Source organism: Oculina patagonica, chromosome 2, assembly GCF_052425735.1.
Source record: "Oculina patagonica isolate OP01 chromosome 2, crgOcupat, whole genome shotgun sequence".
Classification (NCBI taxonomy): domain Eukaryota; kingdom Metazoa; phylum Cnidaria; class Anthozoa; order Scleractinia; family Oculinidae; genus Oculina; species Oculina patagonica.
In genome coordinates, this window is record NC_135759.1 from 6683145 (window position 1) to 6755233 (window position 72089).

Here is a 72089-nt window from a genome sequence, read left to right on the forward strand (position 1 = left end):
AAGGTCAACTAATACACTAATTAAGATCTAAAACGCACGTGCAGAGTTATTTTTCTTCCAATTGAACCTTTTGTTTACTCCCGAAGTTTGCTTTAAGCTTCCTACTGTTTGACCAACATGTAAAAGACAGAGTATATTAACAGTTTAATTATCGACCAATTTGCGTTCGATTATTTCTCTTGACCATCTAGAAGTTAGCTTTTCAGCCAGCATCACATCTAGTCCCAATAGAGATAGTCTAATCGGCGCGTGTCGCGGGTCAACAAAATTGTCGCGGGTCCACAAAATTGTCACGGGTCCGAAAAAAAATATATTTTTGTTTATAGTTTTTCTTAAGTTCAATACCTCATTAAAGATAATAGAATAACGATAACAAGTGCTTGAAAGTAGGTAGACGAAAAATTGAACTTTACTTTTGCTTTCTATCTTTTGAACAGCATATACTATATCAACGTTCAAGATAATAAAATAATACTAGTTGTACCTATCGGTAAGTGCCAACGAGCGAAATACTCATGTTTGTTCATAAGAACAGATATTGAATGGTTTTTGATAGAACTATATTTGAAATGACCAAAATATTGTAAATTTGTATTTTAGGTAATATGCGAAAAAAGTGCTATTTCTCTGGTGTTCATAAATGACATTGGCTTGATAGCCTGCGTAGCAGGCGCCGTATTCTCGCGATCGCGCACTCTTTTAAGACTTTTTTTACACTAAAAAACGTACACAGATGTCTGCTACGCAGGCTACGGGTTTGACAGATTGATAACTCCTGACAAATCTTTAAATTCTTTTTAACGTTAAAATGTCACAAAATGTAGGCAATAAATGAGGTTTAATCACTGTTTTTTAAATACAACACGCGATGGTATAAATGTTTCCGTCCACAAAAGGGAACTTCTTATAAATCAAATCCCAAAATCAAAACTGCTAAGATGCTTTTTTAAGCACTAAAAGAAAGCATTTACCCGACTTCAGCATTCTCAGAAGTCAAGAAAACTCTATGTGAAGTCAACAGTCCGCTTTTGATTTTCATGTCTCACTTCGATCGTAAATCAAAGGACTCCAAAGTCGAAAGATTATTTCATTATTTTGAAGACCTTGATGTTCCTTTTTTCGGCGGTCGAATATTCTGTAGGGTATTCTCTTTCGATTTATAATTCTCTAAAGGTGTATTTATCGGTAAAGGGATGAATGACCACATTGAAAATAATTTTCAGTAATCAGAGACAGTCATGCACGGGTCAGATTTCAGTCTCAAATGCGAAGTGTGACTTTCTTGTGTGTATGACATGCAGTAATTTTAGTGAGCGTCGCTTTGTATTGATGTTATTCCTACGCGGAGCGAAAATGCGTGCCAAATAAAATATAAACGGTATTTGATTTGGAATAAATCATCGGTCAAACAATTACTATAAACACAAGCACTAAAAGAAAGCATTTACCCGACTTCAGCATTCTCAGAAGTCAAGAAAACTCTATTTGAAGTCAACAGTCCGCTTTTGATTTTCATGTCTTACTTCGATCGTAAATCAAAGGACTCCAAAGTCGAAAGATTATTTCATCACTTTGAAGACCTTGATGTTCCTTTTTTCGGCGGTCTAATATTCTGTAGGGTATTCTCTTTCGATTTATAATTCCCTAAAGGTGTATTTATCGGTAAAGGGATGAATGACCACATTGAAAATTTTAACAGCGAGCCGCGTGGACGCCATTTTGGTCATTTGCTCTCTAGCAAGGAGTGAGAGACTGGGAACCAGTTGGGAAGAACAATACAACCCAAATATGGGGTTTACTTACACCCAAATATGGTAAAAAAAAGTCCCTTACGCAGAAATTAAGATTTTCTCTGCCTATACACTCATACGCACACGGCTCTATGATTCTGCCGCCTAGACAGCCTCGCCTCTTGGCTCGGCTGTCTCGTTGGCAAATACAATAACAATAACTTGTTGACATTGTGTAGATTATGTACTTCTGGTTTGTATCGTAATTTGGTTTCCCATCGCCACTTTTATAACTCTTTTTTGACGAAAGACTTTCACAAATTTCTGTCAAACTTTAACAAAGTTACGCAGCGAAAAGCGGAAGTGGTGCGGGATTTCTTCGTTTGACTGCAGTGAATCGCGACAGATCTTATTGATACGTTTCCGTATCAATAAGATCTGTTATCAATTATTAGAACGCTGTTCGCTCGTGTTTACAGCTCTATACTTCATGGTACAAGCTCTTTATTTTGTGGTACCGTTCAGACTTTTTTAACTTTGTTCACCAGGATTAAGAATCTCTCAGTGGAATTATTTCGAAAGGGCGAAGCCGGAGACAATCTTTCTTCAACCACGCGGAGTTGGCACTGTCTGGAATCCTTTCCACAACGTTGCTGTATACAACACCTGTCTGCTAGTTCTACTTGGTCTAAGTTTTGACGATAACTGGAGGTGATAGCTTTCAAAAGTAAGCGGTCTTCGCGTTTTAACTTAAAAACTTTTTTTAGAAAATTAAGATTTCTTTGTAGAAAGTGCGCCGTAAAAATTTTCATTCAAGAGTTGCAAGCCTTTAGAAACGAACCGAACTAACGAGCGCAGCAAAACGAGTGAGTTTTCTAAATATAAAAATCCGTACAAATTTTGTACGGATGAGTTTTCTACGAGTGAGTTTTCTAAATATAAAAATCCGTTAATAAAAATCCGTACAAAGCTCTTTCTACTTGTATTTTGTTTATTACAAATATAACGAAAATTCAACCATTGTAACCTCGTTTACGCGATTTTTCTAGTTTATTAAGCTTACCTTTGACACGGCTGTACGCAGCGCGTCGAAAAAACAAAGCTGCAAAGGTGCACATCGCTTCGCTTAAAATTACACAGACACATTAGATTATCTCGTCCCAATAGTTGACGTCATTAGGGCCGCCATCTTGGATCCGCCATCTTGGATCCGCCATCTTGGATTTCAACATTTTCTTAGAAGGTAGGTAGGTAGGTAGGTAGGTAGTAACTTTATTTTAACACGGTAAATTCATCAGAAATGTACAATAATAAAATACTAAAGGTAATAAATACAATACAAATAACTAAACAATACTAATCTATACTTAAATAAAAAAAAAAATAACTCTGCTTTACATGAATGCCGTATACTATAAAAAGTAAAAAACTAGTTTAAGACTAAGAAAAATGATTTCGGCAACCAATTCAAAAACCATCCAGTCGCAAAATAACGAAAATTAATGCAAAATCAAGGCAGAATGCTTATGGAATGTAAAAATTGACAAATCTTGCACTTCTGTTTCAAAAAACTGGAAAAAATAAAGAAAAATGTTAAAAATGATGCTTTTTGGCAAGACCTGCTTGTATTTGTGATGTTGCCATGGCAACGTCAAATATCATAGACACACGGTTGACATATTAAAAGTTCCGCAAAGGATGAATGAACAGCTACTAAACGTTTCAGCATTGTAGAGTAAATCTATTTTTTTCAAAATTTGGAAAAAACCTTATGGGGGGTGGCATCCCCCCCCTGTACTTCCGAGGGTTAATTTCTTCCTCCCAGTCAAGTGGTTCTTCGCAAGAAGGATACGTTGGCTCGAACTAAAATAGCTGTACGCTGCTAATGTTAAAATTGAAAGAAGAAATCCGTGGAAGAACGACAAATTTAAGCCCCCTTTTAGCTTGTAGCGCTTGTTTTCTAGTGCTTATGAAATTTGTGAGCCATAAAATATGTTACAGTTTGCCGCTGAAATGCAACATGGACCGCAGGCGAAGGCCCAAAAAGCGGAAAAACGCAACTTCAAATCCAATTTTCTTTCGAAAACCAAGAAGAGAACAGAAAGATTTATCCAAAGTTGTCTTTAAATATCTTAGGCTTTCTATAAAGGGTTTCAAAAAAGTTCCCTTGCAAGCCCTTGGCAAACGTTTTTTTATAAGATATAAGATATACCAACCCACCGGTTTTGGATTGACCTCAACTGAAAATAACGGTAAAAGGACTGAGTAGGGTCTTAGTCTGTCTGTAATCACACGACCGCGTAGCTGGAGTCCTATTTGTTTAATCACGAGTATGAATACAGACTAGTCCATTTTTCAGTTGCCTGCCAAGTGACCTGGCCTATGAATGGTAGTGAGGCTGGAGGTGACCTTACATCGATAAAAACATATCTACTTTATCATGGAAATGCAAAATAGTTAGCATTACAACAACATGATTTACACTACAAAAGCAGTGACGTCACTCCCAGCCTCACTTCCATTCAAAGGCCAGGTCACTGAGCAGACGACTGTAAAATGGCATATTGGACGAAACGAAGTCCTGTTATTAATTAATTACAAGTATAATACAATTCTTTGAAAAAAATTTAGACAAGCCAATCCTGAACTGGAAAAGAAAAGGGCGCATACGCGCAGCCCGCGGGCTTTGTTATCGGACATTTTATTATTGGACACTATGTTATCGAACACCATGAACACTTTAGCTGCGCGCGCTCCAATTTGGTAAAAATAGGTTGAGAATTTTATTATAGTTATGATTAAACCTGAAAGTACATAGAACATACAGAGTTGTCAAATTTATAAGAGGTGTGAACAAATTTTTGGTGATGTTCTGAATCTTATTCGATGATAACTTCCTGCGAAAAACAAAAACAAACAAAGATAAAAGACATCAAGCTTGCATGACTATAGATACATACATATACTTGTATATACTATCAATATTTACATTATTGCAATGGCATAAAACAAAACTAAAGCGAAAACTTTTATTAATCATAATCATGTAATAGGAAAACTAAAAACCAATTACATATGTGTTACATCTCTTTCATTCTACAGGAGATTATTTCGTAAAGATAAGCATCTTGAAATGAACTTCATCAGTTGAATATTTATTTAAAAATGATCGGAATTTATTGATATTTTGGTGGCTTGTATTGATGGTAATAGTAAAACATTCTCACTGAATACAATTACCCTGACACGGGAAGCTAAGTTATGGGGGGATACCCGCGAATGCCAGGGCAATTGGCGTGTAGAATGTAGGATACAGCAGTGATTGACCGCCACCAGGGGAGGTGGTAGGGGCGAAACTTTTACAGTCACTTCACCGAACTCCGTTGAACTGGCCACGAGGTGACTGAAACTGTGATATTTGAAGCGGAGGTCGCAATGCATCATGCTACTAGCGCGCAGGTACAACACACCGGAATTTAACGAACTTAAGCCATTCCCGCGTGACGGGCTAATTATGTATGCAGTGAGAATAGTGTGATATTTGCTATTTGATTCTCTATTTTTTGTAAAATTCATCTATAAAACTACATTATTATCAATACACGCGGCCAAATTAAAAACCGCCCTATTGAAAACACGCGCTTTGCGGGCAGCAAATGACTCCTAGCGGGCTGTTAATGCATTAACGGCCCTGCAACTGATTGGTTCTCAGTTGATCGTCCGATTAACGTTAACCAATCAGCGTCGCTGAGGCGGGAAAACCATTCAGGTACGTACGCGTACAGCAAATGTCTCGAACAGTTTTTCGACAAGCGAATTGTGTTCGGTAGGAGAAATCAAAGTCTATTTGTTGTAAATGGGACAAAATACAGCCAAAAAGTCGGATTTAGAAGCAAATGCACAAGGCGAAGAGACAAAGAGAGCAACTCCTTGTTGTCTTGCGAGAAACGAAACATGGTTCGCTTGAATTGTGTATCTCCGGTCGAGCTAATTTAGCTGAAGTAGTTGCGCATGCAGGAATTTTATGCCGAAGTTCAATCGGAAAATGTAAGTTTGTAAAGTATTATTATCCGTGAATCAACCCATTGCTCATTATTTTCAGAGACACTGCAGGTAGCTCTTTTATACTACAACTACACAATAAGACATAAGCCTCAGTAGCATCGTGTATAATTTTCATTGCGACGAAGTACTTGTGTTATTTGAATTGAAAATCATGATGCTAACTTCATTAAACTGAATGTGTTACCTATCTGGATGTTATTTAGCCTTATTTATTGATAATAATGATAATAAAATGACTTTTTCGGGAATATTGTTTATTTGCACCCTTAAAGTGTCATTTGGGGCCCTTGCGCTGCTTCGCGCTCGGGCCACAAATGACACTACGCGGGCGCAAATAAACAATATTCTCTCAAAAAATCATTTTATTCCCTTAGTATTAAGTACAATGGAAAAGTAGATGAATTTCATCTTCCGTTTGGTTTGATCCACAGGTTGTGCAGAGACTATTATCCCTTGGGATTTGATCATATCTAATCTGCCAGTTTTAATCAATTACTTATGATTACCTAATTTAAGGGCGCGGTTTTTACCCACAATTCTGGAATAAGAATGGTTGGTACAGAATGCTAGGAATAATTCAGATTGCCTGCATTAAAAAAAACGCTCGCGAGTAAATTTTGTGTTACAAATATAGTGGCCGGCGAAGAAGCTGCTGTTAAAGCCATTATCGCTGCAATGTTCCTGCTTAATAAAGAGGAGGAAGAAAGTTTGGAGTCTGTAATGTATTTGTCGAATGTTGTGTTAGTGCTTTTCACAAAGGAGAGAAGACATATCCTCGAATTGCCGGCTATACCGGTCGGCATATTGGATTCATTCACATTTATGCCCCTGCGATCGGGAATGGATGAAATGGTAGGTGTACTGTCCATGGCGGAATGAGAATGCTGAAAAAAGCGCGCATTTCAATTCTGGCCATTCTTATTACAGAATTGTGAATAAAAAACTATCTGTATATTCTAAATAACAGGAAAGCATATATTCGTCCTTAAAAGTGTTAAAGAATTCTAATTTCTTACAGTTTTGAATAGTTACTGTATGTTTTCAGTGTAAAGTATACTTTTGTTGCAAAAGACTTGCAAAGTTTTAAATCTTAGCATCAGTTAAGAAAATAGGGTCAAGATCAGGCACAAAAATGTTAGAGTAAAATCTATTTTGCCGATGTTATTAAATTCACAGTCTATGGCAAATTGCATTAATACAACTATTTAAGCATATGTTAGGATATAAAACGTATGAATTTACAGTCTGGAAGGGCGTACGCTACCCGCACTGACATTATTAGTTTAATTTGTTACTCATTTTAAATGTTTAAAAAGTCGCAGCAATGTCGTTTACTTTTAGTTAAATGTTCCCAGGGGAATAATCTGGTTTGACATATCCCTCATGGTTCCACGATCCAACAACGGACAACTCGCAATTTATAAAAGTATTTCTGTTAATTGAATATAATTTTGATAATTTTGTACCCCACTTTTGTTAAAGGAGCTACGACGCGGGAATTTCGCAATTTTTTGGTCTAAACTGATCTAAAAAAAAACAACTTGAAAAGTTTAGCCTTAATTTTTCAAGTTTTATTCCATTTTCATCCGAGCCATCCGCAGCCAAAGATGCTTGTTACAAGTTTTTAGTGCCCTAATATAGTAATTTTTAACATAAATGGACTATTACTTCTTCGTTTCCTGCGACACAAATATAGATCTTGCTATTCAAAATCTGTTGAGAACCGTGACAAAGCCCCTTTAAGGTGAGGCAAAAACGAATTGTTAAACGCAGTTATCTTTTCTATTCGACAGTAGATGTAAGATATTAATTTGCTAAAAATATACTTATATACTTACAGAGAGGCTAATTTTGTCATAGAGCAAAATAACCCATTTGGTAAGTATTCTATTTCGTTCTCAGAAAGATCTCTGCAAATAAAAAGATGGTCAGTATACTGACGGTAAAGAGCTTTATGTAGCCTTGCGCACAGGAAAACGCTTTTTGCGAGCTGGGTGATGAATCGAAGGGAATTACAATAATTATAGTCTAGTGCTGGAACACAGCACAGATGTTTTAATTTTGTTTTGTCACTATTTTTTATTAGCTACGGAAAGATTGGGGTCCCGAAAAAGGACCAAAATGCTCTAAAGGGGGAGCTTGGCTAGAAAGATTATATTGTAAACACACTGATTATGGCAGATTTTAGATTGTTGTCGCAAGCAATCCAAGGAGATTCCCACTGGTTTCATAACGGTAAGAACTTAATCATGATGTGCCTTAAATCCCAATTTAAACCAGACTTTAGAGACGTTTTCCCTCAGATTTGTCTATTCTTTAATATGGGAATAAAGACAGGGTACCTTCCAGTCCCGCTGGTCTTCTTAGAATTTAACAAAAAGTTTCCATATTTCGTCACTTTTCTACCCCCAATGGTAGGTGTACTGTCCATGGCGGAATGAGAATGCGGAAAAAAGCGCGTATTTCAATTCTGGCCATTCTTATTACAGAATTGTAAATAAAAAAACGATTTGTATATTCTAAATAACAGGAAGGCGTATATTCGTCCTTAAAAGTGTTATAAAATTCTAATTTCTTACAGTTTTGAATAGTTACTGTATGTTACCAGTGTAAAGTATACTTTTGTTGCAAAAGACTTGCAAAGTTTTAAATCTTAGCATCAGTTAAGAAAATAGGGTCAAGATCAGGTAAATTATAAAACTCAGATATCCTCATAATGTTAGCGTAAAAAATATTTTGCCGTTGTTATAAACTTCCCAGTCTATGGCAAATTGCATTAAGATACCCGATTTAAGCGTATGTTATGATATAAAACGTATGAATTTACAGTCTGGAAAGGCGTAATCTACCCGCACTGACATTATAAGTTTAATTTGTTACTCATTTTAAACGTTTAAAATGCCGCAGCAATGTCGTTTACTTTTAGTTAAATGTTCTCGGGGGAATAATCTGGTTTAAAATATCTTACATAGTTCCACGATCCAACACCGGACAACTCGCAATTTATAAAAGTATTTCTGTTAATTGAATATAATCTTGTGCCCCACCTTTGTTAAAGGAGCTACGCCAGGAGTTAAAAGTCTTAATTTTCTTATTAGCCTTATTAGCCTTTTCTTATTAGCCTTGTTCTTATTAGCCTTAATTTATCAAGTTTTATTCCATTTTCATCCGAGCCAATGCTTGTTACCAGTTTTAAGTGCCCTAAATAATGATAAAAATGGACCGTAATTTCTTGCTTTCCTACTTCACAAATATAAATTTTGGCTGTTCAAAAATCTGTGGAAAATCGTGACAAAGCCCCTTTAAGGTGAGGCAAAAACGAATTGTTAAACGCAGTTATCTTTTCAATTCGACAGTAGATAAAAGATATTAATTTCTAAAAATATACTTATATACTTACAGATAGTATAATTTTGTCATACAGCAAAATAACCCATTTGGTAAGTATTCTATTTCGTTCTCAGAAAGATCTCTGCAAATAAAAAGATGGTCAGTATACTGACGGTAAAGAGCTTTATGTTGCCTTGCGCACAGGTAGGTGAGGCTGGAGGTGAGCTTACATCGATAAAAACATATCTACTTTATCATGGAAATGCAAAATAGTTAGCATTACAACAACATGATTTACACTACAAAAGCAGTGACGTCACTCCCAGCCTCACTTCCATTCAAAGGCCAGGTCACTGAGCAGACGACTGTAAAATGGCATATTGGACGAAACGAAGTCCTGTTATTAATTAATTACAAGTATAATACAATTCTTTGAAAAAATTTTAGACAAGCCAATCCTGAACTGGAAAAGAAAAGAGCGCATACGCGCAGCCCGCGGGCTTTGTTATCGGACAACTTATTATTGGACACTATGTTATCGAACACCATGAACACTTTAGCTGCGCGCGCTCCAATTTGGTAAAAATAGGTTGAGAATTTTATTATAGTTATGATTAAAACTGAAAGTACATAGAACATACAGAGTATTCAAAGCTATAAGAGGAGTGAACAAATTTTTGGTGATGTTCTGAATCTTATTCGATGATAATGTCCTGCAAAAAACAAAAACAAACAAAGAAAAAAGACATCAAGCTTGCATGACTACAGATACATACATATACTTGTATATACTATCAATATTTACATTATTGCAATGGCATAAAACAAAACTAAAGCGAAAACTTTTATTAATCATAATCATGTAATAGGAAAACTAAAAACCAAGTACGTGTGTGTTACACCTCTTTCATTCTACAGGAGATTATTTCGTAAAGATAAGCATCTTGAAATGAACTTCATCAGTTGAATATTTTTTTTAAAAAATGATCGGAATTTATTGATATTTTGGTGGCTTGTATTGGTGGTAATAGTAAAACATTCTCACTGAATACAATTGCCCTGACACGGGAAGCTAAGTTATGGGGGGATACCCGCGAATGCCAGGGCAATTGGCGTGTAGAATGTAGGATACAGCAGTGATTGACCGCCACCAGGGGAGGTGGGAGGGGCGAAACTTTTACAGTCACTTCACCGAACTCCGTTGAACTGGCCACGAGGTGACTGAAACTGTGATATTTGAAGCGGAGGTCGCAATGCATCATGCTACTAGCGCGCAGGTACAACACACCGGAATTTAACGAACTTAAGCCATTCCCGCGTGACGGGCTAATTATGTATGCAGTGAGAATAGTGTGATATTTGCTATTTGATTCTCTATTTTTTGTAAAATTCATCTATAAAACTACATTATTATCAATACACGCGGCCAAATTAAAAACCGCCCTATTGAAAACACGCGCTTTGCGGGCAGCAAATGACTCCTAGCGGGCTGTTAATGCATTAACGGCCCTGCAGCTGATTGGTTCTCAGTTGATCGCCCGATTAACGTTAACCAATCAGCGTCGCTGAGGCGGGAAAACCATTCAGGTGCGTACGCGTACAGCAAATGTCTCGAACAGTTTTTCGACAAGCGAATTGTGTTCGGTAGGAGAAATCAAAGTCTATTTGTTGTAAATGGGACAAAATACAGCCAAAAAGTCGGATTTAGAAGCAAATGCACAAGGCAAAGAGACAAAGAGAGCAACTCCTTGTTGTCTTGCGCACAGGAAAACGCTTTTAGCGAGCTGGGTGATGAATCGAAGGGAATTACAATAATTATAGTCTAGTGTTGGAACACAGCACAGATGTTTTAATTTTTTTTTTTCACTTTTTTTTTTTTTTTACGGAAAGATTGGGGCCCAAAAATCTAAATTCTTTAGTATGCGAATAAAGGCAGGGTACCTTTCAGTCCCGCTGGTCTTCTTAGAATTTAACAAAAAAGTTCCCATATTTCGTCACTTTCGTTATTGGGCATTTTAAAATTGTGTAAAAATGCATTGAACTGCAATTTTGTATGAAACATAGCGTGTTACGCACAAGCACGCATTGGATATGAGATGGTAGATAGCTAGAACTATCTCATATCCAACAAGCGCGAGTGGAATTATTGTTTTATTGAAAAGGCCTAAAGAATTGCAATATTTTAGCTCCCCAGCAGTTTTCGTTGACACGTATCGGCTACCATATTTGTGGTCAGTGGTATATGAACTCATATACCATTGCCTGTTAACCAATCAAAACGCAGGAATTGCAATATCCCATTGCTAGATTTTAATAAGACAATATATTCACCGCGCTAGGCGGTGAATATAGCATCTCATTTAGCATCTCTCATCTCGTTGAATATAGCATCTACTAAGCCATGCCACATTTGCCATCCAGGCAAGTGAACATGGCGGCATTTGTTGAACGAAAATGTCTCTCATTTAAAAGAAATCACTCAAATCCTCGATATTTGAAACATTGGAAATTTTGCAAATTTACTACCAAGGCTTTTGGACCGAAAATATTTTCAAGAGATTGTATTCAAGGCATTAGAATTGATCGTAAACATGGTGATTTTGGAGATCGCACACTCAGTCAGATCGACTGTCAAAACATTAGTTAGTTCTCTTGTCACTGGAGCTAGTAATTTCGAGAGGGCTCACACAATTGCTCAGAAGTCATTGACGATAAAACAAAAGTACGGGATATCTATCTTTTTGGTAGTGTTTGATTTGTTCCGTTTTATTGCTAAAACTTGAGTGTAAATTATGATTTTAATCGATGAATTAAACTGGTTTACACGTATGCAAGCGAACACTTGTGTTTGTTGTTTTCGTGTTTTCTATTGGTTATATTTTGCAGTTTTGCACCTCTGAAAATTATACTAAAACAATTATTCGCCTCAGGCTCAGTGATAATAGTTAAAGGGAACTGTGTCACGGCTAAGTTAATTTTATGTTACTAAATTTTGCCAAACACTCGCTATGAAACTAAATGTTTGCAAAGAAATTAATTCTATGATTCTAAATGACAAAACCATAGCTTCATTACAGCCAAATATGTCTCCTGGGCGTTATAATTTAAAGTTACAAGCAGACAAGATTAACTTTGAAAACTGTTCCGCCGGATCATATTTCAAAAACCCATATTGCAATCCGTTTCAATCTTCGTCACTTTTGGCCATCCGTACCTTCTTTTACATTTGGTATGTTATTTAAATATTCCTCTACTGTTTTAAGGGGTTATTTTTATATATTTAATCGAATTTGATGGTCATTTCCTATTTCCTAGTCCGTGACACGGTCCCTTTAATTATACGTTAAATATACGTTTCGTTACTTTACTCACAGGTATATAAGTCTTCGCGTATATTGGAACAGCTTAGGAGGAAGGTGTTGAATTTTGTTCGAATGGAGATTCCTGGAAAGAGGATGGCAAAACATCACAACATAGAGTCATAGTTACAATAATGCAGTATAAAAGGCAAGTCGTTAAGAAGAGAAACTCGCTCGTAATCACGCTAAGGGTGGCTTTCCATGAAACTTAGGTTTCGAACAAGATAAGTATTCTACTCGTAAATAGAGATAGCGTCAAGTTACAGTTTCCTTGCTCAAATAGGCCGTTTAAAACATTTTTTGGAGGGCCAACAAAAAGTATTCTGGTATTTTTGAAAATGGCCTATAAAAGGGCTTATTAATTATATTTTTTCCCTCAGTAGTAGGGCTGGAATGAAATTAATACCACTGATCTGAGAGGTGAATGTTGAAAAAAAAAAAGAAAAAATTAGGTCCCTAAAAATTTGTTTTGTCCAAACATAAATAATGCCACCAGCCTTGAATGCTTTTTAAAAGAAATTTAAAAATTTTAAACCAAAGCTCTTAGCCTTAACAAGTTGAACCTCGAAAATATCTTTCTAGATGTGTCTTTTGTTTAGCGGCATTGCATGCTACTAGGCAGCGTTCAGAGCCGTAACCTGACCTTTGGCATAGACGAGGCAAGATCTTGATGGGAGGTTCAAAGGGCATGCGCTCCAGAACTTGAAGCCGGGAAACCTTTTCTTAATCATTTTTCATAATCATTTCCCAAACGCATTTTGTTTCTAACTTTGGGTTAAAATCAAGACGAGACAAGTTCCTTGTCTTGCCTCTTGCTGGCTAAGGCCCTGCAGCGTTGGGGCGTTTCTTACGTCTTGGCAATGTTTGATTGCTGGCTGTCTTTCGGCAGGGTTGCGGCAGACAATGTTAATGGTTTGTACAGCCGAACTTTGTGCGGCTGTTGCAAGCTTCGAAATGACAAGGATAATTGTGACGGAAATCGCCGATTGAAACACTGCACACGGAACTACTGAGATTTGTGTTAAGTCAAAGTAATAACATTTCATTATACAAAACTCAGACTAAACGAAAAGGCCAAACATAAAGCCAAGACCAGCCCCAAGTAAGACGCCAACATTCCACTGTCACTGTGAGTCGCGTTTATCTCTTCCCCAGGGCAGTTCACCAGTAATAATATTGAACTCATTATTTAAAACTTGATTGTCTTTGAGCTCGTGTGACATCGGTCGGCCACTCAACCTTCCCATCGTGCGCTGAAATCTTATTCTCTACGAAATTTAGTAAGTGTATTTTCAATGACATGGTATGAAATAGTTACACAACACTTTCCCGTGGTATTTTATGGAATATACCACTTGTCACTTGCATTTTCTTCATAAACACAGTCTCCTTAAGAGTGTATAGCGAGAAAATATGTGACTCGTGGGATATTCCATAGTTTACCACGAGAAAGTGTTGCATAACTAGTATGTTAGTGTGTAAATGAATGGATTGTCTCAAGAACGGTGTGCGTAACGACTCTATAAGAAATTGGTTGTTCTACGTTTTGGTTTGTTTGCAAGGAAGTCTCGCGACTACAATTCCCATTCCCGATAATGCAGAATCAAAACTAGTAGATAAAAACAATAAAATGTCCAAAGACAACTGGCACAGCCACAATACCGCAGCCCTGGGTACTTGAAATAAATTGCTGCAATTATGAAGCTCGCCGAGGCGGCCAAGGTCTCTCTCTGAAGATGCCGCGAAGCGATGTTTGGTCAAACAGGCAGTTTGGTAGGTCTTTCTTCCCCCGCCGCCTTTTGTTTCTCGAGATCTTTTTACCCAACGTGCACGTGGTACGCAATGCTGACGCTTCTCCGACACCACAAATTTCCACTTAGCTGTAAGTTTTCAAATACGCTCTGACCGCTGTCGAGGTGGCCAGTCGCTATAAAGAAGCCCAACCTCTGACCTAAAAAGAGTCTGCCGAGGTTGCGGAGGCTTTTCAGAAGATTTGCAAGCGCGGTCCTCCAAAATACCCTCAAATGCTGCAGGTTGACTGTGGGCGCGATTTTATGGGCTTTGTTACAAAAGAGATGGAGAACTTCATAGTAAGAATTCTTCGTCGCCGCAATGAGATTCACAGAGGCAAAGACTGTTGAACGCTTCAACCGCACTCTAGCCGAGTGCTTGTTTGGTCATCAATATCCCCTTGAAATTCTGCTGTCCTCTGCCCAGCGGTCGAAAAAGTCGGTGGCTCGGCTGTCTGCCGTTGTTGCCGCTCTGAACAGCGAGGTGCCCTGGCTGAGCGGCAAGGAACCCGCTGATGCAATAAAGAAGAAGGCCGTTTCAGTAACATCCCTAACAACATACAATACACGTTAATTACGTGTAAGTTGATTTCACAGTTCAGTAAAACTTACAAAGATTGTAAACTTGCAAGAGTGGAAAATACATCCTGATCAAGGTAGCGAATAAAGTTAGAATTTAATATTCTGTAAAAATGTAAGGAAAGAAAAACAAGAAATGGTAATTTAAAGTGTTCTTTAAGCGATAACTAGTATATCTAACAATTTTTCTATGAACGCAAGTTGGGTATGAGGTAATAAATGACCAAACGCGAGTTGGTTATAGAAAGGATATTACACGGTGGCAAAAAGATAACATTAAATTCATATCTTTGGGCCATCGTGTAATGTTCTTTTTATTATATGCACACCAGATGTAGTTGATCTTGCCGATTTTTATTTTATTGTTTTCGATTTATTTAGCCAGTTTTACTAATCAGCGTTCGCCTTCATAGAAATACAAAACAACTGTGCCCAGGATATAGAAACACTAACTGAATTCAAATCAAACAAAGTACTTGTCAACGAAATAACACGTTAGAACTGAAAACATCACTGACTTTGACTAGAATTCGATACGGCAAAGACTTGACGGCCGATAGTTTTCAACTGCTTTTGTTTTCTTTCTTACGACATCTTGCACTTGTGATATTCCTTGCGAAGAATTCCCTCTAAAAACCATGAAATCATCAAGGTTTTCTTTATCGTTTTCTCGTTCTTAACTTTGTTTGGAAAACTCATTCTTTTTCGGGCGTTGCTTAGTGTTAACAAATAGGCCTTATCACTGTGTTTTCTACGCCATCTTAACGAGTAGGCAAAGCGGGTAGAAATGTTTTATGGGAATCCGACGGCAAATATCTTTTACAAAAATTGAATTTTGGACAACTCATGAATTGCAAAGTTAGATACTATAGCTAGACAAAAGTTTCTATTCGCCGAGTTTTAAGGATGTAGCTGGGCGAGAAAGCGTCCAGTTACGTTTTTAATTTTCTATACATTTGTCTATAATTTTCCCCGCTAACCGCGTCAATCATGCGGAACAAAGTAGAAAAGGCGCGAATCGTTACGTCAATGGGCGATATGCCACTCGCAAAAGTGTCATACAGAAAATACGCCACTCGGTTCCCGGATGGAGTGGCGTATGGAATCTACGAGAGGTTTAGTTCCAAGTAAAACACTTTCCTCCATATAATAAAATAGCTTATAATCAGGGCGGGAGAAGACAAAATGAAGAATCACCTCATATTCAACAAATGTGAACTTGTAATGAAATCAAGCTTCACGACCAGCCTGTTCTTGTTTATTAGGTCTAGATTGTTTCAACAGTTCAGTTAAACTTACAAATTCTTTAATTTTGGAAGATCAGAAAAAAAATTCCGTTCAAGGTTGCCAATTATGTTTGAACCCAAATATCTGTAAACATTTGAGGAGAGAAAAACAAGAAATAAAAAGTTAATAGTGTTCTATTAGCAAATACTAATATATTTAACAATGATTCCATAAGCGCGCGTTGGTTATGAGGTGATATTACTTACCAAAGAGCGCGTATTGCGAGTTGGTTAAAATCAGGGCTGGGAATCGAAGGCATAATCATATCAGAAGCAGTAAGTGCGAACTTGTGGAAATTTCAGTTTGACCTGAACGAAGCGATTATTTGACAGGTCCCAAAATTGGTGGGCGCCGGGGAAAAAGGCGCTTTATGTTCATTCATTTATTTTTGTTGTTAAGATGCTAAGGAATTAGCCATGCAAGAGGCATCAGAAATCTAAGGCACTGACACTGATAAAGGTAGAACGTTAACTGCGACTTGACTAAATGTAATCTCGTACCCAGATCTTCTCAACACTCGGAGAGAACATCTGGTAAAGACGGATTTTGCTCGCGTTAAAAATGTGTCAGAAATTTGACACACAACGCGACTACGCATGCTCAGCAATTAAGTAGATGAAAAGCTCACTTGGCCACTGTACTTCTTTCCAATACAAGGGAAGACAAGTAACACAATCTTGAGATAGAGTTGGGGAAGAAAAAAAACCGACGCTCATATTTGGCTGCTTAATTAAAACACTCAACCCAACCTTGAACGGCGGGGAAAAGCGCGCGCTGTGTTTGACGCGCAAGCTAGCTGTACGCGTCAAGTACGCGTCAGATTTGGAAAGTTTTTCACATATCTTTTTACCCACAAATATCGTCATTTTAAAACATTTTGTATTGACAAGCTTGAACTTCAAACTGTATCTGTAGTTTATTCGCATGCATCAGTAACGTTCAAAATACGAACGCGTTTTTACAAAAGCATTTAAATCCAAATGTTTTCTTAATAGCTAACGTATGGTGCTCACCACCCTGCGAGCAGAGCCTCTTTTAACTTCCCTGCGGTTGAGATTTGGCAAGTAGAAAGAGGCTCTGCATAAATCGTGTCATTTCTTTGAAGTCGCCGCAGCCCCAAAGTTTGGGCTGGTCAGCCCGGATTAAACCGGTTTTTGCTGCGCCGGCATTAATTTTTGTTGAAAAACTGATGGTCAAGACGGAGCCCACAGTACGCTCTCAAAAACACTAGAGCTGACGATTGCTCTCGCCATCTGCTACCGTTTATGCGCGCGTGCAGCTTGTGGATCATTTAAGATCTCGTTTTTTCGCAAACAAAGAAGAAATTGCATGGTTTAAATCGCACATATCTACCATAAAGTCACTAACACGACCTCAAGCGGTGCTTGACGTGTTTTTATTGAAGGAACTCAGATGCTTTTTGAAGAAAAGAACTTGTAAAACAAACACTTTGTTCACACTGTCGTGTGCGATCCGACACGCGATTTCGCGCGCGCATGCTAAGTTAAAGTAGTCCTCGCGCAAGCTAAACGCACAAGCATCACGTAAACCTCAGCTCGCGCAAGCTCAACAAAGATTTGACACGATTCTTGTAGAACCCTTTCTTCTCAAGTATATCAGTGGAAAAGAAAGGGCTCTGCTCGCAGGGTGGGTGCGCCCGTGCAAAACAAAACTTGCATCTTCCGCGCACTAATGTGGAGAATTTGACACAATTCTTTGACTTTTTTAAGAAAGAGAATAGAGATTTACCTATTTGAATAACAAACACTAAGAGCAAATGATCAATGACAAATTCAGGAGAAAAACAACAACAAAACCTTATTTAAAGTGTCTGGGGGTATTTAGCATTGTTGCTAATTGGGAACACAAGATAAACGAATCATAAACGTAAAAATAAATAAGTAGATATGTAGAAATTGTACAATATTCTTAAAATGTATCTATATTTTCTAGAAATCAGGTCAAGATAAACATAGGTGTCAGTTTTCGCAGTTATCCTGGTGTAAAGATTTTATGCCTGTTCTTCTGATGGTTGAAATGAAGGTATTTAGGCTTAAAAATTCGAGTTAATAAGTTGACACTGGCTAAAAATATTGTTTTTGGACGTTTCGGCCACTACTGTTGCCTTCTTCAGCAAGATAAAAATGCAAATGTTCAACGGCGTCCTGTTACAATATGCAACGAATGTGTGATAAAAACTAAATGAACATTCCGAGTGCAACAAAAGTCTCTAGAGCATTCTTAATGATAATGCTCTAGAGACTTTTGTTGCACTTATTAATTCGAATTTTAACATGCCTGGCTACAACCCGAACGTATTTAGGCTTGCACTGTTCTTATCTTCTCTCAAACTAAAACTAGTAGAACATAAAACTATATCAACAGGAACTTTTATGGAGGTCCAAACCAAGGTCATAAGACAAGCTCAAACATAACCACAGATGGAAGTCATTGTTTAGAGCTAGGAGCTCTTAATAAACTAACAGAGACAAACTACTTGTACAGGCAAGACTCGCACGATTGCTACAAAATTATAAACAGTCGATCACGAAGTGAAATAACTCAATAAAATGTTTCGGATCAAACTTTGTGATACAGTTGAACCCCAGTAACTCAAACTCTGGAGCAAAACAAAGAAAACAGTTCGAGTTAGCGGGGTGTTCGAGTTAACCAAGTAAAAATGACTGAAAGGTTGGTCCAAAGGATCTAGAAGTTGGGCTATGTTTACACGGGACCGGTCCGGAAAGGATCCGGTCCGATTTTCAGACCGGATAGGCCTTCTGTTTACACGGGACCGTTCTGGAACCGGTCCGGAACGGATCCAAAACTGGACCTGCAAAATAACAGGTCCAGTTATGGATCCGTTCCGGACCGGTTCCAGAACGGTCCCGTGTAAACACCTGGATCGGCTTCAAACGGTTCCATGTAAACAGGTCCGGTTCGGTTCGGAACGGTTCAGGACTGGTCCCGTGTAAACGTAGCCTTAGTCCGAGTTCAAGGTTGTTCGAGTTATTCGAGTTCGAGATACCGGGTTTCTACTGTAATTAGTTATCCGAGTTATTGTTAAAATGGAATACCTCTTGGTGTACCATTTAAAACTCAATTGAAAGGCGAAATTTAACGAGCGAAACAACAACAGACAAAAAAAAAACACTGAATGCAGTGAATTTGGTTGGGTTTTTTGTCTACAGGTACGCTTGTTTACAAAAATTTTAAATTTCATGAGCGGGCACTATCGATTGGGGCATTTTTTTCTCGGGCGTGCACTTTGGGCTGATAGTGCCCTCCGCGGACGAACACTACCGCGTCACGTGATTCATTTAAACCAATCAGAATCGGACAAAATTTTGTGGTGATCTATAATAGGCGGTAGTGCCCGCTGGGTGAATTAGCTAGCTACAAAATCAGGTTCCTGTTACCGTTTGAGGGGAGTTTGGAAATATTTTTCTCTTCTTACTGTTTCAGCTGGAAAAATAAATTGGGTACCGAAGGAAAGGTGAAGTAGCAAATGGACACAAGAAGGTTCGAGGTTTTGGTGAAATGCTTTGTTTATAAGTCTTGTTCTTTTGTAGATCAGTAGTTGAAATACAGCATTATTTCACACGTACAAATTAAGTTTTACACAAAGAAAGATTAGCGCCTCGTAGCGGTAGAAATGTCAGCAAATGAATTCATGTTGTTTTCATTTTATTTGGCATGCCGCTACGTAAAAAGTTGTGGTAAACAACAAAGAAACAATATTCCTTGGGCCAATTTAGTAAATAAACCTTTTCAGGCGGTTGGTATATTGGAGGATAATGCCCGGGGCTGAGAGATTGTCGAAAGAAAGATTGCCGAGCTGTGAAATTTCGAGGACACTCTTACGGCCAAGGTTATTATCCTCCAATATACCAGCAAGCCAGAAAAGATTTAAGTGATTTATAAAAGTGGTAAATGTTACGTCTGTGTCCGAGCTAACTGAGCCATACAACCGGAGCTTATCCCGGTTACTGTAGCATTAAGCAACTAGAAGTATTGCTACTCCCCCCTGGATGGGATGCCAATCCATTTCAGGGTTACACTCCAGCAGTAAATTCGCCGGTACCCATTTATACACCTGGGTGGAGAGAGGAACTATGGGCCTAAATATTCTTGCCCAAGAACACAACGCAGCGCCCGCCACAGTGCCCGTCGCAGCCTCCCAGGCCTCGAACGCGGGCGCGGGCCGTTGAACTCGGAGTCGAGCGCGCTAACCATCAGGCCACCGCACCTCCCTTTGTTTATTTATTTATTTATCTATGTATTTATTATTTTTTTTATAACCCTCCGATTAATTTCTAACGCGTTTAATCGCCACTGTTAATTTTTCGGGGTATATTCGCTGATACTCGTCGTCCGATTTTGTATCAAGTGATGCGTCTTGTCCAATGAGCACGCGCAACAAATAAGTGGATAGGTTATAAGTGCCCATAGTTGTTCTTAGACGTATCGATTTCGCCCTGCTGAGGACCGTAACACTCTATAGCTTAAATAGAAACGTGTAGTTTGGTGGAGTATTTAATTGAGTTACTTTGCAATTACTTACAAAGCCGTTCAACTACAATGCCGGCCTATGAGGGAACAACATCTATGAGTCGGAATAATAATGAGACTCGAAATGCACCAATAGCAGCGAACCAACGTGCCTAAATAGCGACGCGTAAACAATCGACCTCATGGCCTGATGAAGACTAGCAGTATTACAGTCGAAACTTCACATTCAACATCTCAAAGCGATTCTCTCGTGAGACAAGCGAATAAACGTTCATTCCTAACGGGGTTTTTTTCTTAAAATTTTTTTTTTTTCTTCCCCCTAGATTTTTCGTCGGGACAAACACTCCGTCTGGTAAAAATGAAATTTTGTTTGCTGAAATATCTCTGTGAAAAAAGTTAAACGATGATGGCGTTTTTAGAGTTGTTGCTACGAACTCTTCCTTTTTTTTTGCAGAAACATGTCACGTGACCTTGTTTGCCACAAAATTGGTCGTTAAACAGAATGGATGTCATAAATCGAAATAAAAGATTGTGATGAAATAAATCAGATCGTGATCAGGTTACGTGACCGGGGGGGGGGGGGGGGGGGCGGGCCCCCAGACTTCAGATAGCAATCACCATAAAAGGAATATTGTACGTCCAAACCTTGGTACGTCCGTGGGAGGTGACGTCCTCACGCAACTCAGGATGTTAAAACAGCCGCCATCTGATCCGCCATGATCAAAATTTCATGCCAGAACACCCAGCAAAGTACTCAAAAGAAATCAAACGAAAAATGTAAAAATGCCAAATTTTTATTAACAGAAACACGAAAATAAAAATCGGACAGCCGCAATCCGCGGTGATTCAGTTCCGACACATCATCCAACCCTACCCATGTTGCTAGATAAATTTTAGGAAAACTCAGAAAGTTTTATTTTCCAAAGCGACACACCGCCAAAAAAACTTTCATTTATACATTATTGTTTTCCAGTGGCATTACGCTTTTCAATTCTTAGCGATTGACGAGGTCACGTGACGTTGCAAAGGCTTTCACGAGTTAAATCTTGTAATTCCATGGATGAACAAAGTGTTTCCTTAGAATGTTCTCAAAGTTGTTCTTAGAAGTTAACAGTATCGTAGTCAATCCATCGGGTAGAAATTAGGGAGGCACGATGTGTTTTTTTTTTTAGCCTCTGGGTGGTGGTTTTCAAAATCTTCGATTTTTGCCAAACTGCAAGATAACGAAGATGGAGATTAATTTTTTACCAATTTCTTAGTATCAGCAGTTACCATGGCAATGATTATTGTGTTCTCTTTTTTTTTTTCAAACAAGCCTGTTTTTGATTGAAAAATATTTTATAAAAAGGTGACACTGGCTTTAAAGATTATGTCCAGAATGTTTCGGCTACTACTGTAGCCTTCTTCAGTAATATATAATTTAACACCAGGGACGCTGTTTTTAAATTTACATATTGCTAAAGAAGACTACAACAGTAGCCGAAACGTCCTGTATCTTTTAAGGAGGCTCGATGTATTATTTTTAGCCAAGGGGGTTGTTTTGAAAATTAAAACAATCTAGGAAGCCAATGTTCGATTTTTGCCAAAACACACCATAATGATCAAATATTTAACAATATCCCGAGCGGGCGCCGATCTAGCCGACGAGGCCGTAGGGAGTGGAAGACGAATCCGAGATGAGCGGATACCACACAACACATTTGCAGAAGAAACTGATATGGACCGCACAGAGGACGAACCGCGACGGGACTGGACGGAGAAGAACGCTTGACCAATTTGGGCAGCGCGCGCATGTGTTGAATAAGACCAAATATTAACTGTTTATCCGTCACTTTGTCACAAATGATACCATAGCAACCATTGACGTTTTCTTTTGTTCTCAAACAAGCTTGACTTTCTCGAAATCTAGATTGACTCTTGGTATTCATTTTTTTGATATGTTCAAGTATAGTAGATTGGCTACCTGTACACAAAATGTTGGGAAAATCTGTGAGAGCGTTTTAGAGTAAATCAAGAATAAGTTTTTGGTATTTTCTTATAATTTCCTACAATCGGCAGTCGATATGTTTAAACAAACTAAAGCAAAAAGTCATTCGCTTTTAGTTAATGGTCTTTGATGGTGTAAGTAGTATTTTTATTTCAGTGAGAGTAACTGTGCTCAAATAATACGAAAGAATTTTAAAGCGCCTATTTTGTATTAAAACGGTGTTTTTCTGAAAATTTCATTCTTGATTTACTTGAAAACGCTCTTACAGATTTTTCTTCAATTTCGTCAACAGTTAGTCAATCTACTAAACTTTAACATATCAAAAAATAAACACCAAGAGCCTCCTTAGGCCAGTGCCAACTTTTAATTTCATAAAATATTTTTAAAATCTTATCATGTCTGGCTACAAACCATATATTTTTAATCCCGATTTTCCCGTAATCTAGTCTGACTTTTTATATTTATATTTTATCATGTAAAAAATAGTGAATTAACTTCCTTTGGACGAAATTAAAAAAAAAAAAATCTGTAACAGTGTTTGAAAGTTAAGCAGGAGGCAGGAACAGTATTACGCAGGACTCTGTCGTTTCCCACAATTGACAGTCAATATCTTTCAATATTTTATCTTCTTATGAAAGGTCTTTGGTGGTTGCTAAAATTAAATCATATTAAAGGAGCTCTGAGAACGGCAACGATTACAAAACATTTAAAGAAGAACTTTGAAGATCTGATCACTTACCGCGTTTAGAGGAAATCTGCAAGACATTTTTGGAAATGTCCAGTGGAACATGAATTAGGCGCCATAATGTTGTTTTGAGGTGTATAAGAGCAGTTTTTCAAAGTTATTCTTTAAATGTTTCGTAATCGTTGCCGCTTTCAGAGCTCCTTTTATGTTATAAAATATAAGCAACCATCAAATACCTTTACACAAAAGGAGATAGTTATTACGTCAATTTAAATTCTTGATTTACTTTGAAATGCTCTTACATCGCCAGAAATCGCGGACATTGGAGTCGGCGAGTTTTGATGCATCGTACATTAAGCGTTCGTTAAACTGGGTAATTGTCGCTGATTCGAAAGCCTGACTTTGGGCTCATATACATCGACGATGATACACAAGAATGAGGCCTACATAGAGGAATATTTTGTGTAGTAGGATTAAAACTGGTCCAAAATATTGCACGATAATAAAACTAGAGCAAAAAAGCTTTCAAATGATGGCTCTTGCAGCAAAATTGGAGCAACAGACGGCTGAAATATCGTAGTTCAAAGACCGCGGAGTTTTCGATTTCAACAGGACTGGTGTTTACATTATGCGATTTTTTATGGTTTTTCTAACGGCAAAAATACAAATCAAATCTAATCGGAAGGAGATGTAAATTGTTCGGTGGGTGAGTTAGATTCATGTATAGTTACATCAAATCTGCTTGCACATTTTTTCGATCACATTCAGTTTGCCGATAATCCCTGTTTATAAACTTTAAGTTTTCGGTTTTCGCGATTCATTCCTCCTCTACGCCTTATAATTTAGGTCTCAAAAACTGTTCACAGAAAACGTTCATGAATACAAATGAAATTCGATGTCTGCACTTCAATTCTTGTACAGTGTGGTTCTTAATACACAAGTCAATTGTGTTCCGCTTGCACATTTTTACATTTGTTAATTTGTCAAGAAATATTTAATTAAACATTTCATTCTCCATACATTTTCTTTGTAATTGTTGCGTTCGCTTATACGGTCAATGTACCGCAGGACATACTAACCGCGGACTCGGAGGTCCGCGATTTCTGGAGATGCAGATTTTTTTAATTTGTTTCTTCTACAGGTAATCAATCTTTGACATATCAAATAATAAATAAAAAGTGTAACACTAGATTTCGAGATTTGTGATCATCATTGCGTAGTTTGGCAACAATCAAAGATTCCGAGCGAATTTTTATTTTTAAAACCACCACCCAGAGGCTAAAAAAAAAACGCGTGTCAAAACGTTATCCACGGAGAAGTAAAAAATAAACCCAATGGAACAGTCAAAGTTAAATTGTTCTGAGGTTATTAATGAAGAGTTAAATAGAAAGCGTGACTGCTGAGAGTACTGTTGTGGGATTATAGTACTTACAGTATCTCCAGGTCTGTTACACTATTGAACACCTCACTATGTAAAGATGTAATAGCGTTTGCAGAAAAGTCCCTGTAAACAAGTTGTGGCAAGATTAAAATTAAATCATAACATGCTGAAGATTATAAGCGATTATTACAGTGCGACAACTCGAACCGGGCCACTTTTATTCAAATCGTTTATTTTTCGTAAACAGACCAATGATTTAAAAGCATTCAGACAACAGCTCTACAACAATTTGTCGCTTTTTGTAGACAAGTGAAGGCAAATGTAAGTCGGTTTTACTTGAATTTGCTTACTATCGACTCCACTTTATTATATACACTCTACAGATCCCATTTTTGGTTGCAAAGAATCATAATTATTACATTTTACTCGAAAAATGTTGCTTCAAGTCATCAGTTTTTGTTCTCAATGATTGGTCAAGTGACTTGGTTCGAGTGTTCACTGTATACGACATCATTTTTGCTATACCTTGCCTTTGCACTTATTCCGTTTATAGCGATTGACGAGGTCACGTGATGTTGCAAAGGGCTTCCATAAGGGAGTGGTTATAACAATTTAAGCTTTCTTAACGGATACTCTCGTAAGCGGACAGCCTTACTTACGACCGCCTTGTTTGAAACGCCGTTTTTTACTCCGATACAAACTCCCTATTTTTACATTCTCGTAAGCGGTCACAGACACTTTCAGAGATTACGACTTAGCCCTTTTCTTTGTTTCTAAGCTCCCGTAAGCGGACATCCAAAAGAAAATCCTATTATCAACCTCTGTATTTTTTTTTTTTTTTAACGCAGGAATTTAAACCCCTCGGGTCCTTGCCTCGAACTTTGTAACAATTTGATGCAAAAGTGTGCACGAACTTTGTGGAAAAACGTTATAAAAATGTACAATGAAAGAAAAATTAGGGGCAGGGAAACTGGATATCACCTAAATAATGCCCAGCTTTTTGTAGCGTCGTTTGCTTTGACGTAGAAAAGACAGCAAGGAAACACACTGATTTCATTGCTTTATGCAAAGCATAAACCGAGTACATTCAAAAAGTAGATCTGACGATCGTCTTTAGAGCGAAACATTACGAAAAGAAATTGGAAGTATCACAAGTTTGACGAGCTACGTGTTTAGCAAAGTTTGTAGACTTCATGCAATCCCTTTTTCGCTTATTCCATTAAGCAAAAAGCTAAAAACACGGCCTCTAGTTTTTCGCTCAGGATTTTTTCCTCGCTCGATAGACTGAGCCAAATATGAACTACTCGAGGTCAACAAAGTTTGACTCGCAAAAGCGCAACGAACCCAGCAAGCTGTAATAACATTATATTTTGCCGAATCTGAGAAGCAGGAAAGTGACAAAGCGTCGTTGTCCGACCGAGGGATCCCTGGGTCGAAAATATTGTTTCGTGTTCTAAGTCTCAGCCGCTTGGAGCGAATGATTGATCGTTCAAGCTCGAACGGCTTGACTTTTAAACTTCCACTAAAAATTTTCGATTGAGTATCCAAAACGTACAAGAATTTTAATTCCTGGAAAGTGAAGAAGGTCACGTCGAGTCGTGCTTCGTTGTTCACGAATACTGGTGTAAATAGCTCAGTTTAACACCGAAGTCATAAATCGTCCGTAATTTTGACTAACAAAGTGAATAAACGGGAAGTTTCTGGTGTAAAATATCAGAATGTTCGAACTTTCTCTTATGAAATTGGAAACAACTAGGCTTCCCTGGTAAGTACGAACAACAGTGATGAAATTGCTCGATAATTTTACTCCCCGGAGAAGTAAGGGTTTGTTGACACGGCCATCATGTTAACATTTGCACGCATTAACACGGTGACTGTGTCAGGATGACCGTGTTAAGAAGTGTCACCGAAACACGATGACCGTGTCTTAACCCTTTCAGTGCTGAATTTCTCCAAAAACTGGTTTTTTCTACCGTAAAGTGAATTTTTGATGTACGATCCTGAATTTCCCTAACGCTAAAAGCACTTCCACACAGAAGATTGAGAGACCATAAAAATTATTCAGTGCATGCGCAGCAAAATTGACTTTTTTTTTTTTTTCGAAATTGTTTCCTTTTTTTGCTCCCTTTCTTTCTCTTGCTTTTTATTTCCACCACTCTACTTCCCCTGACCAAAAAAGTTTTGATAAAAACTTGTAACCCTGTCGAGGCCCTCACAGTGTTTGCCAGCACCATGCCAAATATGACCAAGCTCTGAGCGACCGAACATTGTTCCGTGACACCTCATGACGGTGAGACTCCCTCACGTCGACCAGCAAAGAGGAGAGCACAGATGCCCAAGAAAGACACCACGCCCCCGTGCGCCGCCACCGACCTGGGAGGCGTGACGAGAGCTAAGAGCGGTCGTGAATCCGCCAAAAGGGAAAAACGGGAGACTGACACAGACAGCACCCACAAAGGCCGATGGTCAGACCGACGCCCAGATAGCCCTACTTCTCCCCATGCTAATGCTTATTGTGCCTCCCCGGCCCTCGCCGGGTCAGTCGGGAGTCGGGCGACTGTCAAGTAGCGAAAAGGGAGGCAGTTCGCGTTCGTATATGAGACTTTTTTTAGTGAAATACTGGGAGGATGCGATCTAGTTAAATCCAGCCGCCGACTTTCCGGAGACCCAGAGAGGCCGGGACGAGAAGGACAAAAACAGAAGCACTTCGTTAAACACCGGACCCCGCCAAGTTTGAAATAAACGCGGAGGTGTATGAGAAAACACGGTAGCAAAATGACTACCTCCATTCTTTCCTTATTTTCGCCCTTCGCTTTGGACAAAGATAAAATTCGTCTGTTTTCTATTTTTGTGGGTATTCCCGCAGGAGATGCCTTCTATTATTGAAGCAGTCTTATAGAACAATTTTTTGTCCGTATTTTTATGGAAGAGTAAATAACCCCTTTTTTAGCTCTGAGAAAATGTGCCACAGTTGACAAACAAAAGCAATACAAAAAATGAGGAGTTCAGTTTTTTCCTGCCAACTTCAGGCTGAGTTTTGACGTCACGCTCTTACCAGGCCAAGATGGCGGCGTATTTGTTTGGTACCAAAAAGATCGTAGGTTATAGCGAGTGGAGGTGAAATTGTGGATACGTATATAAAATTTATTGGCGTAATGAAAATAAATGACCTTCTGAGTGAACTTCTCCTTTAGACACGGTCATCGTGTTTCGTGACCTTCTCACGGTCATCTACACAGTCCCGTTTGCGTGCAATGTTACATGATGGCCGTGTCAACCCCCCTCGTTCGAGCTTTCTCACTTTTTCCTACCGGAAGTATTTTCCATGAGAAAGTTCGACTATTTTCACCAAAACTTCCCGTTTTTCATTTTATCAATTACACTTACGTGTCACCAGTCGTCCTCCTCCCTCACCCGGTATTCTTGTTTTGGATACTTCTCCTTTAACACGCTGCTTTGTTTTTAGCGTGCAAGGAAAAACAATAGGTTTGCTACTAATGAGGAAAGTGACTTACACGCTGCTACCGTGTTGAGACACGCATCTGTTGTTTAAACGTGCGAACGTGCCGTGCGCGTGCGTTCACCTTATTCCCTGTTTTCCCGTGGAGGGTCACAAAATTAATTGCCAATGCACAAGCGGCGTATAAACATTTAACTCTTAATGACGGTGTTAACTTAAGCTTTTTGCTTTAAAGCAAAAGTTTTTGGAAATTTAAGAGGTTTGTATGGAACAGTTTGGAGCAGTTTTGGATGGAACTGTGCACGCACGCTGCGTTTGAACGCTGTGTGAGGCTCGAGATTGGTGAGCTTTCACCTATCAAGAATTGCAAGTTTGAGAAACAATCCATAGGGTAGAAATTAAGCATCGTCTGATGGTTAACGCCTGTCAAAGCGAAGGAAATAGCAATGGAAAAGTCAAAGATTAATTAACTTAAGGTTATAGACTGTTAGTGCTACTGTTCTAGTAGGCACTTACATATCACAATGAATTCGGACTTTTCATCCCAATGAACACGTCGTCATGTAAAGATGTAATTTTGTTTCCAGAAATATCACTACAAACGAGATGCAAAAAGAATAAAGTCATTATAGTAGATTTCGCTGTCTTAGGAATAGTAATAACAGAAATTATAATAATGATGATGATGATGATGATGATGATGATGACGTTGATGATGATGATGATGTTGATAAAAACGTTACCGCACGTTTTGGATAATGTCATCATTAAAACGTGGTTGTTTAAGCTAATCCAGGATAAGCGTACGTTTTTTCATTAGTTAAAATTTTCAGGAAAGTTTTCTGATTAGATTTTCTGGCCTCCAGTTTTGACGTCCACTTATCTTAAACTCTAAAAAGGGCGATAAAATCACTTTTATGCAAGAGAAGTTGAATACTGGATCAGCTTTTATTTCCTGGGCTGGCTGATTTGACATACATCAAATGAAATTGTTACGCACTTACAATTTGTGTAGTTTAGTGAGGTTCTTAAATATTCCTTCAGGTAGAAATGTGATGGCGTTGGAAGAAACATTCCTATAGAAATGAACGAAGACATAACTAAAATGAATAAAAACAATTAAATGTTAAAACTATTACTGCTTAAGAAACCAAAAGAACCTATACATATTTAAAAGTATTCCACTTGTACTCGTTTTATGGTTAATGCTTTTAAAAACAAACGTTTATCAAATGAAGTTATGTCGTTAGGGTATAGTTTAAATGTTATAATTATAATTAAAATCATCAACATCATCATAAAAAACAATACATAATTTAAATAAAGAACCTTCCCAGAATCGTTTGCAACTGAAAAATATTGAATGTCAAATACCTTTGTTTAATTTTGATTCCAAGCAGGATACAACACCACAAAAAAGTTACCCTTAACATAAAATACCTCTGGTACAAAACTTTAAGTGATCACATAATTAATTAATCACGTGAACAAACACAGAAGTGTTTTTGCCTTACTGCGACAAAAATAGTAAGTCACTTCAATAGCTGTTTTATCATTTAAAGGATAGTGGTCATGCATATGCCATTTTGAAATGGCCAGCTTACATCTTGCGTTTAAATATCAAGGCGGCGTAGAGAAACAGAAATTTGCCTGTTGGTAGATGTTTTTGTAAGGTTGCCATTTATATTAGTCTTATTTCTTATCGGTAACATGATCAGAACGTACGGAATGTACGTAAATAAAGATTCTTTTTCACCCACGTTGTAGCCTGATTTTGGACTATATTTTTATTAAAAAACAGTTACTACTTTTTCTAAAGACAACATGGAAGTGGAAGGTACAGTTATGGTTTGACATGGCGTTGATAGTTTCTCTTTATATGCACTGCTTCATAGATTAAATTTTCCGAATCGTAAGGGCCTGGGGCTCGTTTCTCAAAAGCCCCGAAAACTTTTCAGGCTCGTAAAACCGATTTAAATGATTTGTATTTTTAAGACAGAGAAGTATTTAGGCTTGAAACTTTGTATGAACAAAACCTTTGTTTATATGAAAAATATAACGGAATAAAACAGCTCTGTAATAATAAGGTTTGAGATTTTGTTATGGCCTGTCGGGTGCGAAAAATTTTCGGGAATTCCGATAAACGGGCCCCTGGAGAGAAGTCCGGGAGATTGGGACGAAGCTCAGCTCGTACGGTTGGTGCGGCTAAAGGCGCGGCTACACAGCCACGTGAGACGATCGGCTTATATGTTGAAATACCTCTCGCTCATTATTGGTCCTGCTAAGAAACGTAACACTCTGTTGAACACATAAACCAAACTGGAGTTTGTCAATAAAGATGTGACTATTGTTCATCGTGGTGTAAGATAGGAATGAACGTTTATTCGTTTGTCCCATGTAGATTCGCTTTGCGCCAGTAAGGGATGAACTCTGCGTTTACTCGAAGGTTAATTTGAATCATACAGCCAGCTAAAGCGAGCACATGGAACAGACAAAGTTCGAGCGCATGCGCGCCAATAGAAACCGCTGTGTATAATAAATGACGTAGTGGCGTGGTTGGCTCTTGACTGTCTTTCTGTGGCCTAGCGGGCAAGCACAGAAGTAAACTGAATGTACATGCAAAACAACTGACTATGTAAAGTAACATACATGGTCTGAACTAGAACAACTACAACAATGTAAGATGTGCCTTCTGAACATAACTAACATACGTACAACGGGTGCAGTCTCTTGTCCCTAAGACTTGTCCATCTAAATAAAACAACTAAAATAACAGTACGAGTATAAGGTATAGGGACACAGTCAGTGTTACTCTAAGACCCAGTCTGGATTGTGCCAAAACGGCCAGGCCTTCTCGGGGGAATGGCAACAGCAGATTCAGGTGGTTGTGGAGGTGCAGCAAAAGTAACTGGAGACGGGTCTGGAATGCAGGTTGCTGGGACAATGTCTGTAGGAACTGGAGGAAGTTCCTGGACAAATATAACATAATGCACAGGTTCTGGAACCGCGGGTTTGTTGTAGGCTGGAGGCGCAGTAACCACTTGAAAAGGTGTGGGAACAGCAGAGCGTTTTGTTGGTGGCATGACAGGGTCGTTGCCCTCATCAGAGTCTGAAGCAGAGGGATTGTCAAGGCCACGGATGAGACCCTGTGGTGACGGAACAAGAACTGTAGGGGTCACGGGATAACAATCGAACATAGGCACAATGTATACTTTGCTGCGAAACTGGGAGGTGGTGAACTTCCGGAGCTCACATGAAAGTTCCTCACTGACGCTGACCACGAGGTATTTCTCACGAGCTGTTAGTTTGTCTTTGTCACCCTTCAAGAAGACTAAGTCACTAACAGAGAAAGCAGCCGAGGGTAATCCGGTGCGGCCACGCGCTTTAGATTTTGCACTAGCTAGGTGTGTGGTTCTGCTGGCGGGAAAAATGCTGACTAAGGATGATTTTACGGTCAACTATGGGTAACTGCTGGCCAGTTAGCTGGTCATGTTGAGTCAGACCTCGCGGGCCCAAAGGCCATCACGTCGGATGCGGGAGTTCGTGTTAGCAGTGGCTAGTGCGAGTGTCACGTCAGACACAGGTCCTCCCTCGGGAGACAAGTTGAAGAGTTCCAAACTGAGCTCCTCAATGGCACGTTCAGCTACAGTATTCTTATTTGGATTCTTGACCCGGCCGATCTCCAAGGAGATTCCTTGGGAGAGGAGGATTGGGTCGTTGGCAAGAGCACAAAAACCAGGAGCAGGATCAACACGGACAGTTGTACTGCCATCCTGTAAGGAACGCAGCTGGGAACATAGGACTATGATGGCATTGCGGAGATCCTCTTGTTTCTCGCTCTTGATAAGGGTGGTCAAAGTGTACGAGGAGACAGTTTCTCGTAGAACAAGGATCAATTGTCGGTGACGTCGTGCAAAATCAGCAGCAAATGAAACGCCAATGGACCGAGGAGCTTCTTTACATGACTGGGGCTGGAAGTGTTTGGGGATTGACTTTAAGGACTGACAGGTGTGACAGGAGGAAGATACAAGATCGATGGCCTTGTCAACATCTAGGGCGAAGAAGTATCTGGTGAAGAGACGCTTGGTTTGGTACTTTGAAGGGTGAGAAAAGTGGATGTGAAGGGAGGTTAATAGGCCGTCCAGGACAGAGCGGGGAACAAATAGTCGCTCACGAGGAGGTTGGAATGGTTGATGGTCTCGCACAACGAGAAGGCCGTCAGCAGCAATTACGACGTCCTTAAGGTAGCGTTTCACATCAATAATGTTGGTGGCCTTCTTGGAGGGTCGGGTACCTTGGCTAAGGTGAGAGTGTGTCCTCCGGAGGTGATGACATTCCAGCTGGGTAGCCTGCCAAGCAGCACGGCTTGTAAAGGGCATCTTGACAGAGCCTTGGAGGACATCGCTAACGGAAAGGCTGCCAATAACGGAAACATCGAGCTCGAAAATGAATTTGCAGATTTGACAACTAGAATCCAAACATTCTTTGGGGTGTCGGCTTGCATAATCAGAGGGTAGGTTCTCAACACCAGCAATATGACGTAAGTGGACAGAATAGCGGCTTAGCGTTGACATGAAGGCGGTTACCCGGGAACTAGCGGAGAATTCACCTCTCTGGAGCTTTTTCGTAAGCTTGAACACGAGGTCGGCTGTCGGTGAGTATCTCAGTGGAGTGGGGCGATTGAATGATACAGGGGGCAAAATGTCTAATTGAAGCCCCAATACCCAAGGATCGAATCCCACCGCTGCCACCACACCAGTGAGGAATAAACTCTGCGTTTACTCAAGGGTTAATTTGAATCATACAGCCAGCTAAAGCGAGCACATGGAACAGACAAAGTTCGAGCGCATGCGCGCCCATAGAAACCGCTGTGTATAATAAATGACGTAGTGGCGTTGAGATGTTGATCGCGATGTTTCGGCTGCAATAGTGCTAGTCTTCATCAGGCGATGAGGTCGATTGTTAACTCGTTGGGTTGTCTACAAGTTTCCCTGTGAATGCGGCAAAGTATATATAGGGATCCGGAAAACAGGGAGAACGTTGCAAGACAGGATAAAAGATCATTACAGTGACATATGGCTTGCTCGTACACAAGCCTCCCTAAATTTGGAGCATACAAATGAAACGGGGCATTTTCCTTTACGTAATTAAATCACGTTTATCGATCGTTACCCTCGTGACCCGATACATACGCAGGGTCGAAGAGGCTATCAAAATAAGACTTCATCCTAATAACATCAATAGAGACAGCTGAATGAAAATTCCTAAAGCATGGATAGCTACGATCACAAAACACAACAGCCGTTCAACTACAATGCCGGCCTATGAGGGAACAACATCTATGAGTCGGAATAATAATGAGACTCGAAATGCACCAATAGCAGCGAACCAACGTGCCTAAATAGCGACGCGTAAACAATCGACCTCATGGCCTGATGAAGACTAGCAGTATTACGGTCGAAACGTCACATTCAACATCTCAAAGCGATTCTCTCGTGAGACAAGCGAATAAACGTTCATTCCTAAACTGGGGTTTTTAGTCTTAAAATATTTTTTTATTACTTACAGCCTCCGTAGATTTTTCAACGGGGCAAACACTCCGTCTGGTAATAATGAAATTTTATTTCCTGAAATATCTCTGTGAATAAGTTAAACGAAGATAACAGATTTATTGTTGGTGTTGCAAACTCTTCGTTTTGTGCAGAAACTTGTCACATGACCTTGTGTCCCCTGGGGGACAAAACATAATAACCTTAGATTTATATACCATAAAAAACGTGCTTTTTACAAATTCCTCGTCACTTTGCTTTGATGAAGGCTCAAGTTTTAGCAGAAACTTTGGGACTTTTTACGAAATTTCACGGACATTTTCAAACTTTTTTAACCAGAGTAACGTTATAATTTTCAATCATGTCTATTACTCTCTCCACCTCAACTGCCCCATATTTGTGACAGCTTTCTTGACCAAATACTCACTTCTTTTAATGGTGATATCAGCTTAAACTTTTGCTTAAAAGAGTAAAAGATCGGAAGTGTAAAAAAGATCTAAACAGTCCGAAAAGTTGGACGATATTACGCCGAAACATCGAGAAAATGCATGCCATTCGTTATTTCCACTGGGAGCCAAAGCAGATCAATAACAAGTCTAATAATACACTTGAAAACTGTAAATAGGATTCTTTTGTTTTTGTTTTCAAAATGAAAATTGCCTAAATGGCAGAGTCAAACAGTGGTCCCTTTTATGTAGAAATGACACCAATTTTATGGACAAGACCTTGATAACTGGATGTTTATAATGCTCGTAAAGTATATTTAACTTACAGGTGATAAAGATTGGTCAAGGCGTTAAACAAACTGTACGATAGAGATGAAATGTCGTTTCTGGATAAAAACCTGAAATAAAATGAAAATGAGGAGCGCGAATGCAAAGGCAAGTGGGTGAAACAAAGAGCGTATGGAGTTTTGGGTGAGGAAAAGTTGTTGTTAGGTTTGTAGAGGAGAAGATTTATGGAGATAGAGATGGCGAAGGTGAGGTTTTTGTTATGGTTAGGTTGGGGTGGGGACACACAGCGGTAAACGCAGCGCGCGTGCGCAGTTCCTGCACAATTCCCGCCAAAATTCTCCATACAAAGTCTTAAATTTTCCAAAAAAATCGCTTTAAAGCCAAAAGTTAACGCCGTCCCTGGAAAGTTAAGGTTTATTCGCCTCTTATGGATTGGAAATTTGATAGTTCATCTCCACTGAGTTTCCCAGCTTGAATTGTTCTTTCACCGTACTATTTCTTTAACAATTTCTTTCAAAAGTTTGCCCACTTTCGAGTCAAAAGTTCAAGGTGGCGAAGACCGGATGTGACGTCAACTTTTGCGTTTGACCGCTGTGAAGGGTGAGGAAGGGGTAATGAGAAATGATGACAATGTAGATGAAGAGGAGATGACCATGAAGACAAGGGCGAAGTAAGGATAAAGCGAGGATGATGTCGCGGGGCGACGGTGCAACACCACTATTACTGGTTTGTTGAAACACAACTTTACTCCAAAACTTGAGTTTTTTGTGACATTTTACAACGAACCTAGAAACACACACAACTCGCACCCCACTTGGTTCACGCAACCCATAGCAACGTAACGGCAGTTAACTAAACAACGGAAATAAATAAAAGGAAGTTCGAAAAGCGTGAGGCACATCCCCGACCCTTGTCGAGACACAATGTTGAGACCATTACAGTTCTAGACTAACGTTAAACACAGTTTTGTTATAAGTCTCTTGTACACTCCGGTCTGAATACGCACTGTAACTGCTCCAACCATCTCGCACCGTCCACGATCGTTTAACACGATTTTAACCAATGGCCATTCACCTCCCAGCTGGTTCGGTTCAGCAACTAGTGCAACATCTCCTTCTTTGAGATTTTGCTTCTTGTTTTTCCACTTCTTCCTTTCTCTCATGCTAGGTAGGTACTCTTTACTTGTTTTTTTTGCTGGGATGCCCCCGCCCATCGTTTCTTCTTCTCATCTCGTTATCTTTCCCACAGGGTGCTTTGTCTTTATTCTCTGGTCACAGCTCTTCTACTTCATACATGATGTTTGACACATCATTTTTAGCGATGGTCCACGCTGAGTTCTACATGACATCATCAGCAGGATTGCTCTCTGTGGGGACATATTTTTAATTCAATGTGCTCACCCATAGTATGGCTAAAGGTTGGTCATGATTGAATGAATCTCGAATACCCGGTTGCCAACGAATACTTTGTAAGTAGAGCTCGTCTGGTGAATCCAATGATAATAATATTAATAATACAGTAGAACCCCGGTTACTGGAACTCAGATAACTCGAACAACCCCGTTAACTCGAACTTAGTTCTATTTCCCTTGGAGTTGAACCCACTTTTCAGTCATTTTTACTCGGTTAACTCGAACTCGGATAACTCGAAAACCCCCGCTAACTCGAACTAAATTTCGTTTCCCTTGATCAAAATTTCGGTCAAATTTACCCCGATAACACAAATTGTGGTTCTTGCAGCTCGCCACGTACGCCCATTGATATCCCATAAGCCCTTCTTGTCGTGTAATCCGTTTATTATATCTCTGAGATAGTACGCCTTGCTTGGTTGCAAGGATATAAACTAAATAATACTACAGCAATTTGATTTTAATTAAAGCAACGAATAGATCACGTATCTGACAGTCATTTTCCACTCTTATCACAAAAATGTATGATCGTGTGAGAGTTTCTGACGAGATAAGTTTAATTTACACTGTTCTCTGTACTAAAGTGCTGAAAAATCGATAAACTATCAATTATTAACTTGGCAAATTGAATATTTAATCGACCCCGATAACTCGAAACCCCGCTAACTCGAATTATTTTTCGTTTCCCTTCATAGTTCGAGTTACCGGGGTTTCACTGTATATTAAATTGACAACTCCCCCAATGGGGCGTTTCAGGGCCAATGTGAAACACGTAGTGTAAATAAACATAACAGCCAACTGGCAGGAGGCAGACCAGTTGGCTATTTACAAACGCAGCCAAGGAGATGAACTTGGGGCTACCAAGAACAACACCAGCTAGTGGTCAGAACAAGACTTCAACCCGCGACGTCCGGCGCTCTAACCACTCGGCTACGCTTATTCCTTAATGTAGGACTGTGGTTGAGTCACTTCAGAAGGTTATCTTTTCTATCTTTGTCATCATCTCTGCTACAGTGTTTCAGCTAAACGCAATGCTGCGAGTGCTCCCATGAGCTCACGCCTGCATATAGACTGTGCCTTCAAAGATGCCACTCGTTGAAACTCGTCCCTTTCCGGCAACAATACTGTACTCCCCGCGTCATCACTCCTTCATGACTCCTTTAGTTTAGGTGTTGATACTCATATTTGATAGTTGTCCACCTCAGCTTCTGATCCGGACCATTCAGGTTAGGAATTGTTTTCACATCTCGCAAGAAATACCCTATGTTCCCTTCGCCGACTCGCGCAACACTGCAATTCTTAATGTGATGGGAAGTAAAAACTTTCTGCGCATTTCCTCCTTGTATTTCAAGATCTGCCTCCTTGCCCTGAATCCCAAGCATTACAGCGCGAGTCACGCAATGTCATCACTTGTTGCTTCCCTGTTTCCCCCAAAAACGACTACAGGAAGTACTTCAACTGATGCACGACCACCAGTCTCAAGACATACGTACGCTAATTGATGGCGCTTGACTTGCGGTTCCAGGGGCTGATTTGGTGGCGGGCTTATGTCCTCCTGGAAAGAGGGCGCTATCTCAGATTCACGGTTTGCTTTCGCACGTTCAATAAGTTTCCAGTCAACTTTATGTACAAGGGTATGATTGCGCACATCACAGATGCGAGCTTTGCAAGTTTTCTTACTATAGCATTTACTCAGACGATAACCAGGTAAGAGGCAGCAAAAGCAGAGCTTGTGTCTCTCCACAACTTTCTCTTTCTCAATTGTCGACCTTCCCTCAAACTTTGTACCTCTCATAAAGCATGATTAGTCGACTTATGAATTGGGTAATTTGTTGCGTGAGGATTTTCCTGTGGTCCCTGCAGACACCCAGGTGTAGTTTTGTCAGCGGTCTTAAGCCTGTCACATTTAAATAGGCCTGTAAGCTTCTACTCTTTCTTCACCGACATCAATCACAGTTTGAACTCAGAAATTTTCGCCTCTTGTTTCAGCCAACTTGTAAACTAACCCCAGGTCAATTATTTTAGTTTCCCTTCGAAAAATTCGCCCCATCTACCGCAAAGGCATGCAGGACGTTTGGCACCACATTCTTCGGGGATTTGTGAGTTAAGCTCATGAACACACTTGTGTTCCTTGAAAACGCCTATCAGCTCAGAATCTCCCCACTATGTTATTCACCCATGACTGAAAATTGGTTAAAGCGGCTTCTTTGCGGCTTACAGAACCGTATCCACACGACCAAAACGCTTCTTGAACGCAGTCCACGCGGTGCATCGTAATCCTTCCCACTATCAACCTCCACTGCCGCGTTAAATGTTAAACTTTAATTGTTTGCCGTTGAATTTCTGCACGCTTGGTTTCACGATTCTGAAAAAGGCTGGTAGGATTATCTCAAATATTTTATCAACATACGCTTTACGCTCGGGTTCTCTTGAGCACTCGTTTTCAAATCAGGTTGACCAGAGATTCACTTGAAACATCTTTGCGGGGCTCATCTAATTCATATCTCCCTAGTCCAGGTTTGGCAAGGTTAGTTGGCACGATAGGAGGTTTCATCAATAACACCATTTTCAGCATTGTTCTTGTCTAAGCGTGAGACCCGGCCGCTCACATTATCAGCAGGCAATTCATCTAACTCTTTAAAGCAGTTTTCAATTGAGTATCGTAAAACTAAAACCAAAGTAATTACTCTGGCCAATTAAGGACACAGAACCAATCAAAACTCGCAGCAGATACATGTAGCTGGCACGAAGCGCGGGAAAACGTGCGCGAGCGAGTCACGATTGGTTTTGGTTTTACTTCTGATTAGCTGAGAGCGTGGTGCGAGATTTCTAAACCAATCTTTAAGTGTAGTAATGCAAAACCAAAGCAAACGCAATTTACTTTCGACACTCAAGTGAAAACCACCCTATCAGCTTTATTCGACTTACCTTTATCCTGGGCAATGTCATCTTCAAACTTGTATTCCAGACTTAATTCCTCGGCTTTCTTTTTCAGCTCTAGAATCTTTGCACATCATTGTTGCTCGGTTTTGAACACTCTGCCAATTTCATCTGCAACGTTTTGCTCAGCTTTTCTAAGCTCAAGAGCTTACTTTTCGACTTCCATTTTCTTTCTTAGACTGTAAAGCTTGCTTGACTTGGATAAAGTCGATTCGTTCGACGTTAAAGGTCGCGGGGTTTCGTCTCTCCGTTAACTCATTTTGGCAATTCACAGTTCTTGACAGTTCTTATTCACCTCACACAACTATGCACAGCTCACTGATTCATTCGCAGCCTGACGAATCCTCGATCAAAATCCTCGCATATCCCATGGCTCATGTGGCCCATAGCAACGTTACGCCACTTAACTTAACAACAACGGAATTTAAAAAAAGGAAGTTCGGAAAGCGGGAGGCACATATAAGAATAAAAATGAGAGTGATGACGGCAACGGCAACGAAAATGAGGAGGAAATTTTCAAAATAAACAGAATAGCTTATTTTTTTAATCAAAGCGTGATGCACACAATAATGTTTAGTCTAGTATGATGGACGTTTGTTTCTGTTATTCAATCAGTACTAAGCATTACGTCAAGAATTCCCTCAAAAATCAGGAAACATTATCGTTTGTGAAAAGATATTCTTTTTTTTTAGTCCTCACTAAAACTTTTATTAAGAAGGGAAACAAGAAATAACAGCCCTGCCGTATCCAAATAGAGATCAATAGAATGCCTCCCAGAATATCAGCTCCTACATGTTAGAGGTAAACACTACATGTTATTAAACACTACATGTTATTAAACACTACATGTTATTAAACACTCCTACGGGTAGTGAGGTTATGACATTTGAAGATAATTTTCTGTATAAACAATTCAAATATGCATAAATGCTTGTTTTAAAGGCATTTGACAGCAAATTATATTGAGCAGGTAACCTACAACAAACAACCATATCGCATCCAAATAAAATGCCTCCCAGAATATCAGCTCCCATATTTTCATTCAGTAAGCCTAGTACTTGCAGCGTTTTACTTACAGAAATTTAAGAGATTTCAGGTTATTGAACAAATCTACGGGTAGCGATTTTATGGCATTTGCAGATAAATCACTGTAACAAGCATTCAAAAATGCATTAACGCTTATTTTAAAGGCTTAAGACTGCAACTTTTTGCTGAAAAGGAAAGCAAGAAAATCACATCCTCTCAGCATCTAAATGGACTTCCTGCTAAAAATATTAGATCCTGCATTTTCCTTAAGTAAACATGTTACTTGCGGTGTGTAGAAGTACAATTAACTTACAGCCACCATAGATTCTCCAAGTTATTGAACAATCCTACGGGCAGCGAGTTTATGGCATTTGAATCTAAATCACTGTAAAGCATTAAAAAAATGCATTTATGATTATTTTAATTAAACTTTTATTAACACTTGTGCGCTGATGTTGTATCTTTTATCCGAAAGAAGTTTGAAACTTCTGAGAAGGTTTTAACTCTAGGATGCTAAAAAGTTCGCTAGGATTATATTCATGACATCTTGAGGCGGTAACTGAACTCTCACGATTCTGGTGTAGCCATGATAATGGAGTTTGTACATCTAGACTGAACAAAAAATTAGATTCTCAGGATACTTTCTAAGTGAGAACTAGTACCACTTTGTTTTATATTTTATATTTCTTTATTAATTTCATAGAAATATATCGATTTTCATGAGAAAATCCAGAGGTGAAAGATTAAAAATGTAGAATTTATAACAAGATTTAATGTCATTATCAACACATTGTTCTCTCGTCTTTTACATGTACTAAAGTAAAGAATATGACTACAAGGTGTCTTAAAGGGTTAAATTAGTATATTATTTATGAATACAGTGAACTTAGCTGTTTTGATTGTTTCGCTAATAAGGTGTGTAACCACAGGTAGACAATCCTCTGCGTTGGCCGCGAGACGCGCTATTTGATCTCACACGTTCACTGTATTTTTTTAACGATTGACCTTGGCTTGATTCAACTGATTGCTAGAAATGCTCCATAAAATACTGAATTTTGCATCTTTTGATCCCAAACTTTGATCTACTGTGCGTGACTGACTGACTTATTCCTTTAGGCTCCTGGTGGAGCAAAGGGCGTCAACAATGCTTCGCCACCGAACTCTATTTGTTCCCGCCTTCTCTGCTGCGTTCCAGCTGATGTTAGCTTTCTTTAACTCCTTCTCAGTTGATCTTCTCCAGGTCTTAGCAGGACTTCCCACCTTTCTTTTACCCTGCGGATTCCACTTTAAGGCCTGCTTGGTGGTATCAGTTCCTGGTTTCTTAGTGTGTGGCCGATCCAAGCCCATTTCCTTCTTGCTATCTCAGTTGGTATGTGCTCTTGCCCTGTCCTGCTCCAAAGTTCTTTGTTACTGATCTTTTCTGGCCAGTGAATCTTGAGGATCTTTCTGAGGCACTTGTTGACAAAGCTTTGTAGCTTATTTGATAGAGCTTGTGTCACTTTCTAGGTCTCTGATGTCTCTAATGTAGCTTTTACATTAGTAGTGAAAATGCGCAACTTGGTTTTGGTGGAAATCGAGGAGGCATTCCAGACTGGTCTAAGCATGTTGAATGCTAGTCTCGCTTTACCATTCTGCACTTCACATCCTCCTCAGTTCCTCCAGTGCTTGATGTCTCGATAATAAACTTCGGCTCTTCCAGATCCTCGCCTTCACTTTTTTTCCCGCGCTTTTTTGGTTCGCATCACTTTGGTTTTCTCTTTGCTCACCCTGAGGCCGGTTGTCTCTGCAATCTGTGCCAGGTTGTTGGTTTTGGCTTGCATATGTTGAAGTTTTTGTGAAAGAAGGCATATGTGACCCTCCACTGGAAAACAGTGACAAAGGTGATAGCACGCTCACAACACGCTAATACAGCACGCTTAGCGTGTCTTGTGACACAGTTATGCACATATTTAATCACTACAACAATGCAGGACACGCAAGCCTTGTTTCGCACGCTAAACCTTTTGTTTTGATAAGTGTGCTCGAAGTCACGCTTAGCGTGCGATTAGAAGACACGCTTAGTATGCGACTCAAAGTCACGCTTAGCGTGCGACTCGAAGTCACGCTTAGCGTGCGATTTAACACGCGAACACTCGAGAACACGCTAGGGTTATGACTGAAACAACAGTCATTCAGTACAGATCATGTTCGGCAAACTACGCACACGAGGAAAAAACGCAAAAATTAAAGCTATTATCTACCGTTTTCCGGCTTTTCCGAATCAAACTAACCGTCAGTGTTATATCACAACTATGAAAATGAGCGTAAAAAAATATTCCTCCTTACTTTAACTTTGTCTGGAAGAAAAAAGAAAACTTTTTACAAATGCCCATTAAGTTTAAACTTCTAGTATCTCTCTTAATTTGCTCAGGCAACAAAAGATCCCCCTGTATGAAAAATAATAAAAGTTTAGACGTCAACACAATACTATTGAATTAAAATAGCGCAAGACGACTCAGGCGACTCTAGCTGATCCACTGACAATTACATGTGTTAACATCAAAAATAAGACAATGTATGAACGACTGCGTAAACAGTATTCAAGTCGTTCACCTGTCTCAGAACGCGTCGAAATCCAGCTTAGGGCCCCAATCGCGCGCGCTGATACATGGCTCAGTTGCTCTTTTGATTCTCTTAAAGTTTTCCTACGAAGAGAAAAGCCGCGAAATAGGAATCGAATCCAGCCGCGATAAAAAATGGCGTCGCTAACTAATTAAAACATAGCGAAAAGCAATAAAAGACTGAACAAGAGAATGAATCCTAGAAACTGGATGAAGCTTTTGCTGAACTATACACAGTGAAGCTTTCTGGATGTTCTCGAGAATTGAAATCGTGACATAACCCCTTTTAGCATAAGTTGTTTCCTTATTTTCGTTCGCGAGGAAGTAGGTTAGAACAACACGATCTTCTTTATAAAGTAGATTGGACACGCTTTTAGTGCTCGCTCGCACGCCTAGTGTGTTGTGCTGAACACACTAGGTCAGCACAACACACTAGGCGTGCGAGCACAACACACTAGGCGTGGGCGAGCACCCAGTGTGCTCGACACGCTTTTTTGTTCGGCTACGCACGCTTTATTGTGTTTAGTGTGTCCTGTAAAACAAAGGCTTTACTAATAAGGCAAGTTTCAGAACACGCTTTAAGCGTGCTAAAATCGAAATCTATTGTTTTAGAGTGGAAGCGTGTTGTGAGCGTGCTATCACCTTTGTCCCTGTTTTCCCGTGGAGGGTCACATATATCGTCTGCATAATCCAAGTCATGGAGTTGAGTTGTTAGTGTCCATTGGATTCCTGTCTTACCCTGATCTTCCACCTCTCTCATTATCCAATCGACAACCATGGTGAAGATCATCGGAGACGGCAAACAGCCTTGACGAACTCCTGTACTCATTTCGAAAGATTCTGTCAGCTTTCCGTTGTGAATGACTTGACAAGATGACGACTCGCATAGGTCCTGTATCAGCTTGATGAACTCCATGAGTTGCCAGATGATGTTCCTATCAACACTGTCAAAAGCCTTTTCGAAGTCGATGAAATTCATGTATAATGGAGTCTGCCATTCATTGGATTGTTCGATGATTATCCTTAGAGTGGCAATGTGGTCAGTGCAGGATTTATCTTTCCTAAACCCTGCCTGATTACATCGCAGTTGTTTGTCCATGGCATCTTTAAGCCTTTCAAGGATAATGCAGCAGAATACCTTGCTTGGGATGGAGAGAAGCATAATTCCACGCCAGTTGTTGCAGAGTCCAAGATCTCCCTTTTTGGGCAGCTTCACCAGATATCATAACCATTCTTCCATTCTGTTTGAACTTTCTCTGCTTCCCAGATCTTAAGGAAAAGTGGATGTTGCATTTCTGCTGTGCTGTTAGTATTGATTTTGAGTGCTTCTGGCGGAGTCCCGTCTGGTCCTGCTGTCTTCCCATTCTTCAGTTGTTTCAGAGCTCTAACAATCTCTGCTTTAGATGGTGGATGGATGCTAACAGTTAGAAGGGGTCCATTTGTTTCAATAAAGTCTGACGTAACAGAAGGAGGTGGTCTACTTAAGATGTCATGGAAATGTTCTGCCCATCTCGCCCTTTGCTCTGGCTCTGTGGAGATGGTCCCGCCTTCCCTGTTCTTAACTGGCCTTGTCTGATTACTTTTCTTTCCTGACATCGTTCTAGTTATTTCGTATAACCTTTTCATGTTATGTTGCTCTGCTGCAGTCTCAGCTTCAGTTGCGAGAGTGAAGAATTCTTTCTTGTCCTTTTTTGCACTCTTCCTTATCTCCTTGTTTAATGTCCAATACCGTGATGTTAAGTCCCTTTATGTGGCCTGCTCTTTGCATCCATTGATCTCCTCCTTAACACCTTTCCTCTGCAGGATCAGAGACCAAGTTTCGTTGGACAGCCATTCCTTTCGGATACTCGCCCTTCTACCTAGGACTTCATCGCATGACTCTTGCCACGTCTTTTTCAGTCCTGCCCAGTGATTGTTGATATCGTCATCCACAAATTCAAGGGCGGAGAACTTGTTCTTTACTGTGCAATTGAACATCTTCGCTGTTTCACTGCAACTGAGATTGAGGATGTTGTATTTACAGTGAGGTCTAGCTGAAGAGTCGCGGTATGCCCTAAGTTTCACCTTAAAGGTCCCCAGTAGAAGATGATGGTCAGAGGCAATGTCTGCCCCTCTCTTTACTCCCACGTCCAACAAACTCGATGTCCATTTCCTGGCAATTGTAATATGGTCTATCTGATTTGCCGTTCGACCATCGGGAGATATCCATGTCGCTTTATGAATGACTCTGTGGGGAAAAATGCTTCCACCAATAACTAGGTCATCGAAAGCACAAAAATCGGTAAACCGTTTTCCATTTTCGCTCATGGAGCCCAACCCATGGCAACCCATGACCCTCTCCTTGCCGGTGTTGTCAGGACCTATCTTGGCGTTGAAGTCGCCCAAAAGAATTTTGATGTCTCGTCTTGGTATGTGATCTAGAACACCTTGGAGACTATTATAAAATTCTTCTACTGTGCGCATCTACTGTGCGTAAGCCAGATAAATAAAGTTGGCTAACCTTTTATCGTTTGTCTGATCTTTATTGTTTTTATGGAGTTTTAAGGCCGTTAACTCCTTACTAGCCGTCTGCTGACAGCGGCCCCAACAAACACCACACCCCCCCCCCCACCCCCCCCCCCCTAAAAATCAAAAAATCAAAGGTTAGTGAACTTTATTTATCTGGTTACAGTAGATCAAAGTTTGGGATCAAAAGATGCAAAATTCAGTATTTTATGGAGCATTTTTTGCGATCAGTTAAATTAGGCCGAGGACAATCGTTACAAAATTACAATGAACGTATGGGATCTAATAGCGCATACCGTGACACTTATTAGGTCAGGCGGCCTCAAGCACAGAGGTTTGTCTGCCTGTGGTGTTACTTTACAGGTTTTGGAATTCATTATGTCAGAGTTTTGACGTATGACTAAAATAACTTTTAGACGTATGTGAACATCTGTGAATTGGAGATGCTTTATTTTACTTACAGTTTTTCCAGCTTTGTGAGGTTGGAAAATATTCCCTCAGGAAGAGACGTTATAGCATTCAATGATAAATCCCTGTATGTGCAAAAAAGATTTACAATTTCACAGCGACACAATGTGTAGCAAGAAAAATCGGATTCAAATATTGGATTCTTTGTAAACGTATTTCCTTTATTAGAACGAGGCGCATGACTTAAAAAGGGTTGTGTCGTATTTCGAAATGCTTCATTTCACTTACAGTCGTGTTAGAGCTGTCAGGTTGTTAAAAGTTTCTTCAGGAAGGGACGCAATAGCATTAGAAGATAAATATCTGTAAAAGACCCCAGATATGTAATTAATTAATCATTAAGCAATAGAGGACTTTTTGCCGTGTTTACAGAGCCTCATATAAACACGAAAGGGGTTGAAAGAATACGAGACAGTTATGCAAACCCGAGACGCACTTGAGGGTTTGCATAACTTTTGAGGATTCTCCCAACCACCCGAGTGTTTAGATGAGGCTATGTAAACACGGAAAAAAGTCCTCTATTGCTTTAATAAAATATTTCTCAAAAATTAATCGACAAATAAAAAGGATTTGGTTTATTTACTTCTTGATTAAATTTTTTTCTCAAAACGTGCATTTCACAACACATGAACCAATCAAAATTCATGTTATACGAGTTCAAGTAAAATTTGTTGCAAGCACCGCCGTGACGATGAAAGCAATTCCACATAAATCTGGCAGAAAAATAGAAAATTTGGCATAAACTAAAAGAAATGCTAAAAAGTACGGCTCTGTAAGGAAAGAACTTCAAGATGAGGAATTTATTTCACTAATTCCTGTACCTGTCAAAAAACTGTCAAAATTGATGACCTTTGACCTAGTTTATTTTCTCATGTGATATTTACAACTGAGAAGAAAGACATACCTCTTTTGAAAGCTTAGAAACAGGCTTTGAAATTTTTTCCGAAACAACCCATAATAGTTTTGAATATATTAATTTAATTAGCATACATTAGCATAAATATGCCAAATATTTTGGACAAAAAGCAACAAGCTTCACAGATGTTTAAGGTTATAAGAAAAAGTTTTAAGCAAAAATGTTCCTTATTATTAAAATATGAAATATAAAAAAATGATATATTGAATTTACTACAGTTCATCTAAGTTAATGTTTAACTTAATTTGCATAAATAAGCAAAAAAATTTTTTGGCCAAGAAGCGTGAAGGAATTTCGAATATTTTTTTTTACCTCTGTTGTCCCAAAAACCATTTCCTCAAAATATGACCATCTCCTTATACTCTTAGATAAATTCAGTCATTTATTCCAAGCAGCAAACAAGGTTTCGAAAGCAGAAAGCAAATTTAAATGACATTTCATTGCGTGTCAAGTGCCCGCGCTGACTTTGAACGCTAATAACTTTTTCAATTTTCAACCAAACGCTGTGATTTGCTTAAATATACTGGAAGTTACGGGGGGGGGGGGGGGGGGACTCTTCCCCCTCCCTCGGTCTCAAAAGATCCACAAACGCCCTATATGAAGAAGGTTAAATTGACACATTTCAAAGTCTCCATTATCTGGATCAGGCAAAGCAATAAATGCATGAAAAATAGAACAGTATTAGAGGAACCAAATTCTAGCACTGGAGCATAGCATAAGTGCCATAAGTGCTCGGTGTTGAGGATTTAATTTGTTATTGTAAAAAGTGAAATGTCTCTGTATCTTTAGGCCTTTTAAGTTCCGGAAAGGCCACAGTGTCTTCCCCAGAGCTTGCAGATTATTTATTTCTCCTTTTTCGAAGATATTTAAATTTACTATCGGCCATATGTCGCCTCGAAATAACTTGAAGATGGCGGACGGTTTCTGCTTGGCCCCACACTCCGCCATCACTCGGCCCAGTACAGGTAGCGACTGGGCCGAGATAACAGTTATATTCTAAATTTGATTTAAATAACATCACGGACGATAAGTAGGTAAATGTCTAATTTTTCGCCAAATTAATTACTTACAGATCAGTTAGTAGATAATGGTGCGCATTTAATAAGTTCTTCAAGTGGCACCATTTTTCCAGAACAGCTAAGTCGATTGACAAATTCTTGACTCCAATGAGATAGATTCGCAAGGACAATCTGAAAGTAATAATAATAGTTTGCATTAAGCAAAAGTATCCAAGATTGCTTTATCGCCAATTTTTGCCTGTTTCACATTGCTTTTGCTTCAAAAATGGATTTCAACGGAAAGAAGCACAATTTGAAGGGAATTATCCTTTTCAATTAACCCTTTCAGTGCTAAATGTCGGGAATAAATTCGTGTCCTATATACACCAAATAGTGGACCCACATAAAATTCTCTCTTCCATATATTATGGAACTACACGTCATTTATAGTCATTTTTCTGCCATAACTGAATTTTGGTACTACGATCCGATTTCCCTACTGTGCTTAAAAGCACTTTTCTACAATGCAGCAAGATTTTGATGAAGATTTCATGGGAAACTGTACAAAATTGTACTTGTCGCTTGCGCATAAGCCAAAATTTGTCTTTTTCTTTTTTTTTTTTGCAAAATCGTTTCCAGTTTTTTCTTGCTGCTTTCTTTTTGGTTTTCTCGGCTTTGTTATTTCCACTCCTTTCACTGTATCCGTCCTTCTTATACCAACAAAAGTGATTGACTTTTTCTCAACAAGCTCTGAAAGGATGCAACCCATACGCAAAATGAAAAGTTCTGTTAAAAGGTCAAACCTAGCTCTATCAGATGCTTATCATCAAAATCTGCTGACTTTCAAATAGCCCTTATGCATGTTTACGTCAGACCGGCTAGTTTCACCACCAAGCCTCGCTTTCGAAGTGCAAACTTGTAAATTTTATCGTGAACGAATTCCCAAAGCAGCAAAGATGAAAAGAATACCCACGTGAAAACTGCGTGAAGGTGGCAGAGGGTTGAGAATAATTCGCGCAAACGAGGCTTGGTGGTGAATTTTGAGCTAATGACGTTATCATGCATAAGGCCTATTGACTGCTCCTCCAAATGTCGACAAAAGTCGACTAAGCACTGTTAGAATTAAATGGTGATGCGCTTTGAACTTTCAGTTCGCGTTCTTATGGATTTTGTACGTTAAGTCCTAATTTTATCCTCAGTCGTTAGCCGACCTTTTTTACCTTAATTTGTGTTTTGCATCCAATCCGTAGCTCGTAGCCCGTTTTTATACTGACCGATACCACGGGATGGCGAACTAGTGCCGCGAAGCGTCAATACTGTTCTTTTATACTCCACGTCACTCTTCCGTCACTTTTCCCGTTGAAATGGATAGAGTTAACATATTGACGCCAGCTTTTCATGTGTCTTTTTCTGTAATTGATCATGAATTTTGTTATACAATTTTCAAAGCGAAACGCGCGAGGTCTGAAACTAGAATGCAAATGAATATAACCGCCACGAGGCTAAAAGAACATCTGCATGTTCTGAGAGAAATAAAAAGAAACCCGAGGCGAAGTTTTCGTTTCATTTAAAGTCTTTTGAATGAATGAATGTTATAGGCTCTTGTATAGCGCATTTACAAAGCTCAGTGCGCTTCACAATTAGAATTATGCGATGAGATCGGACATAAGCATATCTGATTTAGAAAGTATTCTTTGTTTGTCTGAGTCTTGTTTGAATCGTGATGTCACTCGCACAATTCGCTATTAGTTGTGGATTCACCTGAGTAGGGTTGGAGTCGAGTGGACCCGCAAAATGTTATGTCGAAATTTCAATTTCAACCAAAAGATCGAAAAAGAAAGGAAATCAATAAATAAATGCGTATACAAAATGTCTTACCGTTTAAGATAACTAAGAAGTTTCTCACGTTCGTTCCATGTCTGTTAGTGGCTACGCAAGTGTAGTTTCCACCTTCCTTGTATAACTGAATAGTTGCTGTGCTTGTGGTGTTGATCAGAGTTACGGATTTCCTTAGTATTGCTGTGTATAAGGGAGGGGTTCCAGTGGCTGAACACGTGAGTATAAAATTACGATATGATCGCACAACGGAAGCGGGTGATGTTATCTTGGGTAGAGCTTTTAAAATAACAATGAAAAGAGTGATGTTGTTGTACATGCCCATGTTAACATATCAGATTTTATTAAATATGTTCATCGTATCAAAATATCATTTAAGGACGCTCACGCCAACTGTTTATGAGCATCATTACTACGCACGTATTTCACATCGCAAAGTCACGCCCCGTCATGCATGAGCGCGCGCGCTGAGAAAACTTTCAAAACGCATATTTAACAATTATCCAGCGAAATCGCGCGGAATATCGCCTGATACTTAGCCGACGAGGCCGTAGGCCGAGTTGGCTAAAATCAGACGATATTCCGCAAGATTGAGCAGGATAATTGTTTTATTATTCAACAAATTGTAAACGAAACACATTTTGCACATATAAAAACTGTAATTGTGCAGCGCTTTACAAGATTTCGGACGAATCTTCGTAACCTACGAGTATCGCAGGATATCTGTTATGTACGGATGACAGATATCGTTAACATTTTGACCATATATGGGCAGCGCGCGCATCTGTTGAATAATAAAAGGTGGTAGCCGTTGTGTTAACGTCGCTTGCAGTTTCATCTCTTAAACGGTCGGCGAAACCCATTTTTCGGAATATATAGCCTTTTGGGATAGATCTATACCGATCAGAAGTATATTATTTTTTTTCATTTTCTCTTCCCGCGCGATAGAACCAGTCACTTTTTTTTGCAGCATTTTGCTGTTTTGAACGTTTGCAAATCCAATTGTTAAAGACAAGGTTTACTCTAAAGGACTATAAAATTGAAATATATTTGTTCAATAGACCCACTTAAATAAATTCGGACAAAGGAAGTTGGCCTGCATCATTTAATTTAAAACATTTTGTTGCCAAAAGCCACTAATGTCACATCGAGTGACGAAGTCAAATTTATCCAAATAAGCGCCTTATTTCAGATATCGTATCTTGAAAACGAAATCGGTGACCCCCAATGTTTTTTTTTTACATTTCTAGCATGTGTAACTCGTAAACTAACAGTGGTTTAAGTTTAAGAAAAAAAATGCAATGTTGGGAGATTTTCTCGCGAAGGTCCTGAATGCATCTTCACGGTCCAAAACTCAAGTAAATCGCTTTTTAATGATGCCAATGTTGACAGGCAACCGCTTGTCTTCTATAATAAATTATTTCTTTTAACGTCGATTTTAAGAAAGGATGGAACACATGTCTTGTTACCGTTATAGGAACAAACGCCAGTCCGACTGCGAACCAAGACAGATGACTAACGGACAGACCAAGACACTGAAAACGACACACAGACAGACAGACAGAGCGACAGAAATCAGGTCAAAAACAGAATCTCATCTGTTAACATGTATAACAAAATATCATTTAATACATCTTTTCCCTTCAAAACTCCAGTAAATCGTTTTTAAATGATGCCAATGTTGACAGGTAACTTCTTGTTTTCTATAATATCAATTTTTACGCCGATGCAAAGAGAGGGAGAAACACACAACTTTAAATAGGAACAAACACCGGTCCGTCAAACAGACAGAAACAGAGGACCACCAGAACAGATGACAGACGGAAGGGCACCGAGAACGACAAACAGACAAACAGACAAACAGGCAGGCAGGCAGGCAGGCAGGCAGGCAGGCAGGCAGGCAGGCAGGCAGGCAGGCAGGCAGGCAGGCAGGCAGGCAGGCAGGCAGGCAGGCAGGCAGGCAGGCAGGCAGGCAGGCAGGCAGGCAGGCAGGCAGGCAGGCAGGAGGCAGGCAGGCAGGCAGGCAGGCAGGCAGGCAGGCAGGCAGGCAGGCAGGCAGGAGGAGGAGGAGGAGGAGGAGGAGGAGGAGGAGGAGGAGGAGGAGGAGGAGGAGGAGGAGGAGGAGGAGGAGGAGGAGGAGGAGGAGGAGGAGGAGGAGGAGGAGGAGGAGGAGGAGGAGGAGGAGGAGGAGAAAAAAAAAAAAAAAAAAAAAAAAAAAAATAAATAAAATAAATAATAATATTTTAATAAAAAAAAAAAAAAAAATAAAAAAAAAAAATTAAAAAAAAAAAAAAAAAAAAAAAAAAAAAAAAAAAAAAGGAGGCAGGCAGGGGAGGAGGCAGGCAGGCAGGCAGGCAGGCAGGCAGGCAGGCAGGCAGGCAGGCAGGCAGGCAGGCAGGCAGGCAGGCAGGCAGGCAGGCAGGCAGGCAGGCAGGCAGGCAGGCAGGCAGGCAGGCAGGCAGGCAGGCAGGCAGGCAGGCAGGCAGGCAGGCAGGCAGGCAGGCAGGCAGGCAGGCAGAGCGGCAAAAATGAGGTCACATAGGCTAAAAGTTATGCAAGCGATTCAGATAAGAATTTTGTTCGAGACTAACAATTACTTAACGTGGCGCAGGACACTTGCAGTCATTAGTATGTATTTATTTAAAGAGTATGCCCAAACTGCGACGACTGAAGCCGACAACGAACGAAATATTCATGAGAATGTTTGTTTTTACACTTTTTTGTACAAGTAATTACAAGTAATTGTTCTAAGCTTTGTGCCCCGTGCGCTAGAACACAGCGAATTATCATAATAAGATTTACAGCTTGAATATATCAAACGTTGTTGTAAACATTGACTCGGAAGGTCTTCGGAAGCCTCAAAACCTGCAATTTTGTGTCCAAGTTTTCTCCGCCGATATAGAATTTCAAGATTTGATTCACGAGAAACATGAACTTGGTGTACTCTCTTGTGCTCTGACTAGAGCGAATTTTTAAATTTCCTTTTCAAAATGAATATAGCACGTTTCAAAGTTAAGATTTCACATTTTTACTCTCTTAGAAGCCATTAACTTCTAGCAGTTTTTGAAATCGAAAATTTCGTTCTTGTAATAGCACAAAAGGGGTTATGATTTACACTATGAAACTCGGATTTGTTAAAATCCCATGAAAATCCCTTGAAAAGACCATGAACATCATTTCATGACTGGTGAATCTTGCAAAATAATTTTTCATGGCCTCCTCTGTGGTCATTAAATTCTCGTGAAAAAAAAAATGAAGTGTTTTCATGACCCATGAATTAAAAAGGACTTGGCTTTCATGGGTCATGAATTTTCAATGAAATACTACTTAATGAAAACACACCAAAAAGTTCAATGATTAAGCCATGAAAAAAATTAATGGGTCATGAAATATCATAAAAATAATCATCATGAAATTTCATGACTCATTAATTTTCTATGAAAATGTTGATGAGAAAATGCCTTGAAAAAAATCTTTAATTATTTAGCAGCAAAAGAAATGCATTCCACAATATGAAGACATGTACACTGTATACAATAAATGAATTGAGCTGTTCCACTAGACCAGTGCTTTGGCCTGCATTATTTATACAGTTAACTTACATTACTAGAGGACAGATCCACTTTGGGACCAGCTAGAACTGAAATAGCACGACATCAAAGTTTCTGTCTATTGATCTACAGTTAATGAATAAGGTAGGGAAAGGCTTCTATCCATTAAAATGGCGCCGATGTTACTGTGTGTGCTAATCAACATAAGGCACATGAAATGTAAAAAAATACCAGTAAATTCAATCCATGCATGTACAGTTGAATCCCGATAACTTAAACCTTCAAGGGAAATTGACAAAGGTTCGAGATATCGGGAGTTCGAGTTCGAGGGTAAAATTATTAAAAAGATGACCTGAAGGGAAGCGAAAAAGGTTTGAGTTACCGTATTTATTCGGCTATAAGCCGAGCGATTTTTTCACCAAATCTTACACAAAACTGGACAAAACTCATAATTTGTAACTCAGGTGAATTTTTTGTCAAGCTATGTACGGTTCTAAAAAAATTCACCTTTTATTAGTAATTTCTTTTGTTGTTTTTTCGATTGCATACATGTAGTTGTGATTTAACAAATATGTTGATTTGAAAAACTGGGTCTCGGCTTATAGCCGAGTGTTTTGGGTTTATTTTTTTGTCAAAATCGAACTGGTTCTGAAAACCGAAAGTTTAGGGTCTGGGCTTATAGCCGGAGTCGGCTTATAGCCAAAAAAATACGGTAGCTATCTATAGCGCTGAAGTTCGAGTTACTGAGGGTTCGAGTTATCCAGTCAGGATTCAACTGTTTATACATTATCCAATGTATGGTACAATTTTAAAATGTTCCTACAAAAAAGCGAATAACCTTTACTTCTTTTGGAGAAATGTATTTTGATTCGGTCTATTGAAGTATCCTGGATCAGGCAGAGTGTGGTCATGTATAAAAAAGGGAATATATCATAATCTTAAATCAAGATTAGTTCATGGGGTCAGATTATAATCTTATTTCTTTTTTACACTGAATCATGAATATAGGAACTTAATTTTTTCTGGCGAATCTCTAATATTCTGCTAACTATGCAATGTCAGCTTACTTGATTTAAAATACAGCGTTCAGCTTTTATTAGTTCACTAACTTATCCTGTGCATATAAGTACAAAACAATCTTGACCCATTGCACTTGATATAAGAAAGTGTAGTCTATCCTTTCAAATTGACTACGAGCAGTCCCTATTTTTTCGCAGAGTTGAGCTTGAAGCGAAAATAATTTTTCAAAGAGGACTCTGCGAAAAAATAGGGACTGCTCATAGTGTTCTTTCAAATGACCTTGCTATCTTAGAATTACAAGCTTACCTTACTCAATTTTAAAATTAAACAGTACTTAACAATATGATGGTGTTTCACTCTTTTATGTTTGCAGGTTATAGAAACAAATACTGGGTGACAACTTAATTTGAAACTACTACTATCCAATGTTAAGACAATGCTATAAAAACCACCATAAGCTGATGTAGACGCTCGACTTGTACAATTCCTCTAATTATGAAAACTTCTCCAGGAAACACATCCAAAAACCAAAAACTTCAAAGTTTAGCTTCCTGGCAAGGATCTGAGGAAAAATAGACCGACTTATAAAAGTTTTGAAGCCGCTGAAGTATTAGGATTTAATATAATTTTTAGGTAAATCGGAAAACAAGCTAATATTGCCGATCCGCGGACGGATCGATCTAAAACAAAACATACAGGCGAACGCCTGTATCTTATGTTTTGTTAACCTGTTCATTAAACTCGTACCTTTATACAAAAGAGGAGCCTTTTCCTTGGAATCCAATATTTTTTTTATAAAAGGTAGCTTCTGCTTGCATTCCTGAAGCGGTGACCGAGTTTTATATCCATTTATCTCTCGTTTCGACCAGAGAACGCTTCGTTGATATCAAACAACCTCTACTATCTTCGTGCCGCCATTTTGAAAACTCGTCGCCAAGAAGGCCCTGGGGATGAAGTTGTCCAAATTAGGCCCGGAAATGTCACGTGCGCGTTTAATCATTAATTTCGTAGATCACGTGATTCCTTCAAATTGAACCGCGGGCTGCCATGTTAGGGCCTGTTTACATGGAGGGAGGGTGCCCCGGCTAACCGAGTTACCCGGCTAGAAGGGATAAAACCTAGCCCGCCTTTACATGTAGAATTCACAGCCCTTCTACCCGAGACGAGACAGCGTCATTGAAGCGTGACACGGTGTGGGAAAACATTGTAGCTCCAAATGATTGAAGAAAAATATGACTTTTTACTGAATAATCCTCTTCAAACCTATTTTAATTGAATGTGCAAGTTCTCAGAAATTTACTGCGTTCATTTTTGGCGAAATTCAATCGAAATTCAACAGTATTTGGCTGTCAAATTGAAATTAAATTTGTTTTGTCGTGAATTAGGATAATCATTCCAACGAAAATTTCGAATTAATTAGCTGTTGCTGAAAGAAATATTTTCCAGCCGACCAATAAAACTAATTTTGATCAAATAGCACTGTTTGGGTCCAGAATATATACATTTTATGCCATTTACTTCAAATTTAGTTCAAAAACACGCGCGAAAACCTATCCCGGCAAGCCGGGATAGCTCGGTCATAACCGTTTACATGGCAAAAAGCTATCCCGCCTAGAAGGGTGCCCCGGGCAAGTAGACCGAGTGCCTCGGCAAGGCGGGTTACCCTTCTAGCATGTAAAGGCTTCAGTACGTTTTCTTAAGAAACGTATGAAAAGTTGGCTCGCCCAGGGTAGCTCAGTTAGCCGGGTAACTCGGTTAGCCGGGGCACCCGCCTTCCATGTAAACAGGCCCTTATGCAAGATTTCGCTTGGCTGAAATACAAATTGAAATTCAAATAGTTTCTTATCAGCGAATCACCTTCGAAAAGATGCACTTTCCAGCATATGGATGGATCGATGACTTCGTAAAAGGTAAGGTTGAATTGATTTTTAGCACTTAAAGGATCTATCAGTCGTGCGCCAAGGGGCTAGCAGCCGTTGACCCAGGTTGATCACCTGGGGAAATGAAAACTGGTCTGCTTTGAGAAATCGGGGATAAAATATAGGAGAAGTACTGCAAGAAGGAAACGAAAATTGTTGGAGGAATCGAAAATTTAGAGTTATCGAGGTTTTGAGGAATCGGGATTCCTCTGCTTCAACGTTCAGTTCAGAACTCCGATTACATGTACGTTCGTAAGCGAAAACAATTAAGTGAAGCGAAAAAGCTAGTCTGGTTCACCACAGTATTTCGTAGATTGGATTTTATATATATTGCTTGCTTGAATTCACTCAATTGCTATGAAGATGCAGAAGCAAAATTTGAATGGCCTTTTTCTGATGTGCATGTTCATGTATACTTGTTATGCAATGCTTTCGAGTACCTACCATACATTACAAGTACACCCACGGGTGACTTGATTTTTCAGGATACATGCAAGTTAAATCTGTTTTCGGAGCAACTACAGAATGCAGGGGCACTTCGGTCCACCGTGTTGGAACGCTTCATTAAAGCCAATCGATTTTTCTTTAGCCTGTGGTAGCTTTTAGTACTAACATTTATGTAAAGAGAAAACTTGGTTTTCAGACTTGTGAAAGCCTAGGTTTCACTGTTTCGCATTCAATATGGCGACCATGCTTTAATACAATTGAAGATTGAAGATTAATGCATTTCATTTTGTCGAAAAGGAGTATAAGCAACTAAAGCAGAGTATAAGAGGAAGAAGAGTTACAAGTTTTATCTTTCAAAGACAGAATAAGGTAGTAAACCCTAAGAATCGCAGATTACAATTTCAGTATGCTAGCGTTCGCTCAACTGAATCTAAAGAAATCGTCTAGAAATTATGGTTTATGTTAACAGTGTGATTTGGTATAAACTTCAACCCCAGTTATTACATGGGTGCAATGTGTACTACAATTTTATTGGGTGCGAACTCGGTCATACAAGGGAGTGAACTCGGTCTCACTGGGAGCGAACGCGGTATAAGGTGGGAGCAAACTCTTACGGTGCGAAACCGACTGGGAGTGAAACCGGCAGCTTCCCTGTAGTTTTATTTCTGTTTAAATTTAAAGTAGAACCCCGGTAACTCGAACTCGGATAACTCGAACAACCCCGCTAACTTGAACTAACTTTGATAACTTCCATTTCCCTTGGACCTACAGTACTTTTCAGTCATTTTTACTTGGTTAACTCGAAAACCCCGCTAACTCGAACTGTTTTTCGTTTCCATTCAGAGTTAGAGTTGCCGGGGTTCAACTGTATTTAAAAGAAAAAAAAACGAAAAAATAAAAAAAAAAGATTTTTCCGCTGTTCGAGATTACAGAACTTTGTTTGTTGCTGTTAACATTTTAAACCTCGATTGCTCTAAATTTTCGATGGAAGTTGATTCTGTGCAGTTGTTCATTCATGTGGAAGATTTTTTTTCCAAAAATCTAAACTGATTGCAAATTCGTCATAACCAATTTATTATTGCATTAAGAATATTTTGTTTTTCATGGACATGGGAACGGTTGCGATGTAAAGCTGTTTACACATCCATTCCTGAGTTTTGCGTGCTGCTTGATGTCTGCACAAAGTTTTTAATCTCAACAGTGTACTATCGTGTTTTTCGAAAGATTTAATATTTCGAATGTCATGATTTGAGAAATGGATTCCCTGCAGTTCTTTATTCAAGTGGAAGGTTTTTTCCCCAAAATCGAAGCTTATTGCGAGTTCGTCATTGAAAATTACACATGTATTATTTTAACAATATTTTGTTTTTCTTGGATGTGAGAATGGTTGCAGTGTAAAGCTGTTTACTAATCGGTTTTGTCCACTGCTTGACAAATTCCTTGATGTTTACATAAAGGTTTTACTCTCTATTATCAGTTTTTTCGAAAGATTGAATATTTTGAATGTCCGATTCGAGGAATTGATTCTGACTGTGCAGTTGTTCATTCATGTGGAAAATTATTTTCCCAAAAATCTTATTTTGAACTGAGATGAATTAATCGAGGTTCCACTGTAATACTATATACTATGCATACTACATACATGTAAGCATTGTATTTTCTGTATTTTCTGGTGGATACTGCAGAATGATATAATGCAATGACTTTCTTTGTGTAGGTTTCTGATTGGCTGTATTCGTTAAAGTATGTACAGTAAATGTATGCACATGAAGCCAAACTGTCGCACAGTAATAAGCTTTCTGTATAAAACTAGTAGCCTTCTCAGCTTGGGTACACAAGGGACCAGTTCTAAAAGATTTGGGTTCATCTTATTCTACATGTAATTTGAAACCAGTCTGGAATGGAACCAAATTAAACTGGACCTGGCTTTTTGCAGGTCCAGTTTTGGATCCCTACCAGACTGGTTCCTAAACAATCAGATGTAAATATACTAGAAGCTGATCCTGTCTGGTTCATTTCTGTTAAGATTGAAATCTGGTCTGAAGTGAAGGCAGCATTTGTTAAATTCGTACACAGAAGGCCTGTTCTGTCGCACTTTGTAATAATCATCGCACTTTGTAATACCTGTCGCACTTTGTAATAAAACTGTCGCACTTTGTAATACCTGTCGCACTTTGTAATAACACTTGTCACACTTTGTAATAAAATAGCTGTCACACTTTGTAATAACAAGTTGTCGCACTTTGTAATAAATTAAGCTGTCACACTTTGTAATAACAAGTTGTCATACTTTGTAATAAGCTTTCAAATTTCCTTTGAATAGAATATTTGGTAGAAATTATATGACTTAACTAATCCCCAGGGCACAAATACGTCCTTCTTTGATATTTTACTTTGTATACTAAACTGAGGAGATGAAAAAGAAACGCGTTCTCCCCCACACTCCTCGCAATTATTGTTGTTTGTCTTGACTACGATGTATCGCGACAGAAACACTTTGTCATCACGAATAATGACTTAAAAATCGGTTTGTTAAGCCGCTCCATTGGCTAGGTACTAGTCTAGTTTATCGTGCAAATGAGACCCTATTGCATGTTTAATTTGTAAATGATATCTTAATTCAGGTATTAAAAAGGTATTTATCACATCTTAAGGAGGCTCGATGTAGTTTTTTTAGCCGAAGGGTGATTGTTTTTAAAATTAAAATTCTCTGGCAAGCCAATGTTCAATTTTTGCCAAAATACACCATAATGATCAAATATGACCAAATTTCAATTTTTTACGGGTCATTTTGTCAGAAAGGTTACCATAGCAACCATTGACCGTTTCTTTTGTTCTCAAACAAGCTTGATTTTCTCGAAATCTAGACTGACTCTTGGTATTCATTTTTTGATATGTTCAAGTATAGTAGATGGACTACCTGTACACAAAATTTTAGAAAAATCTGTAAGAGCTGCGTTTTCAAGTAAATCAAGAATGAAATTTTCAGAAAAACCCCGTTTTAATCTAAAATAGGCGCTTTTAAATTGTTTCGTATTATTTAAGCGCACTTACTCTCACTGAAATATGAAAACTTACACCATCAAAGACCATTAACTAAAAGCAAAAGATTTTTTGCTTTAATTTGTTAAAATATATCGACTGCCAATTGTAGGAAATTATGAGGAATTAACATAAACTTTATTCTTGATTTACTTGGAAACGCTCTTACAGATTTTCCTAAAATTTTGTGTACAGGTAGTCAATCTACTATACTTGAACATATCAAAAAATGAATACCAAGAGTCAGTCTAGATTTCGACAAAATCAAGCTTGTTTGAGAACAAAAGAAAACGTCAATGGTTGCTATGGTAACCTTTGCTATTAAGTGATGGGTAAAAAATAAAAATTTGGTCATATTTGATTATTATGGTGTATTTTGGCAAAAATCGAGCATTGGCTTCCTTGATAATTTTAGTTTTCAATACAACCACCCTTCGGCTAAAAAAACTACATCGAGCCTCCTTAAATGAAGATCCGAATTTTAAATATACTGGCATCTCCTGCGGATGAAAATAAAAAGGTTTGTTTCCGTGGGAGTTTTAGAGAGGACGAAACTGGAAAGCAACTTGCAGGGACATAGTGTATCAGTAAAAGAGTAGAGGACACATCTTGCTGGTATTTATAACAGCTGTACAAAATGGTACGATCCGGAAATAAAGGCTTTGACTGGGAGTCTTCTAAGAAGGGACCGTTAAGTATAGTTGAATAGAATAATTGTGAAATAGTATCGTATTTTAATTCAAAAATCGCATTGGCTTGATATAATATGGAACAGCAACCATCATGGCCGTAATCAGTACGGTATTAAAGCATTGAATCAGAACCATTGAATAAAAGTCTATTTCAACCTTGAATAAACAACAACGAACTATAATATGAAACGGAATTAAGTGTCATTGTCAGAGTAAACCAGGCAATGCCAAAAGATGGGGGTCAGCCGATTTCCCTCATATTTTCAGCATTTAAAACCTATCAGATAAGATTAAGATTGGTGGCATTTAAATGATTTTCTGCCTTTTCAATCTTGAGATTGACCACCCCCCTAGTTTTTGGCACAGAAAGTGCCAAAAATCCTCATAAAAAAGGCCAAATTCTCAGTACAGGAAACAGATCTTGCTTTTGCATTTCGCGCACAAAACTTTTTCTCAAAGTAAATTAACTGGTTGTTGATGTTTTGCATGCTTAGAAACAACTTTCCAGTTCAACTGTAATTTTTACCATATTTTCTAAACTAGGTAGGTAGCTTGTGTCTTGCCACAGAGTGAATTTGGGGGATTTTCAAATTCAATTTTTTCAAAAGTGCGATAGTTTATTTTTTATTAAAAGCCATTTTATAACAGTCCATACCCTTCTTATTCGAAAACAAGAATTTATTGATTGGCACAATAAATTCTTTCTCCACGAATTTAGTTCAAAAATGGCTCTGATCGCTCTTATGGCTATTTTCCCGCCATAATTAAATCACACTAAAATATCACATAACGTCTATACAATTATATTTTGAAATGAAATAGTTGTATTTTAATTCATTGAAAGGAGTAGAAACTTCAGTAAATGTTTTAATAATTGATTTCGAATTAACTATGTTAATTAACCCTCGGACGTACAAGGGGGGGGGGGGGAGGGTGGATGTCACCCCCCATGAGGTCTTGCCAAAAATCGTCATTTTTACCATTTTTCTTAATTTTTTTCCAGTTTTTTAAAACAGAAGTGCAAGATGTGTTTATTTTTACATTCCGTAAGCATTCTGGCTTGATTTTGCATCAATTCCCGTTATTTTTTGACTTTCTAAGAAAATGTTGAAATCCAAGATGGCGGCTCTAATGACGTCACAGCCAATTAAAATTATGTCATCTTATAGAGTACGCTGAGGGCTTTCTTCCAAGTTCAAAATAATTTCGCTACGCCTTAATATAACGAAAACTCCGTGGAGGGGTTCCATCCACCCCCCCCCCCCCCCCCCCCTTGTACGATGGTGGGGGTGTAAGTTGGCTTGTACGTCCGAGGGTTGAAGTAATGATACCGCAGTCCGTGCATAAATTCATGGTGTATTTCCTGCGAAAACTAAGTCGTATTACGTAAGTATTGCTTCGATTTTCATAGTTTAGTTTGGTATGTCTTAAAAGCGAGATTATAAACGTAATATATAAGGCGGTCTTTGTAGTAATGATCCAAGGTACCAAAGAAAGAAACCACGAGTCGAGACGTTATTTCTCACGTTCACAACCCTTCTACCCGAGTTGAGACAGCATCATTGAAGCGTGTCACGGCGTGGGAAAACAATATAGCTCCAAATGATTGAAGAAAAATATGACTTTTTACTGAATAATCAAGGCTTTTCGTCTTCAACATGCAATCATCATCGTCATCATCATCATCACCACCGCCACCCCCACCATCATCATCATCATCATCATCATCATCATCATCATCATCATCAACAACAACAACAACAACAACATTATCATCATTATCTCCACAGGTGCCCCATGATCTATGATTGTTATTTTATTATAGGAAATGAAAGCTCAGATTTATGAACTTTATGGGCCATATTGCTGAACGTTGTGCTTCTGTGCAAATTTAGATGGGTGTTGGGATTACAGTCGTCTTAAGTGATAAAAACGAGAATACAGTCCTCAACAACATATATCCAAAACAGAGATTTGTGCGTTTATTGGTCAAATGAGAGTACATTAAATAATTAGCACACAATTTCATCAAGAGTGTTACGATAACAGTTGCTCTATAGCCAGATTGTATAAGCAATGGTATAAGGAAAAAAATGCTTCCTATCACTAACGATTCTAGCATAAAAATTGCTCAGCTAAACTTCTACCTGTGTACGTCTACTTGGGTCTTGTATGCGTGTTTGTGTCTGTTTTGGTATGAAAAGAACTAAAGACTAACTTGAAAAGAGAGGAGCTCGAATTACAACCAGCGTGACAGTGTTGCATACATTACAAAGGTCATGCAAACACGGCGTGGGTCATTAATCTGTTTGCATTGATCTTTGTGCAGTGATAACAACAGGTATTTTTTCAAGGTCGCCAGTCGCATGCAGTCGCCTGTTACTTCTCTTTTAGTGTTCTGGACAGATGCTCATACCTGCCAATCTATCTACGGATAAGTCAAAGTGACCTGAACTGAATGAAGAAAGCTCCCTCAGTGATTTCTGAACTTCGAGATCGCCATCCTCGCTTGCCACTCACAACAAGACCTCGAGTAGTAGAGTAGTAAGCGAACTGTAACATCTTGTTTACAAGCATCTAACGGTAGAACAGTTGTACTATATTTGAGAAGACTTCAAGGTGATTCTTGTGAAGCTAACGAACAATTCATACTTTATATAAGAGTGTTTGTCCCGAATGAAACGTGATAGTATGAATTGAAACTGACAAAATTCCGTGTCGAACGTGAGAAATAACGTCTCGACTCGTGGTTTCTTTCTTTGGTACCTTGGCCATTACTACAAAGACCGCCTTATATATTACGTTTATAATCTCGCTTTTAAGACATACCAAACTAAACTATGAAAATCGAAGCAATGCTTACGTAATACGACTTAGTTTTCGCAGGAAATACACCTTGAATTTATGCACGGACTGCGGTATCTATTACTTTAACCCTCGGACGTACAAGCCAACTCACACCCCCACCATCGTACAAGGGGGGGGGGGGGGTGGATGGAACCCTTCCACGGAGTTTTCGTTATATTAAGGCGTAGCGAAATTATTTTGAACTTGGAAGAAAGCCCTCAGCGTACTCTATAAGATGACATAATTTTAATTGGCTGTGACGTCATTAGAGCCGCCATCTTGGATTTCAACATTTTCTTAGAAAGTCAGAAAATATTGGGAATTGATGCAAAATCAAGCCAGAATGCTTACGGAATGTAAAAATAAACACATCTTGCACTTCTGTTTTAAAAAACTGGAAAAAAATTAAGAAAAATGGTAAAAATGACGATTTTTGGCAAGACCTGCTTGTATTTATTACGTTGCCATGGCAACGTCACACACCACGGACACACGTTGACATATCAAAATTTCCGCAAAGGATGAATGAACAGCTAATGGAAGTTTCAGCATTGTAGAGTAAATCGTTTTTTCAAAATTTAGAAAAAACCTCATGGGGGGTGACATCCACCCTCCCCCCCCCCCTTGTCCGTCCGAGGGTTAATTAACATAGTTAATTCGAAATCAATTATTAAAACATTTACTGAAGTTTCTACTCCTTTCAATGAATTAAAATACAACTATTTCATTTCAAAATATAATTGTAGAGACGTTATGTGATATTTTAGTGTGATTTAATTTTGGCGGGAAAATAGCCATAAGAGCGATCAGAGCCATTTTTGAACTAAATTCGTGGAGAAAGAATTTATTGTGCCAATCAATAAATTCTTGTTTTCGAATAAGAAGGGTATGGACTGTTATAAAATGGCTTTTAATAAAAAATAAACTATCGCACTTTTGAAAAAATTGAATTTGAAAATCCCCCAAATTCACTCTGTGGCAAGACACAAGCTACCTACCTAGTTTAGAAAATATGGTAAAAATTACAGTTGAACTGGAAAGGTGCTTCTAAGCATGTAAAACATCAACAACCAGTTAATTTACCTTGAGAAAAAGTTTTGTGCACGAAATGCAAAAGGAAGATCTGTTTCCTGTACTGAGAATTTGGCCTTTTTTATGAGGATTTTTGGCACTTTCTGTGCCAAAAACTAGGGGGGTGGTCAATCTCAAGATTGAAAAGGCAGAAAATCATTTAAATGCCACCAATCTTAATCTTATCTGATAGGTTTTAAATGCTGAAAATATGAGGGAAATCATCCTCGGAGACCCAGGGGCAGTTAGTGGGGCGAGGGAAACGCGAAAATGCGGGTAGAAAATAGCGCGAAACTGCGAGAGAAAAAATTAGCATATAAAAGTTGTATTGACTGAAAGTGCCCCTGGGGAAAGATTCTTACCAGACCAGTTCAAAAAGCTCTCTGAATACTACCTCCTGATTGGGCAGAAAAATCTTTTGTATTCCCTTTGTATTATTCTGCCCAATCGGCGACCAGCCTGACTACAGTCCTTTTGGTGTGTTCTCACACGAAATATGTACACAAAGCCAGTTCGCTCGCCATGTCTGTCTTGCTTGTTCGCCAAGAATTTGCTCGGGAAGGAAAAGTTTCGGCTAGTGCCTCCTCAACTTAAATGTGAAGTGTCGGGAAAATTTTGTCTTCGGGAAATATGACCGTCATTTGAGTGCTACAATTTGTGCTGCACGCATTACACGCGCGCGTAGCTAATCGGTCGATCGACGGAAAATTTTACAAAATGTAAGGTCTTGAAAGTTTGTTTGGAAATAATTTTTGACTTCCTAAAATCTTTAGCTAAATGTAACTTAAAACACATTGTTATTTTATTTTATTACTATGATACTCGAAGTTATCTTTCTTATTAATTACTATCTTTTCTTTAATGTAGATAAGGTATTACCTTTTTGTAACTTTATTTATTTTATCTTCATCATTTTCTTCTTACCTCCCGCCTCGAATAACTAGGCTAATTGCGGGAGGTGAAAAATATTGCAAATAATATGATTATTTAAATAAACTTTTTGTTGTTGTTGTAGTTTCGCTTCCAGCTGCGATCGATCTTCTATTATCTCACCTATAAAAAACTTAGGAATCGCTGCTGCACGCTTTGCACGCGTAGCTAGACGGCCGCTTTACACATCTGCCAGGCTTGTTCGTAAAAAAATTACTCTTGTTTGGAAAAGTTTCGCGTTAAGCTGTCATTGATCTTCCCAGAAAAAATCTGAAAACATCCATTACAGCAGTGCAACTAGCATATCGCACACAAACTTTTAAAACTCGCAAACAGCATGCAAGTGTTACGATACCTGCGATCGACCACAATCTGAAGAATCCGCCGTTTCTCCGCGTGCATGGCCGTCAAACTTTCGACGTTTTCAACCAGGGGAGGCACTAGCCGAAACTTTTCCTTCCCGAGCAAATTCTTGGCGAACATGCAAGACAGATATGGCGAGCGAACTGGCTTTGTGTACATATTTCGTGTGAGAACACACCAAAAGGACTGTAGTCAGGCTGGTCGCCGATTGGGCAGAATAATACAAAGGGAATACAAAAGATTTTTCTGCCCAATCAGGAGGCAGTATTCAGAGAGCTTTTTGAACTGGTCTGGTAAGAATCTTTCCCCAGGGGCACTTTCAGTCAATACAACTTTTATATGCTAATTTTTTCTCTCGCAGTTTCGCGCTATTTTCTACCCGCATTTTCGCGTTTCCCTCGCCCCACTAACTGCCCCTGGGTCTCCGAGGATGGAGGGAAATCGGCTGACCCCCATCTTTTGGCATTGCCTGGTTTACTCTGACAATGACACTTAACTAGTTGTTTATAAATACTTAAAGTGTATATGACATGAAAAATATTTTCTGCTTATTTGAAAGTCCTTTCGAAATACAGAAGAATGGCGTTTTTCTTTTTGAAATATCTTTTTTCGTTTCAGAGATATTGACGTTTTTGTATTATGCAAATTAGATCAGTGATGACGTCACAAGATTTGACTCTAAACAATGGTAAAAACTGAATAAACAATATCTCTAAAACTATTAAAGCAGTGTTCTTTAAACTTGGCACCACAAATGTGCATCACAAAAGGAACAAAATGACACCCTTAGTATTGTTGCCATAGCAACCCTTTCAGCTCCAGTCTCTCTCTGTCAAAAAGACAAATATCCCCATATCTGACCTCTAAAGTGAGACAAAGGGTCCTGCTTAGAACAGACATAGTTCCCATATTGCCTTTATTCCCACCATTGGTTTGGCTGCGCTAGATGGTTCTTGGTTTAAGACAAAAACTGGGAATTTCAGTTTTTATTGAGACAGCACCAGCGGCAAAACTGTTGTCATGGCAACAGCCCTAAGAGTAACATTTTGTTTCTTTTGTGATGCACATTTGTGGTGCCAAGTTCCAAGAATACTATTCAGTATTTTACCATTTTTAGAGTCAAATCTTATGACGTCATCACTGATCTAATTTGCATAATACAAAAACGTCAATATCTCTGAAACGAAAAAAGATATTTCGAAAAGAAAAACGCCATTCTTCTGTATTTCGAAAGGCCTTTCAAATAAGCAGAAAATATTTTTCATGTCATATACACTTTAATAAACAACTGAACGAACAGAATGTTTCTCTCTCCTCAGTTCAAGGAACTGTTTTTTGTTTAAAAGCAAAAAGTCATTAAAAGACCAATAATGCTACTTTTGACTTTTTCGCCAGAATATGTTGAGGATGATAAACCATCCCAAACCACGAAATCGCAGATCCAGCCAAGCATTTGCCCAATTTGGACTTGCAACTATTCGCCGTACCTCCTGCACAACACCACTCGAAGATCCAAACTTTTTAATTAAGCTCCTGACGCTAACGATGCCAAGTTCACCACCCTCACAGAGAAGTAAATACTCGGGAGCATCGAGACCAGTCTACGGGTGATTTCATGTTCAAGGTATCCCGACTTTTAGCCATGATTGTAGCAACTATTTTAAATCCTGTGACTGCTCCCCCAAAAATTACCTCATATAGAACATGTGGCAAGTCACTTGAAGTCTCCATCTCCCTAACTAACCCTTGGACTCAACCCTCTCGCGTATCTTTTTACTTTTACCAGTGTGTGACAACTTGTTATTACAAAGTGCGACAGCTTAATTTATTACAAAGTGCGACAACTTGTTATTACAAAGTGTGACAGCTATTTTATTACAAAGTGTGACAAGTGTTATTACAAAGTGCGACAGGTATAACAAAGTGCGACAGTTTTATTACAAAGTGCGACAGGTATTACAAAGTGCGATGATTATTACAAAGTGCGACAGAACAAGGCCCTCAGTTATTTCGACTATATACATGTATAGCACTGCAGTCACTGCATCAAGGTTACATTCATAATGGGTGTAATTTCATTACACACTCAGTAATTATTTTTGAGTTTTGCAATGTGAAATCTTTATATTTGGCACTTTTGCACGCCATTTTCGTCAGACATTAAAGCTTATGTATTTGTTGGGTGAATTAAACATGACCTTTATCTAGTCTTTTAAGCCATTTGGCTAACTGGTGTAGAAAATACACATGTACATGTATCTTTCATAAACTAGTGTGGACTTCCTTACATGTACATGTACCTACATGTACATGTAGGGGTTGACAGATTTAATCTGGACTACATTATGTTTTAGGTTTCATCAATATTCATATACTGTTGTTTTTACTATTTTGCAGATGTATCATGAGGGATTTTTCATTTATCATAATAATAATAATAAAAATAACATAATAATTATTTCATTAAGTGTCGAAAAAATATTGCAGTTGTAACCATTAATTGTTGTCCTAAAATCATCCTTCCTATTGTATTTGGAGAGGCAAAAATTAATCAATGTAATTTTAATTTCTAAAATTAATCAAAACTAAATCACCCAGTTGATGCTGGGATTTAATTTGTATTAATGATAAAAAAATGAAAATTGCTTTGTTGAGTGGAATTATTTTAATAAATTTAAGATCAAAGAGGTACAAAGCATCTTGTCTTACTTTACCGGCCATTTATTTAGTTTTTAAGTACATAGCATCAGAAACTAAAAGAGATTAAGGCGGCTTTAGCGATTTAACTTGCTTGTTGCAATGAACAGTCAATTGCAAAGTAGCCTATGGAACTTCAGCTGATGTTGGCTTGTTTGGAAAACCTTTGCTTGCTCAAGTGAGTGGAAGCTACAGTATGTGATAATGAAATGAAGACCATACATCTAATATACATTCAGTATGAAGTCACCTATTTGGTAAGTTTGTTATATGTTTTCTTTGATTTATTATTGTTTTTATTTAAACAACCACCAGAAATGTAATTGATTCAACTGTGAAAAACAGTTAAAACTAAATTTTCATGGTGGTCATGTCTTTGTGTGCCTCATGAAAAGCAAGTGAGGGGCTGAATTCATGGGTAGTGAAAATGTCATGAAGAGTCATTACATTTTTCATGACTCATTAATATTCTACCGTTCATGGGAAAACAATGGGTTTTTCATGGGGCATGAATTTAATGACACCATGAAAACACCATTAATTCCAACACCATGAAAAATGAGCTTTTAAATTCATGGATTTTTCATCACCATGAAAAAGCCATTAAAAAACCATGGTGGCTTCATTTTGATTCATGGCATTTTCATGGGTATTTTGGTCAATTAGAATTTTTTCATGGGCCATGAAGCGTTGAATATTAAGGGGATTTTCAGGTTTTTTTCATGGGATTTTTATGCAGTATTCATGGTATATTTTCATGAAAAACCCATGAAAATTTGACCATTAAAATCTAAAGAAATCCATGAAGAATCTATGAATTTTCCATGAAACATTTCAGTGGATTTTCATGGGTTTTAAGTTCATAGTGTTATCACTAGGTTATATAATCATTCAATTCGGTGCGCTGTTCTAGCTGAGAACTTGGACACAAAATCGCATTACCTGCAGTTAAACATTTAAGACCTTTTAGCGTCACAGTCAACCGTCATCTCTCTCAGTAAAAGTCCAATCATGATGTACTCCCATCATCCCCTAATATCCTTGATAAATTTTAGAGGAATCAATGTGCAAAATGTAGCGAATTAAAGCTCCGTCAAGAAATTTGGCCAATGAACTTGTTAATGAGCAAGGGTCCTGCGCGTCCTTAAGTATTGTAGGTTTTTACAGGCATTTGCCTTGTCAGGTATTCAGTCTCATGTGTTGTACATGTCGTACTTACCGATTGGGATAAAATTCAAAAATAGCAGAAATCCTTCTTTCTGGTAACTGTAGTCTGAGTGAAATGTTATCAATGCCAAGTCTCCAGCCACAAGAACGTGTTGTCCTGTCTTCTGACCACAATATACACCAAATATTTCGTTCTTTTCATTTGTTATCTTTAAAAAGTCACACCTCAAAGAAAAAACGAAATTGTTATTTAATAGATTTAGTCTAAAACCAGAGGAAGAATGACACTAGACCCACAATGCATTGCACCGTTCATTTCCAGCACGAGTTCTCGAGATGGCGGGTTTTCTTCGTGAATTTGTGGATGTTCTCCTGGATATTTTTTGCTTTATGTCGACGTAGAAGGTAAGAAAACTATATTTCCTTGCAGTTTGTTGTTTACTTGAAGTTTTCCATGCGTTTTTTAAGCCATTCCGTCAGTTAAACACGCTTATTTTGGCTGTTGTAAATGACCTTCGATTCGCATGTGATCGCTGACTCGTTGTTTGCTCATGAATTTCTCTATATTTGAAGATAAAGAAGTGAGCTTTTTCCGAATATCGACTACTAGCGAATAGCTAAAAGGCCAAAGGATTGTTTAAGTCCAAAAGGACCCAAAAGGACCCAGGTTTTTCATGATTTTTCTTAGCTTGAAGTTGACCAAAATTTCACAAATTTATGTGATTTCTCACATTTGACAGCGATTTAGGATTTATGCAGATTTTATGCTGGACCGTTTAGAAAGTTGGGGTAAACGCGGTTTTTATCAAGGATATCGTTTAATTTGTTCAATCTGTTTATTTTCTAAGAAATTTTGGATCGCATACGTCTCAGCTTTATGTTTGGGATGGGTATTTTATCTCATTGAAGGTGTTTTTGAATTTTGTTTCACAGACTATAATGGAGGAGCCATCTTCCTCTAAACGTTGTCACGTTGTTACCGGCTCAACCCCGCATAAACCAGTGGAAAAGCGATCAAGAGAGGGTAGAAGCCGTGTCAGAAAACCGCTAGATTTCTCTGGGGCAAATTTAAATACTTCTGTGGGCAGTGCAACCAGCCCAAGTTATAAGGTAACTTTGATGTTACCACATTAATTTTGTGTGTCCCTTCTTGTTACGTTGATGTCTAGTATTTGTATGTTTATTAATGGTTTTTATTGTATTTGTTGTAGTGGATTTCTCTTGATGCTTTTCATGCTAAAAACAACTGAGAGGTTTTATTGTATATATTGAAATCTCAGTAAGTTAAGTGTAAATATATATGCTTTCCTATCAATATGTTCATGTCAAATGTCTTGAGCCCCTTTATTTTGCTTGGTGTGCAACTTTTAATTTTTTCATCTACATAAAATTTCAGGTCTTGTGTCGCAGTATTAGAAAATCCCCTCTCAAGTCACCTATAAAAAAGTCACCTGTTAAGCAGCATAAATGGACATTTGAGGAAGAGAGAGCTTTGGTGGAGTTTGTGGGGATGGGAAGGATGGATCCCAAGTATGGTGGTGACAGCTCAAATGAATGGCCTGCCTTTAGAGCCACTCACATGTTCTGGACAGATGCTGCACATCACATTAAAACTATCACATGCTCAAATATACTTTTAACAAGTATGTACTTACTTTACATGACCCCAGGGTCCATTTGCTTGAAAGGAGAATTATGATTAATGCACGACTGTAATATTTTGACTGGCCCAAATGGGAGTTTATTGACTTCAGAAAGCTTCCAGTAGGAAAGTCAGTATATAATGTTTGTAATTGTTACATGTATTAGACCTTAACCTAAACAAGGAACGCAAGCTTGATTTATCAAAGTTCAATTTCAAATTATTTGTGACTTTATTATGGGATTTGCTAGAGATTTTAAAGTAAAGAATATCTTGTTTTATTACTTGTTTATAAGCTAAATACTTAAAGATTAAGACTTTAATCTTAATCTTTACAGGAAGTTGTAGCCTATGGGTTTGAAGATTTTATTTTCTCAAATACTTTAAACTGGAATTTGGAACTTTCACTTTTTTATACATAGATTCAAGAATCAGGACAAGAGCCTACAATGTTTTACGGGGCAAGTTCCCGAGCTTGGATGCTGCAGAGGCCCATTACAAGTTAACACTAACCGACTGCTTAGAAGAGCTGGATTTGTCAGGCCACAGAGGAAGCAGGATCCGCAGAACCCCAACAGGCGTAGACAAGGTCACACAAACACCAGCCCTTGAAATATCAGCCACCCCGCCATTCACGCCAGCTGCACAGACCACAGCAGCTACTAGTGTGGTGGAGCTAAAGAATGCAATATCAGTACTTGACGATGCAAGTCTAAGTGAAATTGCCAACATGTCATTTCTTAAACTGGCCATTAAGAATGGCATAGACACAAATCCAGCTGACTTCGCATCAAAGTCCATCAGAGCCATGAAACGGCTCCAAGAACATGGGAAGAACAATCTTCTCTATAAATTTGCTTTCTGCATTGCGAACTCTCGACCTGGATCAGATGTCCCCCTGTTCCCATTAGATAGAATGCCATTTGGGCTAGTGGAATATCAAATTGAATTCTTTGCTGCCACAAATATTGCACAGGTTTGTTTTTGTCAATAGAATTTGCTAGCTGAATAATCTGGGTTTGTAAATAACTCACAACAAAAAAATCCTTGTTTTTTTTTGTCATTTTATTTTTTATCTCAATGTATTAAGAAGCCTTTAGATGCTATCCTAATGTTTCAGCAGCCTGCCATTTTATTGCTATTCTCTCTACTATCAGCATAGGTCTCTCCTTCATGTCATATTATTTCAGCAACTGGAGCCTTGGGTGCACAAGGTCTTTGCACAAGGTCTAAGATGTGCAAAAAAATTGCAAATTATTTAATAAACAATATAATCTTTGTGATAATTCTTTTTATTATTAAACTGGAAATCTATAATTTGTATTTTTTTGTACTTTCAGCTTAAAGTACCAGAGGATTTCAGGATCTGGCATGAGACTATGTGCACTGAGTTTCCTACTCGTTTTAATAGACTCTTCAGGGGACCCATGTGGAGTAACATAGCTGACCAGTTTCAAAGAGATCCTCTATATGTAAGTACTTGTCTGAGTACTTGTTAAATGTTATTTAATTTACAGCAGTGGGGGATGAAGTCTGATAGTGGCCAATGATCTGGGAGT

At 38.7% G+C, this 72089-nt stretch overlaps 2 protein-coding genes, 1 long non-coding RNA gene and 1 pseudogene across 4 annotated transcripts in view; 1 reads left to right on the forward strand and 3 right to left on the reverse strand.

Annotated features, from left to right (window-relative positions):
• Positions 1-12560, reverse strand: part of LOC144637879 (uncharacterized) — a 28936-nt gene extending 16376 nt beyond the window's left edge. Inside the window, exons 1-3 of the long non-coding RNA XR_013567814.1 lie at positions 12498-12560; positions 7634-7705; positions 4556-4627 (exon numbers count right to left, since the gene is read on the reverse strand). This is a non-coding gene — a long non-coding RNA (uncharacterized LOC144637879). The remainder of the gene's footprint in view (positions 1-4555; positions 4628-7633; positions 7706-12497) is intronic.
• Positions 12561-28684: 16124 nt separating this feature from the next.
• On the reverse strand, positions 28685-48706 carry LOC144637889 (uncharacterized). The gene is made up of 10 exons (XM_078496981.1): positions 48624-48706; positions 47379-47498; positions 45624-45695; positions 45389-45460; positions 40136-40207; positions 39873-39944; positions 34487-34558; positions 33732-33803; positions 29170-29241; positions 28685-28760 (listed from the first exon to the last, which is right to left on the reverse strand). The coding sequence occupies exons 1-10, from the start codon at positions 48704-48706 to the stop codon at positions 28685-28687; spliced, it is 783 nt and encodes a 260-aa protein (XP_078353107.1).
• On the reverse strand, positions 37017-38805 carry LOC144637899 (uncharacterized; annotated as a pseudogene).
• Positions 48707-69158: 20452 nt separating the features above from the next.
• The window catches only part of LOC144642774 (uncharacterized), a 5900-nt gene continuing 2969 nt past the window's right edge, over positions 69159-72089 (forward strand). For both annotated transcript variants that reach the window (XM_078501843.1, XM_078501845.1), the window contains exons 1-5: positions 69159-69293; positions 69822-69998; positions 70285-70531; positions 70953-71506; positions 71871-72002. In XM_078501843.1, coding sequence (XP_078357969.1) covers positions 69828-69998; positions 70285-70531; positions 70953-71506; positions 71871-72002 — 1104 coding nt within the window. In that variant the 5' untranslated portion in view covers positions 69159-69293; positions 69822-69827. The remainder of the gene's footprint in view (positions 69294-69821; positions 69999-70284; positions 70532-70952; positions 71507-71870; positions 72003-72089) is intronic.

Coding starts and splice junctions, on each gene's coding strand:
- LOC144637889 (XM_078496981.1), bottom strand. CDS start 48,706: ATGAAAAGCTGGCGTCAATATGTTAACTCTATCCATTTCAACGGGAAA. Junction 39,945..40,135: donor TTGGAGAATCTATGGTGGCT/GTAAGTTAATTG, acceptor TGCTTGTTACAG/TGATTTATCTGCAAATGCCA. Junction 34,559..39,872: donor CTGAAATCTCTTAAATTTCT/GTAAGTAAAACG, acceptor ATTTTATTTCAG/GTTTTTATCCAGAAACGACA.